The sequence below is a fragment of the Oncorhynchus mykiss genome, chromosome 2 (assembly GCF_057628025.1).
Source record: "Oncorhynchus mykiss isolate SJ-2025 chromosome 2, ASM5762802v1, whole genome shotgun sequence".
Lineage (NCBI taxonomy): Eukaryota > Metazoa > Chordata > Actinopteri > Salmoniformes > Salmonidae > Oncorhynchus > Oncorhynchus mykiss.
In genome coordinates, this window is record NC_143023.1 from 34,996,386 (window position 1) to 35,068,474 (window position 72,089).

Genomic DNA, 72,089 nt, shown 5'->3' on the forward strand with positions numbered 1-72,089 from the left:
GAAAACTCTTCCTCCAATTTATTAATAAACCTGCTGCATCAACATGTGAACACAGTAAATAAACTCAATCACCATAAATAAAAACACAGAACTGTTGTAAATAGTAATAATGTACCTTTAACATCAATATTGATGCTTTCAGGAAACACAAATGGAAGACTGTTGTCTTATACAAGGTTCAGGTAATATTGGGATAGATAGGAACAGGGATAAGGGATGTTCAGGATATGAAATGTTTTGTACTATCAGTGGACAGTATAATAAAGCTTATACAACTGGTGGGTCTAATCCTGAATGCTGATTGGCTAAAACTGCATTCCAACCGGTGTTTATTCCACAAATTACCACCGGCTAAATCTATTACATTAAAATGCCTATTTACTCTGTTCCATCTGACTGCACAATCCACTGTCTCATCAACTCAGCCAGGCACTTTATAAACTTGATGTCCACTATAAAAAGCCTCTAGAGATTATCTCACTTTCTTTTTGGACTAACATTTAGTTTTCAACAAGAGAGTACATGTTCTATGCCAGGCAAAATCGCGCCTCGTTAGCTCATTGTTATGGATGTAACCAAATAAATATCACTAGAAAACAGTTTAAACAATCGCGGCTACTTTGCTGTTATTCTGGTTACACTGTTTGACGCGACTGTCAGTTAGTCGTAGTTGGCTAGCTAGCAAGCAAGAGATAAGAACGTCGCCAGACAATTATGGCAATGGAACATTTAGAACCAACGACTGGGTCGCGTCCATAGATACAGAACTGTTTCAATATGCTTTGTGTTGTAGTCACGGCAGACAAATATATATATTTAAGCAAACCTTACTAGGCTATTGCTACAAGAACAAAAATACTTAATGACGGGCTCGCGTCTCTGGCAACCGAACCGATAGAACGAACGACCAACCGGCTTGGATAGCAACCCTAGATATGTGTCGGGACTATGTCTTGTGGAAGGATGAAATAGTATTAATAAAATCATAAAAATGACGTTTTTAATGAACATATGTCAATCATTATTTGAATAGGTTGGTAACCCGTTGTATACAAGTGATAATGCCCTCGAAGCCGGTGTTTGAAGGATATTTTTGGCACAGTTTGCCGACCCGAGACGAACCCGTTCCAATATATCCTCCAAACACCGGCTTCTTAGCCATGATCACATATATGACATTAATGAAATACGACAGTAGTTAATGATAAGTTGAAATAAGTAAAAAAAAAAAATTGTTAAACATTTCGTTATTGTTCAACTCTTACCTGCATTGCTCTCCGAGTCCTTTATCTATACGGTGTACGGCTGAGACAGAAGGGCCTGTGTTTTAACCAGACCACTTCATTTGATACACATACCGTTCCCAAAACAGATGAGGACCTTCGACAATATTATCTTCTTTTTCATTTTGAAATGGAAATACATTTTGAGGTCATTGTAATTCAACAAATAATACATTCTCCTCTCTTCATGTTACAACTGCTGGGGGCAAGAGAAACATGGTTCCCATTCAATCCCCATCAATTTGAAACGGTCAATACCATAATTAATATATCTGATTGTGGGTGCCAGTTTGGATAGCTCGATAGCTGTCTGGCAGGAAAGTAAAAATAGAAGCATGATTAAAAAGTCGATTTCAAGAAGACATTGAAGCAACGGGAATCAGAAGGGAAGGTTGTTTTCACAGAGTCAACAAAAGTGTATGAATGACCTTTAATGATAATAGTAAAAAATAATAGTAATAATACATATTTATAAGTATATAGTACTTCTGTGTTGATAGTAATAGAAAAAACAATCCATTTGAGATCGGAATGCTCGGTCAGTGTAAAATATACATATATTCAACATAGATATACATGTACAGGTTATTGCCAAAATAATGGAAAGACTTGAGTTAATGAGGAATACAAAGTATATTGAACGCAGATGCTTCCACACAGGTGTTGTTCCTGAGTTATTGAAACAATTGATATCCCATTATGCTTAGGGTCATGTATAAAAATGCTGGGCAGGCCATTACTTTGGCTATTATTTTGTCCCACATGGCTATGCCACCATAGGATGACAATGGCCCCATCCACAGGGCACGAGTGGTCACTGAATGATTTGATGAGCATTAACACCATGTAAAGCCATATGCCATGGCAAACTCAGTCACCAGATCTCAAGCCAATTGAACACTTATAAGAGATTCTGGAGCGGCGCCTGAGACAGCATTTTCCACCACCATCAACAAGACACAAAAGTATGGAATTTCTTATGGAAGAATGGTGTCGCATCCACCCAATAGAATTCCAGACCCTTGTAGAATCCACATGAAGGTGCATTGAAGCTGCTCATTGAAGCGGCTACCTGTATATTTCAATGGAAGCTGTAGTACTTCAATCTGGCCACAAGAGGGAGCTCAAACACAGCTGGTAGAGAGACACCAACCATTAAATCCTGATTTGAGACTAATAAAAAACATCATAGGTTTGTCTGTCAGTATATCATGGTTGGCACTGACTCTAAGATGTCCAATGGTTGCTCCAGCTTCCACATCCACGTCTTTATATTCCCATGCTCTTGTTCCTCCTCCATCCTCTCAACATCTCTTGTTCCACACAGAGCATGTAACAGTCTGCCACTCAGTCCCATGCCATCAAAGCTCCTAAGAAACTATCCAGAATCAAATGTCAGTTCCTTCAGGAAGCGCTTTCCTGAACATTATGTTCTGCTCATCACTCCTCACCTCCACCTCAACCACTCATATGAGGTAAAGTTCAGGCATCAAAATGGCTGCCTAGCTGGGTCCTACACACATTGTAGGGTGTAGGTTGAAGATTGCAGTTTTCCCCACATAATGTAAACTGCTGAAACTGTAGCCAGGTTACCCAAGTCAGCCAGGTGAATGGAGGTTCAGCCCAAGGGGTAGGTCAGACAGACACAGGTAAGGGGGCAGGTGTAAAGTCAAAGTCAGTAGCGGCTGTGCTCGTCTGTTGCTGTGACAATGACGTCCATCCAGATCCTCATGGCCTCGGCGCTGGGCGCCACCAGGAAGAAGAGGCGCTCGTACGTCTTCACACAGAATGTAAGGCTGGGCCGCGGAGACTGAGCGCGCGAGAGAGAGAGAGAGAGGCAGAGAGAGGGAGGCAGAGAGAGTGAGAGAGAGTGAGATGAATGGTGAGAGAGCAATAATTATTGGGATTTGGTTCAAGCATTAAGTGCATGAATGGATAATCTCTTTATCAGTTGTGGTGATATCATGGGCACACTGTTCCCTCTCTATGGTGATAAAATACTGTATATGAGGACTCACTGAAGTGGCTGTGCGCAGGTGGTCATAGTAGACTTCCTCTATAGCCTGGAAGTAGATCACCCCCTTCAGCTTCCTCTCATCACAGTCTGAAGGTAAACAATAGTCAATTAGAGAGAGAACGAGAGAAAGAAAGAGAGAGACAGACACAAATCACATAGGCATTTAGTAGGGCTGTGGCGGTCATTACATTTTGTCAGCCGGTTATTGTCATGCAAAAGACTGCCAGTCTCATGGTAATTGACCGGCAATTAACATAAACACATTTAGTATCTCCAGGCCTCCACGCATACAACCTGCGTACAAGCTTGCTGATGCACACCTTGCAACATCTATATTTTTTAAAAGTAGAATATATCAATTGAATATTCACCATCACAATAAATCCATTATTTATTTTAGGCAGGTCTAAAGAAACATTATGATATGAAGAAAATGTATTTCGGAGGAACAGAATATGATTTGGCCTACTGCATTTTATCTGGCTATGCTCAATGCCATAGGTCAGGGATACTCAACTCTTACCCTACGAGGTCCGGAGCATGCTGCTTTTCTGTTCTACCTGATCATTAATTGCACACACCTGGTGTCCCAGGTCTAAATCAGTTCCCTAATTTGTCCCTGAGCGTAAAAGTGATCATTTAAAACAGGTCCTATATTATGCTAGATTCAGAGTTATTGATACAAACCTTAGAATTTCTTAGAAATCAAAACAAATATGGGCTGCATGCCAGGGGCGCAACTTTCACTGGGGACGTCCACCCCCAGTTTTGGAATGTGATACAAAAATAGGCAACGTTGTGCTTTAGGACCATGCGGACGCCTCCGAGCAGTCGGTTAGGCTGTTTGGAGTGTTTATCTGACTTAACTTGTTTTGAATAATTATGTCCCTCCCACTTCTAAAACCAAAGTTGCGCCGCTGCATGATGCGACTATAGGCTATTCATGATTTGAGAAAGTATTAAAAAAAAGGCTTGTGTTTCTGTTACTTGCCTCAGGCTGCACAGCAGTTCTCTCATCAAACTATTCCTGCCCATTAAACTATTCTCAATTTAGTCTTGTCTTTACTAATATGTAAAATTAGTTTTGATTTAGAATGCCCATTATCAAATGGGCAGGAACAGGGGCAGGGGAAAAAAATACGTCATCTGTCTGCTCTCGAATAGCGAATGGAGGCCGCGTGCTTTTCCACCGGTCCGTTTTATCAATGATGACAGGTAGCTACTTCGGTTATATAGTGGAGCATGTGCTTAATATGAGCAGCTGAGAAATAAATATAAGGAAGCTTATTTCACTCCAAGCATCAAGACCTTTTCAGGAGCATGCTCTAGCTGCGTGACAGGTGATATTCCGCCCAAATTGTTTATGCCATGAGCTCTCCAACCCTGTTAATCCACACTCAAAGGCAATTGATTACTCAAATTTGTTAATTTTGGGGTAGAGGCTCGACCAATTATGCACCAAAGACATCTTAAAATAGTTTTATTTTAGATTTTTCTTCCATGAATAATAAGCGGTAAGTACTGTATATCTGCACAATAATAATTTTAATTTAAAAAAAAAATGGGCTTGGGTTCATATGCCTATGTGTATGCAATCCCGTTATGCCCTCAGACTAACCATAATTCAAGAAAAGAGTCTATACAGGATTAAGATTGAATCCTATTACACCGGCTCTGACGCTCATCGGATGTGGCAGGGCTGCAAAACTATTACGGACTACAAAGGGAAACCCAGCTGCGAGCTGCCCAGTGACACAAGAAACACTGAAGCATGCATGAGAGCACCAGCTGTTCTGGACGACTTTGTGATAACGCTCTCGGTAGCCGATGTGAGCAAGACCTTTAAACAGGTAATTATTCACAAAGCCGCAGGGCCAGACGGATTACCAGGACGTGTACTCAAAGCATGCGTGGACCAACTCGCAAGTGTCTTCACTGACATTTTCAACCTCTCCCTGACAGAGTCTAATACCTACATGTTTCAAGTAGACCACCATAGTCCCTGTGCCCAAGGAAGAGAAGATAACCTGCCTAAATTATTACCCCCCCGTAGCACTCACGTCAGTAAACATGAAGTGCTTTGAAAGGCTGGTCATGGCTCACAACAACAACATCCTCCCGGATACCCTAGACCCACTCCAATTCGCATACCTCCCCAACAGATCCAGAGATGACGCAATCTCAATCACACTCCACACTGCCCTTTCCCACCTGGACAAAAGGAACACCTATGTGAGAATGCTGTTCATTGACTGCAGCTCAGCGTTCAACACCATAGTGTCCACAAAGCTCATCACTAAGGATCCTGGGACTAAACACCTGCCTCTGCAACTGGATCCTGGGCTTCCTGACGGGCTGCCCCCAGGTGGTAAGGTTAGGCAACAACACGTCTGCTACACTGATACTCAACACTGGGGACCCTCAGTGTTCTGGCAGTATGGTGCCAGAACAACAACCTCTCCCTCAATGTGAGCAAGACAAATTAGCTGATCGTGGACTACAGGAAAAGGCGGGCCGAACAGGCCCCCATTAACGTCGACAGGGCTGTAGTGGAGCCGGTCGAGAGTTTCAAAGTTCTTTGGTGTCCACATCACCAATGAACTATCATGGTCCAAACACACCAAGACAGTCATGAAGAGGGCACAACAACACCTTTTCTCCCTCAAGAGACCGAAAATATTTGGCATGGGTCCCCAGATCCTCAACAAGTTCTACAGTTGCACCATCGAGAGCATCCTGACCGGTTGCATCACTGCCTGGTATTTCAACTGCTCGGCATCTGACCGCAAGGCACTACAGAGGGTAGTGCCTTTACGGCCCAGTACATCACTGGGGTCAAGTTCCTGCCATCCAAGACCTATATACTAGGCGGTGTCAGAGAAAAGCCCCAAAAATTGTCAAAGACTCCAGTCACCCAAGTCATAGACCTTTTTCTCTGCTACCGTACGGCAGCGGTACCGGAGCGCCAAGTCTAGGACCAAAAGGCTCCTTAACAGCTTCAACCCCCAAGCCATAAGACTTCTGTACAACTAACGAAATGGCCACTGGATTATTTACATTTGTTTTTTACACTGCTGCTACTCGCTGTTTATTATCTATGCATAGTCACTTCACTCCTACCTACATTTACAAATTACCTCGACTAACCTGCACCCCTGCACATTGACTCGGTACAGGTACCCTGTATAGGTATATAGCCTTCTTATTGTTATTTTATTGTGTTACTTTTTTATTATTTTTTACTTTATTTTATTTGGTAAATATTTTATTAACTTTTATTGAACTGCATTGTTTGATAAGGACTTGTAAGTAAGCATTTCATGGTAAGGACTACACATGTTGTATTCGGCGCATGAGACAAATAAAGTTGTTTTGATTTTGATGCATAAGCTATAATATGCCTACGGGTGTTTTTAAAATATCATCACCTTAGAAAGCTGTCCGTTAGGCTTTGAAACAACATCTACAATAACCATGTTTTACAATCCGTTTCAACCTGCTGTTGAACTTCTTTCTTCAAATTGATCCTCAGAGTGAGGTGAGTTTTAAAAGCACGATACTGTTTTGATGAAACGTGTTTGATGTGATTTTCAAATGCATTTGCATTGATGTCAAGAGTGGTTAGAGGGACAACAGAGCCCTGAATACCAGGCCATTAGGAACTGATGATCATTAGCAAGTTGGGTACTATCTAAGCATGTCCAGAGTGCATAACAAGAGATTACCTTAACTCAACTTCACATGGAAATGTATAGCAGTCATGACTCAAGACTGCCGGTGTGGCGGTAATTAGGGTCACCGCAACAGCCCTAGCATTTAGGCTTATCCATACCAACACCCACACAGTCTCTCTCAGCCCCCTCACCTGTGTAGTAGGCTAGCCGCCTGTGGTCCATATCGAACAGGAACCACCTCCTCCTCCAGGTCTTGACCCGCCCCCCTCGCTTGGTCAAGAAGCCGGCACAGCGGCGAGGGGACATACGCAGGCCCATGCACCCCGCCACCCCGTGACCCAGCGACTCCACGTGGGCCCGCAGGTCAAAGTTCGCAGAGAGGAAAAGAGGTAGGGAGCGCTGAGAAAAAGAATGAGTATAATGTATATTGTTTCACTATAAATATGCAAAATTAAACGGATCAACGTTACAAGGTTAGTGAGAAGGAGACAGACAGAAAGAAAGACAGATTGAGAGAGCAATAAACAGGGAGAAAGGAGAGGTTGGAGAAAGGATGTATAGCACTATAGAGAACACAGACACACAGACCCACAGACACACAGACACACAGACACACACACAGACAGACAGACAGACAGACAGACAGACAGACAGACAGACAGACAGACAGACGTACCTCAAGGGAGTTGGGGACTGGACTGGTGGTTTTTGGCTGCTCCTCTGGGTCAGGGACTGGCCTGGTCTGGGACTCTACTGGTTCTGCTGCTCCTCGGCCATCCAGCTCTCTCTGCCTCTTCTCCTCCACAATCACCTGCCTCCTTTCCTCCTGGATCAACACACATGCTCTATCTCAATTATCCACTTCCTTGTATCCTATCTCCTCGTGTCCTTATGAATCATATTGCCTCCCTTCGAAAGAGGTGCCTCCCTTCAAAGACCTTTTTCAATTCCTTTTTCATTTTTTAGAAAGATGCATACTTTTATTGAAAACAGGGGGGTTAAGATTAAGTACAATATCTAGGCTGAGGCATATACACTCCCCTACGTATTTATTTGGACAGTGAAGCTAAAAGTTCATTTGGCTCCATACATTTTGGACTTGAGATTACATTTTTTTTTATGAGGCGTCAGTACAGAAGGTCACCTTTTACTTGAGGGTATTTTCATACATATGTTTTACCGTTTAGAAATGAAAACACTCCATGCACATACCCCCATTTGAAGGTGTCATAAGTATTTAGACAATTTCACTTAGAAGGTTAGCATGTTTTGGGGGCATGATCCGTGTGCATCTGTAACTTTCTCATTCATTATTATTCTCGATTCATTCGTGATTAACCGTGATCATGGTAGCATCCACATGAATGTAGGAGTGTTCAGAAATATATTCTATTCTTATTTCCAATAAAAGTGACACCAAAATGACACAATACATGATTTACCATTCATTTCTATTGGACACAACATAATCTGAAACACAACCAAAACAAACTGCAAATGCATCCAACGAGTTTGTAGAGTCGCACGCTTGATGTAATAATTGCGTGCTAGGAATATGGGACCAAATACTAAACTTTTGACTACATTTAATACACTATAAGTGAAATTGTCCAAATACTCATGACACCTTCAAAATGGGGGCACTAGACACATTCATTGCATTCATTTCTAAACGGTAAAACAGATATGTATGAAAATACCCTCAAATAAAAGGTGAAATTCTATACTGACGCCTCATTAAAAAACAAGTTTTAGCTTCACTGTCCAAATGAATACATTGGGGAGTGTATTTGCTCGGTGTTGGAGACACAGTAATGATGACATAGTTCAGTTTTGTTCGTTTTCTATGAAGTGTTCTTCCATTTCACAGTCTGGTTTCTTCTGGTGGTCATGTTGATTATCTATGGTAATCAGTCAGTTGTCACACAACAGGGTTGTGTTCATTAAGCAACAAGCAGAAGAAAACCGACTGAAACAGGGAGGGACTACCTGAATTAATCGTCCAGTAACGTTTGTAAACGTTTTGTTACAGTGTGCCCTAATGAATATGACCCGGGCATGTCTAAAGCTGTGTGTCTCTGGTGATTAGGGATGTTAGTGGTGGTGACTCACCCTCTCTTTGAGAAGCCTCTCTCTCTCTGCCTTGGCCTCCTTCAGTCTCCTCTCAATCTCAACCAGGTTTAACAGTCCCAGACTCGGGCTGGAGGGAGAAGGAAAAATACATACATGTCAGCATGTCAGAGTTATTGGCATTATTGTCGTCAAGGACGCAGACACAGATGTACAAACATACAGACACGTGCACACACGCCCACGCAGAGTGAAAGCAGCGTTTATATTTCACTCACACACACCTAGCAAACTCACCTGGCCAGTCTATCACACTCCACATCACATCAACTACATCTCCACTCTGACCCAATCACCCAATCAATCTTCCACAGACAACTCATCACATTCCCTCTCCTCCTGACAGCCAATCAGATACCTACTCTTATTCACTCTCAACAGAATCACACTAACGTGTTCCTTTAAACTTTGTGTGACTTTAGACATTTTTTCCCTCCACTGACCTGGCAGCACGGGAGCTACTAGCACTGTTACAGGGGGTGAGGAGACCACTGTCATTGCTGGGCCCAGGTCTGTGCCCGTTGCTGTGTCCATTGCTGTGCCGGTGGGAGGGGAGGGGGGAAGTGAAGCGCTCTGGGCTCGGACTGTCAGGTACCATTCTCACCAGCCCTGTGAAAGAGATAGAGATAGAGAGAGAGAGAGACACAGAGAGAGAGAGAGAGAGAGACACAGAGAGAGAGAGAGAGAGAGAGAGAGAGAGAGAGAGAGAGAGAGAGAGAAAGAGGAAGGGACACAAAAACAGCACACATAGCACTTATTATATTATATAAGAGACATGGTAAGGAGAGCACGAGAAAGGGGGAGAGAATAGAGAGAGCAGAGGAGAAAAAATAGAGGGGGAGAATGGATGACAGTGCAGACATACAAACACACACACACAGTGGGTTAGAGAGAGAGCCTAGAAATTGGATTTATGCAACAGTGGAGTAAACAAACTGAACAGAATTTCTAAAGAACAGCCATAGACTAGTAGCCCCACTGGCTCATCCAGTTCATTCAGCTATATCCTGCTCACGGCATGGTAATAACACACAGCTACATCTGCTACTGACTCGTCTTAGCAGACACTGAAAAGGCAGAGAGAGAGAGAGAAAGAGATGGAGAAAGAGAGAGAAGCAGAGAGAGAGAGAGAGACGCAGAGAAAGAGATGGAGAAAGAGAGAAGCAGAGAGAGAGAGACAGGGAGATAGAGAGATAGAGAGTAGGAGAGAGAGAGAAAGTAGGAGAGAGAGAGAGAGAGATGGGGTGGAACTAAACAAATACACAGACAAAGACAGAGGATCAAAAAAAAAAGCAAAAATGTAAAAATGCTCTGAGGTAAAGCAAATGAAAAAAATGAATTCATAATTAAACACCAATCATAGGTCACCTTGCGCCGAGACCGGCCTATCGGCGAGCTTATTGTTGCGGTGCGAGCTCCGTCTCCGGGGTAAACTGGCGGATTCTTTGGCTTGTTCCTGAAGTTAGGGAATAACACTGTGATTTTGTGTTTCAGTACATTACTGGGAGAAAAACAACAAGTGAATCAAATCAGTGTTTATGTACAGTGGCAAGAAAAAGTATGTGAACCCTTTGGAATTACCTGGATTTCTGCATAAATGTGTCATAAAATTTAATCTGATCTTCATCATTGTCAGAACAATAGACAAACACAGTCTGCTTAAACTAATAACACAAATTATTGTATTTTTCTTGTCTATATTGAATACACAATTTAAACATTCACACTGTAGGTTGGAAAAAGTATGTGAACCCCAAGGCTAATTACTTTTCCAAAAGCTAATTGGAGTCAGGAGTCAGCTAACCTGGAGTCCAATCAATGAGACGAGATTGAATATGTTGACTAGAGCTGCCTTGCCCTATAAAAAACACTCACAAAATGTTAGTTTGCTATTCACAAGAAGCATTGCCTGATGTGAACCATGCCTCAAACAAAAGAGATCTCAGAAAACCTAATATTAAGAATTGTTGACTTGCATAAAGCTGCAAAGGGTTACAAAAGTATCTCTAAAAGCCTTTATGTTCATCAGTCCACGATAAGACAAATTGTCTACAAATGTAGAAAGTTTAGCACTGTTGCTACTCTCCCTAGGAGTGGCTGTCCTGCAAAGATAACTGCAAGAGCACAGCGCAGAATGCTCAATGGGGTTAAGAAGAATCCTAGAGTGTCAGCTAAAGACTTACAGAAAACTCTGGAACATTCTAACATCTCTGTTGACGAGTCTACGACACGTAAAACACTAAACAAAAATGGTGTTCATGGGAGGACACCACGGAAGAAGCCACTGCAGTCCAAACAAAACATTGCTGCACGTCTGCAGTTCGCAAAAGAGCACCTGGATGTTCCACAGTGCTTCTGGAAAAATATTATGTGGACAGATTAAACTAAAATTGAGTTGTTTGGAAGGAACATGTGTGGAGAGAAAAAGGCACAGCACACCAACATCAAAACCTCATCCCAACTGTAAAGTATGGTGGAGAGAGCATCATGGTTTGGGGCTGCTTTGCTGCCTCAAGGCCTGGACAGCTTGCTATCATCGACAGAAAAATGTATTCCCAAGTTTATCAAGACATTTTGCAGGAGAATGAAAGGCTATCTGTCCGCCAATTGAAGGAAGTAAATCAACAACAGAATGGCTTCAACAGAAGAAAATACTCCTTCTGGAGTGGCCCATTCAGAGTCCTGACCTCAACCCGATTTAAAATGCTGTGGCATGACCTCGAGAGCGGTTCACACCATACATCCTAAGAATATTGCTGAACTGAAACAGTTTTGTAAAGATGAATGGTCCAAAATTCCTCCTGACCGTTGTGCAGATCTGATCCGCAACTACAGAAAATGTCTGTTTGAGTTTATTACTGCCAAAGGAGGGTCAACCAGTTATTAAATCCAAAGGTTCACATACTTTTCCCACCCTACACTGTGAATGTTTACACGGTGTGTTCAATAAAGACATGAAAACGTAGAATTGTTTGTGTGTTACTAGTTTAAGCAGACTATGATTGTCTATTGTTGTGACTTAGATGAAGATCAGATCCAATTTGATTACCATCTTATGAAGAAATCCAGGTAATTCCAAAGGGTTCACATACGTTTTCTTGCCACTGTATGTGTCACATACAAGTGGCAAACATGATCCGTGTCAACGGTAACGGCCCGGCAACACACCTGAGGTGATTTGTGAATGGTCAGCGGCGAGAGTGACATCGTGCAAGGGACTGAGCTGGGGATGTTGGACCAATCAGCGAGTGGCTTCTTCTCTTTCAAGACCTGATAAGAGATGGGAGTATGCCCATTATATAACCGGTTATGGCATAAACTCAGCCATGAAGAGGACAATGAAAAAAGAGACAAGTGAATGTTGTTGTTATAATGAGCTAGACATGTCAGTTAGGTTGGCCAGACCGTCAGTCATCAGACCTGGATGACCACACGACACACTAAGACGGTTGTGTCAACATTTAGCCATGGCACATAACGAAATGACATAGTGGGAGTGTAACAAGTAGCAAAATACATTCTGCAACTCACTGAGAATGGAAAATGCATGCCAGCTCTCAGGAACCACCCTAATGAGTTAAAAAAAAAGATGTCCCTCTCACTATATCTCGCTTTCCCTCCTTCCCTCCCACCCCTTCTCCCTGACTCACAGACACATGAGCAATTCAGAAGCGGCATGCATTCTCCGTTAACCCGTCTCAGTCTCTCTCTCTCTCCTGTCTGGAAGAGCAATGAAATACATTTCTCTCTGCCAAAAACAGTGCCATCTCTTCTCATTAGTGACTACTACCCATATGGCTACCCTAGCATGTCATACAAAGTCGTATTGCATTCAGACACAGTTGTACAGAAACACACTGTCTGTCCCTCCTTTCTCCCCCTATCTGCCACTCCCTCCCTCACTCCCTCTCTCGTCCTATTATTAACTAACACACTTAGCCTGTATTAAATGCCTTTTCTGATTAACCCAATCTACAGACACTTGAAGCGTGCATATTTGATTTGTGGTGTCTCTCAGCTTACCGGTGTTGTTGCGACGTTTTTAAGTTCTCTCAGCTTGTCTTCTCTCATTCCCTCTCTCTCTCCCTCATAGTCACCCTCCCCTGTTCTGCTTTTCTCTTCCCTGTTTCTTCCTTCCCTACCTCCCTCCCTCCCTCCCTCCCTCCCTTCAGTCATGCCTCTCTCTCGCTCACTCTCTATGCTCAGTTGTGCTCTTTCCCTGTCTCTAACTAGTCTCCTCCCCCTTTTCAACCTGCCCTGTTATAATACTAATCAAAGGCATGTCATTGGTTCAACAACAAACCATATCACTGTCCAAGCAGGGAGTTGACAAATCATACACTTTGGCGCTTCGGACAACCATTATGAATATTGAATAAAAACACTGGCAACAATGGACATTCTTATCTAGCTTCTAAGCACTTCATTTAAATGTTACATTTTAGTCATTTAGCAGATGCAGTTTGTACATTCATTTCAAGATAGCTCGGTGGTACAACCACATATCACAGGCATAGAAAGTACATTTTTCCTCGATAACGTAGCTATCAGTAGATCAGTAGGTGACATGACAGAACTTGGGAAGGTTGAAAACTAGGCGGGCTGCAGTGTTCTGGATAAGTTGCAGGGGTTTGACGGCACAAGCGGGACTTCAGACACTTCATTTAATGTATCATATTTATCATACTTGGGCCACCGGGAAAATAAGACATAATCATTTCCCTGATCAATAATAAATAAATAAAGTTAAAGTTCTGACATTTGCTGGTCATCGGTCTCTGTTCCCCGTATTACCCTTTGAGTGGGGTGGAGCAACTCTTTCCTCTCCTTCCTCAAGGCATTCATCTCTCTCTCCTTCTCTCTCTCCATCTCCTTCAACTGCTTCTCAAGCTGCTGGACTCGCTCCTGAAGAAAGCAATGAATAAAGAAAAGAAATCGACCAATGAAACGTCAGACACTTAATATTAAACACCGCGTCATTCTGTCTCCTGTCATTCCTGTACTGTGTGTTCAGTGGCATGTTAGACAGAGTATGTTGTTGTTAGTATTATAGAGTTGTTGTGTGAAATATGCGCAGTATCTCATCTGTTACGTCTCATGTCTTATGTTAATAGTCAGTTCATCTAGGTATGTTCAATGGCACACCTTCCAGCATCCATTGGAGTTATGAGAGGAGATGTGGGACGAATAACAGAGGAGAGGAGTGAGAGATGGCAGGGAAGAAAGATTTTGTGATGTCAACTCAGCACAGTTCATATGTCAGAGAGGAGGAGATAGAGACAGAGAGAGAGACCGAGAGAGAGAGAGGGGTATAGAGATGAGCTGTCAACCCAAGCAAGGCCACAGTGCAGCTGAATCAACTCTCTCCCACTCTCTCCTCCCCTCTTTCCATCACTATCACTTGTTTCATCTCTCTTTCTCTATTCTCCCACTTTTCCACCTCATCACATGATATCCTAAGTTTATCCTCTTTCTTCTCTCTCCTCACGATACAGTCCTTCCTTTTATCCTTCAACCCCTCCCCTCCACTACCCCTTTTACCTTGCCTCTCCATTCTCTACTTTTAGTCCCTCTCCTCTCCTCCAATTCCTCTATTGACCAGCTCTCCCTTCATCTATACATCCTTCTCCACTTTCCCTCCCTCCCTCCCTCCCTCCCGAAGGTGCTTCTGATGCAATTGCCTAACTTGTTTGTGCAGTCATGTGACAGTGGAGGGTGATGCCGTAGAGTGTGAGGAGAAGGGAGAGTTCACGCTCATGTCTCCGTTTGAGAAGAGGAGGATGAGGGGATGGGGGTTACTTGTGAAGAGCCGTTTCCAAACAGAGAGTGACTACCATTGGGGGCACAGAGTGGGGGGAGAGGAAGAGGGCATTTAGAGAGAGTCTGTGGTGGGGGATACGCTTCTAACCAAACCAGTAGAACCTGCTTGGAGATGTGAGATTCTCTGAAATGTTGTCTTCTTATTTGACAACCCTGGCTTACCTGCGCTGAGTTGACAGCATGCTTTTGGCATGAGATCTCCTTCTCCTTCTCTTCGTCGTTCCCTCTCTCCTTCCCTTCTAACTTTCCTTCGCTCTCCTCCTCCTCTATTCCGGCCTCGCTCTCCAGGACACGGAATTCCCAGTCCTCGAACACCCGGCAGGCTGCATCCACCATCTCTTTCTCCTGGGAGAGAGAGAGAGAGAGGGACGGAGGGAAAGAGAGATGGAAGAGAGAGAGAGAGAAAGAGATCGGGATGGAGGGAGAGAGAGAGACGGAGGGAAAGAGAGACGGAAAAGAGAGAGATGGAGGGAAAAAGAGAGTGTGATGGAGGGATGCAGAGAGAGAAAGTGATGAAAGAAAGATGCAGGAGGAGAGGAATAGACAGAAAATGGAAGAAAGCTGTCGATTAGTACAGAAAGAGCCTGTGGCTTAGAATACTAAAACAAAAAACAACTGGTTAGACCACTCCATTCAAGAACATTAATTAAACACAGACCATAAACCCTAAGTCCTAGGTCTCTAGCTTGTGTCCCAAAGGCCACCCTATTCTCTATTTAGTACACTACCTTTGACCAGGGCCGATAGGGCTCTTGTTAAAAGTACTGCACTATATTGGGAATAGGGTGCCATGTGGGACACATCCTCTGTCATCAGAATGACACGCCATTGTCAGTGTCACTGCCAAAATGCACAAAGAACCCTTTGTCTGCCTGCCTGCATGTCTGTCTCAGATACCTCGATGACACTTTGACCTATCAGGTATGAAGAGGTACTACAAAGATAACTAGTACCGCCGACAAGAAAGAACATACAGTTACTGAAGTCAAATAGAATGGAACTATGTCTTTGTGTCCCTGAGGCAAGCTTAGCTAGCTATCGTGTCCCAAGGCAGTAAGTCGTGAATGTGGCTAGGGTTATGTTCTATGGCGCTGTTGTTTGTTACGCTGTATCTTCGTCTTCATGTACTCTTTCCTCTTCTTTCCCCTTGGGTTCTCATGCAATCCTTTATAACCATGACCAGAGAGATTTGAATTGGAACACATGATGTTAAATGGGTTCCAACCAGAGGCAGTGTGAGACCATGCCGTCACTGGCACCTGAATTCAACTGTATATGAGGCTAGAGCAAAAGCTAGCTCTCCACTGCACAAAGTTGACTTCACTTCAGGTCTCAGGGCAGGTGATGTCACTCTGCCAGGCTAGGCTACCTGTGAACTACCCCTACTACACTGTACATCTAGCCAGACAAACAGGAAGAAGATGCAGTGCATTCTCTTTTACACACAGTCTCGTGGCAAGGCATAAAATCATATCATATTCATAAGGTACCAAACGGAAGAAAATGGACGGAAACAGTTAGGGACAAACTGGACTTAAGAAGCGCTCTTTTTCTTTTCTTTTGCAAAATGTTTTAAAACATTGCGTGCCTTAATGAATACCAACCCAGTCAGTGGACTGTTCCTGGATCAGTAAATCACCTGTTGTAGTTGGACCAGTAGATGCTCTCTCTGGCCCTCTGGCTGACTGGGGATCAGTGTCTCCTTCTCCTCCAACCTACTCCTCAGCTCCTCAACCCGGGCCCTCTCCACCTCCAGACTGGCTCGCTCCTACAGAGAGGGAGAAAAGAGGAGGATGAGGGATGAGAGAGGGAACAGTCATCCCTTTATATAAAGATCCATCTGTTTGTCAGATCATTCCACTGTCACATAGCTTAGGCCTATAGTATAAAGTGTCACATGGAGTGACTCAGTATCTACCTCACTGATATATAGCTACTCATGTTCGGGCCATATCACTCTCGAGTCCCACACCATGAGATTCAAACATACCGCCTGAAGACAGGATGCTTTGGATGGTATTGAATGGAGCTCTGTCTGTGTACCGCTAACCGTCCGTCAGTCTGTCTGTGACTGTCTGTCTGCATGGCTCCCTATGCTCCTTGTGTGTACAGTACTACTGACCTTCTGTCTGTCCGTCTGTCTGTGTGTCTCCTTGTGCCTGCCTTCCTCCTGCAGTGTCTGTAGATCCAGAGTGTGTCTGCGCAGCTCGTTCCTCTCCTCATGCAGCTCCCCCTCCAACAGGGCTATCTCCAACTGCAGCTGGAGTGGCAGACAGGAGAGAGAGAGAGAGAGGTTAATCCCACAAAGAAGAATGCAGAATGTGCCTTTGAAGGAGACATTAGAAAAAAGGAGTTGGTTTGAAATTGAACAGATCCAGAATCAGACTTCATCAGGTACATTTACTGAACAGCCACCACTCTACATAAAAATGGTTTGATATGAGACACAATCAGGGTTTAACTTGGTTCATTCATTAATCCATCGGTGTCTCACCTCTATCTTTAGCTCCTCCCTCTGCTGGTCGATCTCTGTGATTCGCTGTTGCAGCATGGAGGGCAATAGTAGGATCCTCGGTGAACGCGCCTCCAAACGTTTGGCTGGAGACTGAGAGGTAGAGAAGAGAAGAAGAGACACACAGAAGATCTAAAAGTCCTTCCGATGGCTCAGTTGGTTAGAGTGCGATGACTGCGGCGCCAAAGTTACCGGTTCAATGCCAGCGTTGGACACATACACTAATGTATATGTTGAGTTGCTTTGGATAGCAGAGTCTGACTCTGACCACATTACCAGAATAAACAACCAACCAACCAACCATTGTCGACGCAAGTTAACGTGAGACCCACTCCTCCTTACCCTCTCACTCTCTGTGCTGCTGCTCTCGGTGTCTGACTCCACCCCTGAAGAGGCGGGGCTTTGCCCTCCAGCCAATCGGGTGACCCATGGCGGCCGCAAGCCCTGCTCCCATCGGCTCCTCGGGGTGTCTATATTGTGAAGGTGCATTTCTGTAGGATAGAAGGAGATGGGATGATGGGAGTTACATGACTTGATGGAATAGGGTTAGTGCTATCTGGGATCCTTGGACGTCCCTAACCTTGACCAGTACCCCTAACCCTTACCTTGCCCATTTTAAATGTGAACTTCAACAGGGTGACGTCCCAAGGACCCTGAATATAGTGGTAATGCAATACACCGCATGGTTAAGAGCTAAAGGAACCAGGTGACAGTTCACAGAAGTGATACTACACTATGAGCAGTGTCAGCAGCACTAAGCACTTTAAAGCAGAATATCCCCCTGACTTCCAGAAAATATGTAACAGTTGATGGAGAAAACACCCAGGAAAAAGCGATAGTGAAAGAGAGGAGAGAACACAGGATGTCAGAAGGTGGTTTGGGATTGTATTTCAGGACAAGGACTGTTAGCACAAGGCTTTTGCTGAATGGACAGGGGGCACTGTACAGTAAACAATGCCTATTCATGTCCCAGCGTTTTTGAAGTGCATTGTGGGGAAGCATGGCACACAAATTTGAGTCAGTGCAATGATGTGGTCTTACAATAACCATACACAGATATACATAGAAACAAGGGGATTCACCTTTGAAGTACTATTCACAGTACATAGTACTATACACTGCTCCCACACAAAACAAAGCCACATTATCATTTAATGTCTTTATGTCACTTGCTCATACGAGTGTAATCAGTAGTGTAGTAGAGTGTAATCAGTAGTAAAATAGCAGCAAATATGTAACGACCAAGCACACACGTGGGAAAATAGTCTGGATTCCCATTGTCCAAACCTTTCCCACCCTCTCCTTTTCCCCTCTCTACTCCTCTCATTCCGTCTCCCTGAACTCCTCTCTTCTCTCTCCCTTTCTTGCTCCTCTCCTCCTGCTCTCTCTCTCTCTCCCTGCACAGGCCTTATTAGGCGATGGGGCCTGGAGGAGTGGTGACATGGAGATAAATATACAACTCTGATATGAGTGAGGGCTTCCAAATACAGACTGGCACACTGACACAGAGACAGACAGAGGAGGGAGAGAGAGAGGGACAGAGAGTGGAGGAGGAGAGGAGACAAGTGGGGGGAGGGGGGTGGGGGGGTGGGGGAGGAAGTGGGTTCTAAAATGTCAGAGGCCAGTGTCATATTTCCAGTGAGGAGATGGAAAACAGTCAGAGTGTGTGGCATATATCTACACAGCGCTGTACACAGGACATACAATACTATGTTGTTTATAGAATAATAGTGCAAGGCTGCATGCATGAACTATGTATATACTGTGTTTTTAAATGTGTGTGTGTGTGTGTGTGTGTGTGTGTGTGTGTGTGTGTGTGTGTGTGTGTGTGTGTGTGGATGCATGCATACATACATATCTGACCTAGAAATACCGTATGCCAAATTCCATATGGTGAAGTTATTAGTTACTATTACTTCCATTCCATAAATGTAAATATTACATGTAATGGACAGCACATGGAGGTCATGCTTTGGGAAGAGGGCAAAATTAGAGTGAATGCTGGTGAGGAGAAATCTTTGTTAAAACCAAGACTGACTCACATCCATATGACCCAAACGGACGTTTGCATTATCCGGTTGAGATACACTATCAACAGTAAGAGAGACTGTAGTGTTGGAGAGAGTCATGCAGGAGTAAAGTCCATTCTGTCATGTCAACACAGATGCTATTCAGAAGCAACAAAACAAAGGCTAAACAAACAAACCAGGGTTGAGTGTGTAATGGCACCCTATTGCCTTCTTTTGACCAGGGCCCATGGACAACAATACAGAGAAAAGAGAGGACGGGAGGGAGGGAGGGAGGGAGGGAACACAAAGAGAGTAACTTAACAGGATGAAAAAGAAAGTGAGTAGAAAGGGACATAATTAAGGGGAAAGGGCAAAGGTATAATAGAGAGGAAGATTAAACATTTTTGTGTTAATGTGCTGAAAATATGTATTGATTACAGAGGAGTGGCAGGAGAGATGAGAGAGTGGAAGAAACAGAGGCAGTCCCAAGGAGTGAGTGTGAGTGTGTGTGTGTGTGTGTGTGTGTGTGTGTGTGTGTGTGTGTGTGTGTGTGTGTGTGTGTGTGTGTGTGTGTGTGTGTGTGTGAGTGTGCGTGTGTGTGTGTGTGTCTGTGTGTTAAAGCTGTGCGATCCAGTTGCGCTAAATTTCCTGAACTTGTGCGATACCAATAAATAGATCGATAAGTTTATAACATTAATGTGCACCAGTATTTTGTATTACCCTTTAAACTACTACTACTAGTTTGATGGTTGTAGCATCATGTGTCCCATTAACAATCACCCATATTAACTAAATGTATTTCATTTCAAACTTCTCTAGTATAGGCTACTTATCGCAATGAACAATATCAGCATGGTCGGTATGGTCGTGTCGATCATTTTCAGTTCATGGCCCCAGCTCTAGTGTGTGTTATTCAACTACTGTCCTATCTGGAGGTGACACAATGCGTAACCCTCAAGTCCGAGGTCTGAAGACTCACTCACTCAATCTCTCACACTGTAATCTTTCCCCTCCACTCAGCAATAACCAGCAACAGTTGAAGCATCATACTCCTACTACACACACAAGAACACACACGCCCTCTCAACAGTGATCGATCATGCACAAACAGAAGCAAGGATTCCATGATAATTTGATTCCACAATCCTTACTACCGACACACAAACACACAGAAAGAGAGAGAGGGAACAAAAGAACACAATTGAGGTTCATTCATACTTGTCCCTCCTCCCTCTCACTGCAGTTGGTAATATGCAATCATATCTAAAGAAGTGGAAGCCTGTTCACTCTTGACCCACCTGTGTTAACAGGATTACAGGACTGTGATTCAATTCAATTCAATCAACTGTATTCATCCCTGAGAGGCAATTATTGCTAGCAGCCATAGGATACTGATTGATTGGTGTGTGTGTGTGTGTGTGTGTGTGTGTGTGTGTGTGTGTGTGTGTGTGTGTGTGTGTGAGTGTGTACGAGCTAATGTTCTTCCTCTAGCTCCTTTGACCACTTGAGGTCAGGTTTGGATCCTGTTAAACTTCAGCTGACGGAATCATCATCAACCCCCTTACTGTGTGACAACGCTCATGTGTCGGCCTATCAGCCTTATCTATCTGAAGAGGACAGGCTGCAGCCACAGTCATAGATATACAGTTCAACAAACTCTGTTTGATCATTTGATGGTGGCCATTTTGTCTTGTGTTGGAATGTTCATGGAAGATGTTCATGTTCATGGAGAATCATTTGACCAACTCAGTGACAGCAGAATACAGCAGTACTCCTACAATTAGGGACGCACGATACATCGGTGAACATATCGGAATCGGACGATATTAGCTAAAAATGCCAACATCAGTATCGGCCCGATGTCTAGTTTAACGCCTATGTGAAAAACGATGTCAAAGCTGACGTGCATATCAATATAACATAGGTACGTGACGTAATGACGCCACGTAAAATGTTACGCTACAGGTGCAACATAGAATTCCTAACCTAGTCCACAATGTCTGCTGTGTGAATCGAGCGGTAAACAAGTCGAGCAGAAAATTTCAGCAAGACAACTCAAAGGCTAAATCCATTAACGCCAAGATAATGGTATTCATTGCCCTTAACAATTAACCATTCACTGTCGTGGGTGATGTTGGCTTTCGCGACTGGTGAGCACTGGTACACACTAACGTAACCAAGTGCACTATTGTTCAGATGTTGCCCTACTGGAGTTACACAGTAATAGCGTCACTGCTTTTAGCTTCACGACATACTATGGAGTTCTGTTTGGGTCTTTGCGCGTCAAAAAAGATACATGTCAAATAACACTATTTCACTCGTTAAATAAATTTGACACGTCAAATAACACAGTTCTATTATAGAATGTTGTGTGTACTGAATTTTCACGTGCAAGCCAAGCGCTACCACTACTATCAGTAGCACTGTCAAAGCTGTACGAAAAACGAATTGAGCAATTATGACTTTGATTATTCAGTTACATTTTTGAATGAACCTTTATTTAACTAGGCAAATCAGCTAAGAACAAATTCTTATTTACAATGACAGCCTAGGAACAGTGGGTTAACTGCCTGTTCAGGGGGAGAATGACAGATTTTTACCCTGTCAGCTCAGGGATTCGCTCTAGCAACCTTTTGGTCACGGGCCCAACGCTCGAACCACTAGGCTACCTGCCATTTAAGCAATAGACAACAAGATCTTAACAGGTAATTAATTAAATGACACAAATTTCACACGAATTTAACAACAACCTGCAGGCATTGGGTTCAGAACAACAATGACATTTATTTTATTTTTTTTCAAAAACACTAAGACTGGAAGGGCATGTGCCTGTCTCTCACAGAGTCACACTGACTGTGACCATAGTTCCCCAATATAATTGTATGGAGAAATTTCAAAGAAAAAGTAGGCTAAGCACTGTGTAGCCTATTCAGAACCATACGCACATTCACAATCAAAACAAGTGACAAGAGCTATGTACAGTGGCTTGCGAAAGTATTCACCCCTTGGCATTTTTCCTATTTTGTTGCCTTACAACCTGGAATTAAAATAGATTTGGGGGGGATTTACACAACATGCCTACCAATTTGGAGATGCAAAATATTTTTTTTTGTGAAACAAACAAGAAATATGACAAAAAAAACAGAAAACTTGAGCGTCCATAACTATTCACCCCCCCAAAGTCAATACTTTGTAGAGCCACCTTTTGCAGCAATTAAAGCTGCAAGTCTCTTTGGGTATGTCTCTATACGCTTGGCACATCTAGCCACTGGGATTTTTGCCCATTCTTCATGGCAAAACTGCTCCAGCTCCTTCAAGTTGGATGGGTTCCGCTGGGGTACAGCAATCTTTAAGTCATCCCACAGATTCCCAATTGGATTGAAGTCTGGGCTTTGAATAGGCCATTCCAATACATTTAAATGTTTCCCGTTAAACCACTTGAGTGTTGCTTTAGCAGTATGCTTAGGGTCATTGTCCTGCTGGAAGGTGAACCTCCGTCCCAGTCTCAAATCTATGGAAGCTTGAAACAGGTTTCTCTCAAGAATTTCCCTATATTTAGCGCTATCCATCATTCCTTCAATTCTGACCAGTTTCCCAATCCCGGACGATGAAAAACATCCCCACAGCATGATGCTGCCACCAACATGCTTCACTGTTGGGATGGTGTTCTCGAGGTGATGAGAGATGTTGGGTTTGCGCCAGACATAGCGTTTTTCTTGATGGCAAAAAAGCTCAATTTTAGTCTCATCTGACCAGAGAACCTTCTTCCATATGTTTGGGGAGTCTCCCACATGCCTTTTGGTGAACACCAAACATGTTTGCTTATTTATTTCTATAAGCAGTGGCTTTTCTCTGGCCACTCTTCTGTAAAGCTCAGCTCTGTGGAGTGGACAGCTTAAAGTCGTCCTATGGACAGATACTCCAATCTCCGCTGTGGAGCTTTGCAGCTCCTTCATGGTTATCTTTGGTCTCTTTGTTGCCTCTATGATTAATGCCCTCCTTGCCTGGTCCGTGAGTTATGGTGGGCGGCCCTCTCTTGGCAGGTTGGTTGTGGTGCCATATTCTTTCCATATTTTAATAATGGATTTAATGGTGCTCCGTAGGATGTTTATTTTATAACCCAACCCTGATCTGTATTTCTCCACAACTTTGTCCCTGACCTGTTTGGAGAGCTCATTGGTCTTCATAGTGCCGCTTGATTGGTGGTGTTGCAGACTCTGGGGCCTTTCAGAACATCTGTACATATCCTGAGATCATGTGACAGATCATGTGACACTTAGATGGCACACAGGTGGACTTTATTTAACTAATTATGTGACTTCTGAAGGTAATTGGTTGCACCAGATCTTATTTAGAGGCTTCATAGCAAAGGGGGTGAATACATATGCACGCACCACTTTTCCGTTTTGTAAATTTCTTTGAATTTTTTGAAACAAGTAATTTTTTTCACTTCACCAATTTGGACTATTTTATGTATGTCCATTACATGAAATCCAAATAAAAATCTATTTAAATTACAGGTTGTAATGCAACAAAATAGGAAAAACACCAAAGGGGGTGAATAATTTTGCAAGGCACTGTAGCGCGACAAACTTAGGAAACAAAATACTTAAGTATGGCATGCCGTATGCGTGCCTGAACGCAGAGGGTTTGTTTTCACTATGCGTTCAAAGCAAAGGCACCAGGGAAAAATGTTACACACACAACACATGAACACAACTGTCCTGCTAGGGGTTCAATTAAACATTCAATTAAAGGTACAGTCCACACTCTCACTGTCCCTGGTGGCCAGACCAAGTATAAACACAAACAAACAAAACCTTTTACACCAATAAGTATAAGTATATTATTTGTACATGTTTGGTCATATTTGTCTTACTCTTAGTTTTTTAAGAAGGGTACACTAGCAAACACATCCCCCACAGTCTTCCAGGGAATTTCAGGGTGAAAATCAAATGTATGGACTGTGCCTTTAACCTTTGTCTGGCTGATATTGAGCAAAAGCTGCTGTCACCTGAGAAACATAAAAACACCTGAATTTTCTGCATTGGTGAGCACTTTGCTGCACTATCCTCAAGAAAGGCATCAGGTGTTACCCATAACCCACCAGCAGTTCAAGTAGCTAAAGTGTCTCTCTTCCTTGAGTCCGGAAGACTTAAAAAATGAAACTTTCTGTCATCCGTGTATGCCATTCTGCATATTGAGGGACAAGTATGTAATCAACATACTGATTATGATGAATTGTGCTCCATTCAAACCGACTAGTCTGTCGGCCTCACAATGGGCTAGCACAGAATGTCAACAGCGGTCAATTGTAACAATGAAGTACATTTACATCAGTAACAATAAAGGGCATTTCCATAGACTACAGTTACTGTATTGCTCAGGTCTCTAGTGCTCTCCAGAGGATTACAGCGGAACCATCCAACCCCCACCGGACCAGTTAGCCATGGGCACATTGTGACATCTGACAGATCAGGTGCCCTGGAATACCTAGGACGCGTCCAAAATGGCCCGCGATTTCCTTTATTGTTCGAAAGTAATGCACTATATATCAAATCAAAAATCAAATCAAATGTTATTTGTCACATGCGCCGAATACAACAGAAAAAAAAATACAACAAAAAAGTAAGAAATAAAAGTAAGAAATAATTAAAGAGCAGCAGTGAAGTAACAATAGCGAGGCTATGTACAGGATCTCTCTTGGATCTCAAATCAAATCAAATCAAATCAAATTTTATTTGTCACATACACATGGTTAGCAGATGTTAATGCGAGTGTAGCGAAATGCTTGTGCTTCTAGTTCCGACAATGCAGTAATAACAAGTAATCTAACTAACAATTCCAAAACTACTGATCTAGACTTGGTGCTCCGGTACCGCTTAACGTGCATGTGGTAGCAGAGAGAACAGTCTATGACTAGGGTGGCTGGAGTCTTTGACAATTGTTAGGGCTTTCCTCTGACACCGCCTGGTATAGAAGCCCTGGATGGCAAGAAGCTTGGCCTCGGTGATGTACTGGGACGTATGCACTACACTCTCTAGTGACTTGCGGTCGGAGGCAGAGCAGTTGCCATACCAGAGATTTCTTATAAGCTTCCGGGTTAGAGTCCCGCTCCTTGAAAGCAGCAGCTCTACTCTTTAGCTCAGTGCAGATGTTGCCTGTAACCATGGCTTCTGGTTGGGGTATGTACGTACAGTCAATGTGGGGACGACGTCATCGATGCACTTATTGATGAAGCCAGTGACTGATGTGGTGTACTCTTCAATGCCATCGGAAGAATCCTGGAACATATTCCAGTCTGTGCTAGCAAAACAGTCCTGTAGTTTAGCATCTGCTTCATCTGACCACTTTTTTATTGATCGAGTCACTGGTGCTTCCTACTTTAATTTTTGCTTGTAAGCAGGAATCAGGATAGAATTATGGTCAGATTTTCCAAATGGTGGGCGAGGGAGAGCTTTGTACGCGTCTCTGTGTGTGGAGTAAAGATGATCTGGAGCCACCCCCCCCCCCCCCCCCCCTGGTTGTACATTTAACATGCTGATAGAAATTAGGTAAAACTAATTTAAGTTTCCCTGCAATTAAAGTCCCCGGCCACTAGGAGCGCTGCTTCTGGATGAGCGTTTTCCTGTTTGCTTATGGCGGTATAACTCATTGAGTGCGGTCTTAGTGCCAGCATTGGTCTGTGGTGGTATGTAGACAGCTACAAAAAATACAGATGAAAATTCGAGGTAGATAGTGTGGTCTACAGCTTATCATGATATACTCTACCTCAGGCAAGCAAAACCTTGAGACTTCCTTAGATATCGTGCACCAGCTGTTGTTTACAAATATATATAGACCGCCACACCTTGTCTTACCAGAGGCTGCTATTCTATCATGCAGATAGAGCATATAACCCAGCAGCTGTATTTTATTCATGTCATCGTTCAGCCACAACACTGTGAAACATAAGATATTACAGTTTTTAATGTCCCGTTGGTAGCTTATACATGCTTTTAGCTTGTCCCATTTATTTTCCAGTGTTTGTGCGTTGGCTAATAGTACGGATTGCAAAGGCAGATTAGACACTCTTCGCCTGATCCTCACAAGGCACCCCGATCTCCTTCCGTGAAATCTCCATCTCTTTCTCCTGCGAATGACGGGGATGAGGGCCTGTTCAGGTGTCTGAGGTAAATCCCTCTCGTCCAACTCATTAAAGAAAAATTATTCATCCAATTCAAGGTGAGTAATCGCTGTTCTGATATCCAGAAGCTATTTCCAGTCATAAGAGACTGTAACAACAACATTATGTACAACATAAGTTACAAACAATGCGAAAAAACAAACAAAATAGCACGGTTGGTTAAACGGCAATAAAACAGCAGCCATCCTCTCCGACGCCATGATACATTTGTGTATGTCAGAAATGACACCCTATTTTGACCTGGTCAAAAGTAGTGTACCATATAGGGAATATGATGCCATTTTGGACCCTACCCACTGGGCACAGACGTCAATTCAACTTCTATTCCTGGTTCGACGTAAATCCATTGAAAATATGTGAAAACAATGTTGATTCAACCAGTGTATGCCCAGTGGGTAGTGACCATACCAGTCTCAGCTGTATGACCTCAGAGCCCACTTAGCAATGCTTCGGTGGTCTATGGAGGGCTACAGTCATCTAAGGAGGGCTATCAGGAAGCTGTCATCACCACGCTGTGTCCTGACACATCAGGTTCCCAGGAATACATGGTGACCAGTCTGAGCTGTATGACCTCAGAGCTATGACAGAGCCCACTACAGGGGGACTATGGGCTGAGAGAGGAAACTGTCATTACCACACTGGGGCCTGAGCAGGAAGAGCAGGTGAGAGGAACCAGGGTCATATTCATTAGGGCACCCAAACATGTTTTAAAAACAAACATGAGCGTTTCTTATTTAATAAGTCCAGGAAGTCCCTCCCCACTTCAGTCTGTTTTTTTCCCTTTGGTACCAAGTGAATACAACCTAGGCTGGACAGCATTGTGAGGGGTCGGTCTGTCTGTCAGATGAGAGGTGAGATATCATGACTAACTGTCTTCTAGGTGTGAGGGCAGATAGGAGTCTAACAATAGGCCTAGAATGATACTGTAGCTGAGCCAACTGGCTACTGTTGGGGAATAAAAAAAAAATGTTTTTAGGGGATCAAGGGTTGAAGATTAAAATACAAGCTAGGATCATTGATTGTTAGGGAAGATGATTTGTTGTATTTCCTGTAAGTTAATTAGAAAGTAAGATACCCTATAGGCCTAATTGTTTCTCCAATAAAGTAGATTATCACACTATGATACCACTGCATTAATAGAATAATTCACGCAAATGTGACTTGTGCATATTTCAACACTGCAAAACTGACTGGAATGGTCCGAAGACACCACTAATTACACAGACGTTGAATATATGCTAGTTCAACAACATTATCAGAGATTCCAGTGGCCTGAGCAAATCTCTCCGTTCTGAGGTCAGCGAAATAACGACCCATTAATGACAGGCTAGGTCCCAGATCTAGAGCGGTCTGTACAAGTGCAGCCAAGAAAAGGGGCGTGAGAGAAAAAGAAAGGAGAGATTGAACACAGAAGAGAGATATGTGCTCCCGACTCCCCTGACGGCTACCCACCCAGGCAATCTTTCCTCTCCACCTCTGTCAGCGTCATCCTATACTTCCCCTCTCCTTTGTTTACACGATGCGCCCGATGGAAATGATAAACAATGATAAACCACATATATCAGCTGAGTCTGGTAAACAAATGTGAGTTTACATAAACTGAGGAAAACAATGCCATGGGAAAGGAGGTTTGGGACATTAAGAAAAACATGTTTGAATTAGAACCAGATATGGTCCTCTCATCGTTTCACAGTGAAAATTATACATTGAAATGCTATAGGCCTGGAGGACATGTTTAGCCCATCTAACTACTTATGCTCAAGCACAAAGTCCCAAATATTGGGTAATCAAATAGAATGTTGTCATAGAATCTTGAGTATCTGGATGTTCATAATCATACAACCAAGCATTCTGACATTTTAAAAACTACTAAACTCCCCAAAAAGTTGTTCTTTAAGTTATAGCATGTACACAATTTGCATAAATAGTTTTTTTTTAAGTATGCTATTTGGCTTGGTGTGAACTAACAGACTAATGATAGCTGTATTATTTACTATAGTCCATTTATATAAATGGCATAGGCCTATCGTTTACTTATATAAATAGTTTCGAAAGTAGGCTACAGTAGTCTACTGGCTTTCTGTAAACATAATCATAGAGATACTGTGTTCCATTTATTACATGCTCTGTCAAGCTCAAAGTGACCATTCCTTCTCATGACACCAATGAAGTTCATGTATAAACAGACAACCACTTACACTGTAGGTAGCTACTGCGGAATAATAATAATCCTAGCGTTATCAAATCGCGATCATTCACCAGCTACAATGTATCAAACTACAGAGACACAGAACAGAAACACAGAACTAATGCCTTACCTGAGAATATGCCGTTCTCTCTTCAAATGCGTTTTTGTTGTGGGGAACGTGTATTGTTGTCGCTGAATTTGAAGAAAATAGACGCTCATAAAAACAAGAGTGACTAAATAAAGAAGTGATGGGTTTGGACCGGGCGCGCGCTTTCGCTTTCAATCATACGAACTATATCCAGATAACTTTCAGAGTTTCTGTTTGCTGTCATATCCCGTCTGAATACCTTTGATGTCTATATTTTCCTCTCTCCTATCTGGTTTGATTCAATCCTTTCAAATCACTCCCAGTGAAAATGACAGATCGTAGTGAGATGTCGTCAACAGGTGAAATGGAATGCATGTTCACACTGACCGACACAAAGTTGGTGTGAAAATGCGCCTGGGCGCGTCACTAACTGACTACACAGTTTCTGTGGTCTGTTCGTGAGGGGGCTCCGCACCGAAATGAGAACTCTGATCTGGGATTTCCCGCGACGACATGGCTTTGTCATTGTAATGTGCTCGTTATAGGCTAACGCAGAAGCAGTTTGGCCTGGCACCCTGCCAACACACCTCGCGGGTTTTGTGTCACTCAATGCCAAGGGCCCTTGGAAAGCGTCAATAGCTGCCACGTAAATCTCTCCTCCACTCTCTTTACTATACCCAAAGGGCCTTTATCAGCCCCTGCCTCCTTTAACAGTTCTGTCTCAATGAGCTGATAGTGTAATCATAGACTATTCCCTCAGTCTTCCCCTAAACAAGGGCATGTGGACAGGGTGAGAGAGAATGCCTGGAGTTGGGGTTGGTAGCAGACAGTGAGTGGGCAAAGAGTGAAAGGGGTAAAAGAGAGAGCAGATGGAAGGGGCAGGGTACAGACTGGGTGAAAGAACAGCTGGTGACTTGTAAAAAGCACAACAAAGTCAAAGAATGGTGCCTTTTTTTCACAGGCGAAACACTGCCACAACAACATGTTAAGCTGCCTATTGTTTGTCTATGTATGGTTTTGCTTAGATTATTTTTTTTAAAGTACAAAATAAAACATAGCTTAGGTGTGATGGCAACACTGGTTACACCCTGTGCATTTCAAAACAATGAACGCAGGCGTTTCTGTCAGTCGGTAGGTGAAAGAAGAGTTGCCTAATGTGAATGTTCTGTTTGTCTCTAGTGGTGACAGGGACAGCTGGCAGATGAAGTGGTGTGAAGATGTATGTGACAACAACACATTGTAATTTTTCTTCAGACTTCTAGTTCTTTCTTTTTTTTCTCACTTTGAATACATCTTCTCTATTTCCATCCGAAGGTTACAGTAGAAACCTAAAAGTTCAGTCATTTCACACATGGTGTGTCCGGTGTCATTCAATGCAGTCAAAACCAAGCTGTGACTTTTGTCACAGCATCAAAGGCATGAACTGCTCAGGTAACCATACTCAAATATTTACACACAGAAGGAAGGGTACAGTACCTTTGAGAAGTATCTGAGAAGTATGAGCTCACAGTACACCATTATTATGAAATGATCAGGCAGGTTCAGAGACAGAGACATGGTTGAGTCAGAGCCAGACACTCCCATCTCCCCAAACCTGTCTACCAGGTAGAGACTAGTCAATGGGGCGTGGGACAAAAACGAATGTAGTATGCTACTAGGCTAGACACACAGCTAAGAGGAATCCTAAGGCTAAGCCGATTATGTTGATGTATTCAGGACATTACAATATGGTATTATATAAAGCGGCTGAGAGAATAACAGGATGATACCGGATAATGAAGAGGTAGATAGAGAAACAAGCACACAAAGGCATGGCAATGACATGTTTTGGACTCTCGCAATGGAAACTTGGCCCACAGTGATTTCAAATGCAAATAGAAGAGTTAGGTTTTCCTGGCATGCAAAACGGCCATGGCTGGCAACAGTCAGAGTACTGTGTGTGTGTATTGCCTTGACTAGGGGATGCTGGAAAGGCCATGTGGAAGAGCTCAATTGTGTCAGTCAGCATTCATGAATACTAAACCATGAACGGAACCTTCTATCAGAGCATTTTCCATAAGTTACACTGCAATTCTGCAATTTATACAGGTGTAGTCAAAGAAAGAGTTAATTCAGACATTTACATTTGAACAACCTTGATTTAATATAAAACTAGGTCATCTTAATGTTCACATTTTTCCAAGAGATTGTATTATAAAATGTTACAATGTACATGGCAATGTTTAATGATCATTAATGCATCTTTTACTATACAATTTCAGTATATGTACACCCACCAAATCATGACCACTGCTTTTTTTCCCCATAGGCAAACAAGGAGGAATGTATGTTCAAATTGGAAATAAAATATACACAACATTAAGTTGTGGCTGGGTGAAAATAATTTCCCTCTTCCTCCCAAGAGTGCTTAAAGTGAAATCCTAAAATCGATTTGCCATTCAAACCTCATGGAGTCCACACACCAGGTTGGCAGGCACCGCAATATCTGGCAGAGAGAGAAATAACAAATCAACATCTTGTTTCTATCAGTGAATTAAGAAGAGCTTACACTAACAAGTAGTCAAATTGATGCGCAAAGGACAGTTTGAAAGAGTACAGTATGTGTAACATATTGCCATCTCTTCACGGATAGCTTTGTCATGCTCATTCCCGTGATAAGGTTTAAGTGAGGTGAAAGACCACTGATAATAACTCTATTGTAACACAATAGTTGCATATAATCTAGATACTAATAGACCCTATAGTAATATAATATTATTACATCATACACAACAACAGTTTCTATTGTAATAGAATAACTGCAGAGGGTGGAGTGTCAGATACCGATCTTAGCAGGCTTGGGGAGGTTCAGGTTGGTCATGATGTCCACAAACTCTTCCACGGTCTTGGTCAGGCGGGGGTTAAACCTCCTCTCCTCGCCCACGGTGGAGGCCGTCTGACCTGCAGCACAGGATTAACAGACCTGTTAGCAATACATCACAATGATGATTCAATGACTACACTCAACTGTAGAACCCACGGTCTGATCTGGCTTAGGAATGAGAGTTGAAAATGAAAGTAGACAAATGGTGAAGGGTGGTGGTACAGTACACCGGACAAATTAACTTCGTAAAGTCTATGGAAAGGAGTGTCATAGCACTGCGAGAGTAAACAAGCCTTCTGGGTACGCTTGTACGAAATTATTGGTGAGACTATCCCCAAGAGCATAGATGTAAGAAAGGAAATCTTGCAAGGAAAGGGGTCAGGGGATATAGACATTACACTGGACTACAATAACACTTTTGCATAAAGAGGATGTCTTGTCAACCTTTGTAGTCATGTGCAGGGAAGACGAGGCACTGAGGAGGTAATGTGAAGATCTTCCGGTGGATTGATTCATAGAGCCTCCTAGAGCAGCCTGGGAAGTAGATAAACAAACAGATCAGGCTCGTTTTCATTGGACCCCAAACAAACGGACTGAAACAGGGAGGGACTACCTGGACTTGTCTGATAAGAAACACTAATTAACACTAACACTAACTATTCCAAAACGTTTTCCGTCACATGCCCTATTGAACATGAACTACGGTTCAGTGACTATTTGAGATCAGACTACACTGGGGAAAAAGTCTACAATACTGCCACATTGTGTCCACTAAGCATAAAACAATGCACCAAGTGTGGGTGAGGCAATGATCCACAAACTTTTCATGCATTGTTTAAAAACAGTTCCGACCAAAGAATTGGGAAACAATAGCATATAGGGATGAAAGTCTGTGATATACCCTGATAATATGTCCATGTCTAGATACATCACCACAGAGATCAAAAATCAGAGAGAATATGACTGAGTCACACTATAGTACTGTGTTGGCTTAGATACTTGCTTTTTGCATTGTTATGTCCAGCATGGATTCAGTCTTGTGGATGCCCAACCAGGCCAGTGCATTGCAGTACATTTTGTCTTGGCTCTGCTCGGTTTAGCTTAGTAGTGTGGAAAAGGTTAACGTTACCCTGCTGGAAGTCTGTCCTTCCACAGCCCCTGATTAGCAGTGTGTCCCCAGTGAAAGCCATGCTCTGGTCCCCTGTTACCAACGTCACACAGCCGTCTGTATGTCCTGGAGTCTCCCTCACCGTCAGATACTGAGGGACGAGAGAGGCAGTAAGAGGGATTACAGAAAACAAGGGAGGGGGAAGTAAAGAGGAGAAAGGTGTGACGTGTGAAGAAGAGATGAAAGTGAATAAGGCCGAAGCATTTAAAGCAGTGGACAGCAACCCTGGTACTGGAGAGCAACAGTACATGATGTGTAGGCTTTTGTTTCAGCCCAGCACTCTTACTCAGTTGAACAAAAAAACCTGTAAACCTATGACTCTTCAGGACCAGGGATTTTGGGTGAACACAATTTGGGGTAGGCCCAGACCCATACTGTATTCTCTATAGCTGTAGGTAGGTCTGTCCTCACATGTTTGCCAAAGCTGATCTTATCTCCCTCTGATAGCATGATGTCTGCACTGGCCCCGCTGTGCTTGGAGATGGCACTCTTCATCCCAAACAGCCGGTTCTTCAGCTGTCCCGTGCCTGTGATGTGGTCTGCATGGCAGTGAGTGTTCACTAATAGGGGGGAACAGGGTACAGGAGGGGGGGGGGGGGGGGGGGGGGGGGGGGGGGGGGGGGGCAGGGTACAGTTTGAGTCATATGTCATCTTAAACAAGGGTAGGATAAACAAGGAGATCAAAATGGATGTAGGATTAGTGTGTGCATGTGTGTGTGTGTGTGGACGTGCTCGTGCTAGCAAGTGCATGCTTGTGTGCTTGTCTATGTTTTAGAGACATTCAAGTTTACCTGCCACTTTCAGGTTGAAACCCAGTTCCTCTACGAGTTTCAGATCCCTATCCACTGTCTCCAGTACTGGATCAATGAGGACCGCCTCCCTGCTCTCTGTATCAGCCAGCAGATAAGTGTAGGTGCTGCTCACCGACTCAAACAGCTGTAAAGGTTGGAACAAGCAAGGACAGGTGAATGAGTAACCATAGGTTATAAACGATGAGGGGGCAGTACAGTATTCTATTACATAACACACATCATGCCTGTATATTGATCAAGAATGATAATATATGGGTGTGTAGTCTTATGGTGATAAGGGGTTTGTTGTTTTAAGGCTGCAAGTCTGTCAAGAGTCACCGTCAAGGTGGATTTTCATACTTTGAAGCGGTCCTACATGTGGGCATTCCTGCATCTGCAGGAACCCCTCTTTATCCTTCTATTGGTCCATTTTTAAACTATGACTCCCGTATGGAGGCGCTCATGTACAGTAGGTGGCGGTAATGCACCATAAAGTTGCCAACCGATAAACTCCACAGAAGAGGCGGGGGCGACAACACCGGTGGCTAGCTAGGGTAATGGTAGACAGTGTCCTTCGTCCCTGCTTGTCCGGCACTGTTTTCCCGTATTTCTGTTAACGAGGATAGTTGTTCAGTAGGCGTTTAGGACACTTGGTGCTAGCTAACAAGCTAGGACTCCGGTACACAGCCGGTGGGAGAGGTAGCTAGCTCACCGGTAGACCGTGTACTTCGCCCCCGCCTCTCGGGCACTGTTTTCCCGCAGTTCTGCTAACGACGGCGAGGGCAGGTGTTCGGCAAGCGGGAGTGAAAGACTCTCCGGTACACATCAGGGGGGGGGGGGGGGGGGGGCTTCACTGGTAACTAACTAGCTATCTAGGACACCGGTAGACAGTGTTATTCTCAATACTTTTATTTCCCTTTTGACACACATTTTAATCTCATAGACAGACAATCAGGGGAAATCCAGAATATAAAGTGCCACACAAGCATGAAGATGGCGTACTTGTGTTATAATGTAATTAGCTACGATGCTTTTCTTGGTTTCACCTGGTTATCTTAGTTTAGTTTGGTTTATTTAGATTGGAGTTATCAAAAATCTAGTGATTTTTTATGCCAGAAAATGTGTAAACACATGCCCTCCATACGAGTGGCGATTTGAACACGCCCCCTCTACTACAGCTTGCTAACGTTACATTGTTCCACTTTTTTTAAACACTGCAATAACGAAGGATGCCTGGAAAATATGTTCCCCCTAATTCTCATGTTGACCAATTGCAAAATACTTGATTACTTGCACTGAAAAAAACCCGTCATATTTTCACTGTATTTTCAACAAGTCGGCGGAACCCAGTTGACCCTTCAGCCTAGAACTTTTACGCATGTCAAAAGCAAACAATATAAATGATTGCAGTGGCTAACTCACCTGCCTGAAGAAAGGTCCTTTTCCCAACTCCATCCTGGAGCAGTAAGGTCGTATGATGACCGTTTCCAGAGGCTGCTTGCTGGTGCGTAAGCCCGGGCCGATGTGGGCTGAAACTTTACGCGAGTACCCGGTTGTTTGGAGCCACAGCGTGTAGGCCAGCGCAGGTTTCAGTCGGTTTACAACTGAACACATTTTTTCTTCACTGTTATTTTTAACTGTCACTTTTTTTGGCTTCCTACTGGGCGACGGGCATGGGTAGAAATCCCAAAACTGAGCAGACGAGTTTGACTAGTTTGTTGTGCCCCAATCCTCTGTAGCTGTCCGTTGTAGCTGTCCTCTGTCCGTTGCCGTAGAAGTATGGTTGCCACAAATGTAGCTATATTGACTTATTGTGCAATAAAATGTGTAGTGTATCCAGGAAGTCCCAGAAATCTGATAAGGGAGCCTACTCCTTGAGAACCTCCAAGCACTAGAGCAGAGGACATGTGCAAGCTGCCAACCCTTCAACGCGCGCGCGCCCGCGCACACACACACACACACACACACACAGAGAGAGATAGGGGGTCAGAGTTCGGTGTGTCACTATGACTGTGCACATGTGTATTCATATAACAAGGTACTTTACACTACGTGACTATTGTCAGCAACTCCAGATAGGAAACAAACCCAGTTGAATCCAACAATCCATGCATTAGTATGGTAATTAACCATATATAATGGTTTGAATAAGAATGTGCTTTCAATAAAATTATTGTCAGATTAAAGGACATTTTTATTTAATACAAAAATGGAATGTGAAGCAAAAATACATAAAACTTTAATATTTTGCAGAAATGTAAGTGGTCATATTGCTGCAAATAAAATCTAGCTGTCAGAGGTACAATTCATTGTTTTTGGGGTTCCAGATTCTTCAAATGTGTCCCACCTGTAAAAGAGTCAAAATCATAACATGGAGTGGAGCATTTTCACATTCAGAGAAGCACTGACCCAGTTCTGTGTGACTGGTGCATCTACTGTAGCTATGTACCTCTACATATTTGTACATCCAGGGGAGCAGCTGGGTGACCCTGGTGTAGACTCCTGGTTTGTTGGGCCGACCACAGCCATCTCCCCAGCTCACTATCCCAGCCAGCCTCCACTCCCCCTCCCCTGTCTCACACACCAGTGGGCCTCCACTGTCTCCCTTAAAACCAGAGAAGACCACATATGAATTCATATATGCAGTTTTTGGTGTGTGTGTGTGTGTGCGCTTGCATGCATATGTGTGTGTGTACCTGGCATGAGTCCACTCCTCCCTCCATGGTGCCAGCACAAAGCATCCTGGGAGTGAGGTAGGAGCCGTAGACATTTGGGTGGGAACACATTGACTGGGCTATCACTTGCACCTGAGCCTGTCGCAGCTCAGACCATACAGAGCCTGAGAGAGAGGGAGAGAGGATAAAGACAAGGCGCAATAAATTAGAGTGATCATCCAATCAGTTGAAATCATAAGGAAGTGGTGTGAGAATATTTGTGAACGTGGCTCACCCCCCTTTTTAGTGTAGCCCCAGCCAGTGATCCAACAGGGGGCACCAGGAAGGAAGGACTCTAGGACTGGGCATACACACTGGTCGAACCCCACCTAAAGCAACACATAACACAACACCATGGTCATGTTCCTTAGGACACACTGTAGCAAAACTTTTTGCAACAGAAATCAAGAGTTTCTTATTAGACAAGTTCAAATAGTACCTCCCCATTTCTGACAGTTTTCTCCGTTTTGTGCAGAACATTGACTGTACTGCACTGACGATAAGCTCACATGTACCCAATGAATCAATGGTTAAATCAAAAAGCGGCCCTGAGAGGTAGTATTTTCACATTCTACTTTTAATATAAAAAAATCAAACCCACCATCTTAGCACCATGCTCTACCAACTGAGATACTTGTTGTGTTGATATAGTGTTAAGTTGTCAGTTAGATTTCATGCCGGAGAGAAACCATGAATATGACAAATGCCAAACAGGAGCAGGTGAAATCGGAATAGGAGTAACCATACATATAGCCATATAACTTCCGCTGAACAACCTTCATCATTAATTCTTCTCACCGCCCATGTCAGTAGCCCAAGGTCATAGTCGTTGTTGTTTATGGAGAAGCTGGGGTGATAGAGGATCTCCAGTGCTCTGCAGCGTTGGCCCGCTGATGTGTCCGTCAAACTGAGCGTGTCCAAAACCACCTGCCACTCTGACTCCTGCAACATGTTGTACCTGGGTTATGGAGAATGCAGGGAAATAGAAGGCACATATTATCTAATATAATAAGTAGAGTTTCCATATTAAGACAGCCTCAGAGTCAAAAGGAGTTGTTGAGGAAGTCATAATATGGACATCGGAATAAAAACTAAAGCATTTTTTCTCTCTCCCTCCCCCTTACTGGATGAAGCAGTGGGCTGCAGTAATGATCCAACGTGGGGTGATGATGCCCCCCCCCCCACACACATTTCCCTCTCCACTGCTCTGCCAGCCCCACTTGTCCTCTGCTAACATCCCCCCGACAATCCTCCAAGCCTTCCGACCAGCACCAACTGGACCTAGGAAACCTGAGGGAGAGTGGGATGGGGGATGGGTGCTTCAACAAATGAACTGTCAACACAGACATAACCTGAACACGTTATTCGGTTATGCAAGACATTGTTCAGTTTGTACAATATTGACTCGTGGGATCAGTTACTTATTGTCATTGTGTGATAGCCAGTCATTTAGCCAGTTGTCTACAGATTGCTTGTTCATTTGAATGTACCGAGAAGACCCATACAATTCTGATGTATCAGCGGATTGGATGGCATTACCTGCACGGACGTTTCCTGTCTGGTTGATGGGTTGCTTGGGCAGCAGGACTGGCATTGGAACACTGCAGTTCCCTTTAACGCCACATGGCTGCACCATGTCTGTCAGGTTGGGTGGGAAACACAGGAACTTGACTGAGGAGGAGACGAACAAGATGCAAAGGAGAGTGAGCGAGGACGAGGTAAAATGGGTGTTAGTTGAATGCTTGCATCCTTTTTTTTACTGTCAAATGCAGCTCGTCTTGGGCGGCAGGTAGCCTAGCAGTTAAGAGCGCTGGACCAGGAACAGAGATTGCTGGTTCGAATCCCTGACCTGACTAGGTCAAAAACCAATCGATGTGCCCTTATTGCGCCTGTAAAATCTGTCAATGTAACCCTAATGGTGCCTGTATGTCGGCCTGGATAAGAGTGTCTGCTAAATGACTGTAAATATATTAAGATGTGACATTGTGTCTAAAAATGTTACTAGCCATAAAAATCCTTGCTTTCTCAAAGCTTATTGGAGGAGAGGATGCAAGGGACCTCCTCCCCCAATGAGCTTTGAGAGGAGTTGAGTGAAAAAGGCTCGTGATGTTTTCAGACACAGCCCAGGTCTACAAGCACTGTATTGTCATTGAAGTTACCTACAATAGCAAAGAAGGATAAAGACGGCGATGAAGGTCTTCAACATTGTCAGACGTGAGGGGCCAGTGCACCGCGGGGGCTCAAGATCTACAGTAAGAAGGGAATAGAATAAAAGATCCATTATTTTGAATAAACTGCTGCATTCTTTGGATACCTTGAACATTCAAGTGCTTTTCACAAGAATGCGCATAACCTTCATGGAAAAGAACAATACGTTTCAAAGACGTATGTCTGGCCCTGTGTGGTTGGCGTCTGCAAGCTTTCATGGTTGCCCAGGAAGGAGTTGGAACATTTATGCAATCAACAATGTGTATTATACAACCATGGAAAGGTTCATGGTATAGCCAGGGGGACTGTGGTGCTCAAGTACAGACACTTAAAGGGTACATTCACCTACATGAAAAAATGAAGAAAAAAAATCTCATTACAGTGAAAGTTGTTTAGGTGCCTATGGAAGCAAAGCATAGATAAATCACAACTTGACATGAACACAAGATAATAGACCAAAAGCCTAGTAAGACTTGGGGCATATTCATTACTCCAATTCTGTTGCAAAACTTTTGGATTAAATGGAAGCAAACGGAACAAAACGGGAAGGGACCTACCTGAATTTGTACAATAGAAACTCTTGTTTTGCTCTGTTTGCTTCCGTTTGGTTTATAAACGGTAAACAGTTTCCGTAATGAATACACCCGTGTATTCAAGTCTCTCTCTCCAATACGGCACAGTATCCTACCTGGCTCTTCATTAGGGCAGTCTTTGGGGAGTGCTAGCCCAACAGATCCTTCATCCACTTCAGATGGCTTCCTCTGTGGGACCTCCAGAGGGTGATTACAGGGAGGGAGGGGCGAGGAGGTCTCTGAATTTGTCTCCTCTGAGCAGGCCAAGTCTGGGGGTTGGGGGGGCGAGAGGACTACCTTTGGGGTTTGGGCCTCCATGGGTACTTCAGAGGTGGACGTAGGGGGATCAAATCGTGCTTCTGTTCGGGGCTGTTGGGCCTTTAGATTCGAGGTGTTGGGGTTGTGTCTGTCTGATGGGCATTGGGAGGTGGTGGTGGTATGCCCATTCCCAAGTGGTAAGTGGGATTCCCCATGAGTGCAAAGAGTGTAGAGGATGGTAACTGGAATACCCCCACTGGTACACCCCCAGTGGCAACATTGAGGGAAACCGAGGGGCAGGTTCCGAGGGATGGGGTAAGGGGCTCATTGCATGGACGTTGTGCATGTGGAAGGAAAATGGAAGCCTTCATATCTATACTTATGAGGTCTGGGTATAGGAGTTTCTGAGGGGGTGGTGTGAGGAGTGGTTGGGCGAGGGGGGTGATAGCAGACCGATGCTGTAGGGGTTGGAGGCGTGTGACAGGTGGTGGAGGAGCAGAGGGGGTATGCGGCTGGGCAGGAGAGCAGACCAGAGGGGAGCTCTGGGCCTATCTCAGATGAATTGGTACCAGCGGTACGACAGGTGCCCTTCAGCAGAGATATAGACACGCTTTTAAGAACCTGTACAACGTGTTTTAAGTGTGAATGTTTACATCTTGACACAATCTCTGTTCTTACAAGCACGCACAGGATTTATTAACATATCTGTATACACATTGTCCTCCAGAAGTTTTGTGCTGTCGGTTCTGAATCGAATTATTGATTATAAGAAAGAGCATAATTGCTATAATAGAGCTATAAAAATTAGAAGCTTGCTGGGAAATCAATCAAATACCACCCATTGTAGATTAGGCAAGGACATTTTGTTTACAAAAAAAAGTGTAGATACTAGTCATAGAGAGCTGTGTCTCTACTTCATCAGGGATTATTCAACTTAATCTATTGCTCCTTCACTCAAAGTTGGAATTCCAAAGTCACAATTAAAAACATCCTTGAAATAGTGGCAACAATTCTGTCAAATGCATTGTCTATCCCAGGCTTGGTCTTTTTCAGATTATTTTCGCCAGACCGCTCCTCTTTTGTCTCTTCTTCTACCCGCACTCCTCCTTCCGTACCCAACCTTGTTCCTTTCCTAATCGATTCATTATCTCACCCCCCATCATCCCTCCCCTCATGAGTTACACCATCTTTCTCTCCTCTGTAGGTAGGTGTGAGCAGTCCTGAACAAGGTAGGCCTATAACAGATCTATGCACTCTTGTCATCGGGGATCATGAAATATGCATGTGAATAATTGTGAGCCAGGGTTAGAGTTTAACTGTACCGCTGAGTCATTCACACGCGCAGATACTCAGTTACAGAGGTGCACAGACACATACACAGTATACTGAATGAAAACAAACATACTTATGTTTTAAACATACAACATACAATCCATTCGTATTTGAAGGGCTTCTCATTTTTATTTGATTTCCTAGGTGGGTTTGCATACAGCATGACAAAAACACATTATTTGTATGGGGCAGTTTGTGTATGTTTATTGATGGGACAGGAGTTATCAATGGGGGGCACGCACAAACGCAGTCAGTGACCTAACCATGACTTACACTGACCGACTATCTCTGTGTGCGTGTGTGTGTGTGAGTCCTGTTTCACATCAGCAGCATTTGTTTGGCCTCTCACGTTACTGTAGCAGACAGTTCGGTGTTGGCAGACAAGCATAGGGAGCATCCATACTGCTTCACCACCAGAGGTGGTAGAGAGCAAATGTATTTAAACAGTTTTGAAAACCAATTAGTCATTCTGTCTATTGTTTGACCAGTACAGCAGGGTTGGGGTCAATTTGAATTGAAGTTAGTCAATTCAGGAAGTGATTTGAATTTAAAATACAAAAACGGCTAGACTTTTGAAATAGCTTCTCCTCAGCTGAATAAGTCGTCATTGAAAATACAACTTTTCTCTTAAGTTATTATTCAATTGTAAAATATCTTTATTTCCAGAATTTACTGACTTCAATTCGACTTGACCCTAACCCACAGCAAACTTGAAATAGACTAGCAACAACATGAGTAGAATATAATTTATTACATGTATCTGTACAATAACAGTAATACAGATATTTACAGCAGAGCTCACATGAACAAACTCTAAACAATATATACATATACTTTATGAACAAACCTTGATTAGTCGCTCATCATATCACCATGGCATCATATCTTCACCAACATCATCATGTTCTTAATATAATACATCTCTTATAGGCTTGTTTACACTGGGACGACACAACAAGACGGCTATTGGAGAAAAATTGCGCTTGATGGTGCAGATTGATTGTGTATCTCCTTAAAAGATTACCTCTGTAATTTAAGTAACGTCATTTACAAACTGTACATAACTGTATCAGAGTAAAAACAGGACAACGTCTGCAGACATTATATGTGAGAGCGGAATCAGAGAGCAATACATTTACTTAGTCATCCTCGTACGTAGTGGGACAGTCTTCTGCCACTGTTTGTGCCCTACCCCTTCAGAATATCTCTCTCCACCCGGTTATGTTTTATATTTACAGAAGTGTACATCTCTTTATAATTCCCAAGACTGTTTTTGATTTGGTATTTCTGTAAATTTGATTCACTTGCTCTTCTGTTTGACCTCTTAAATTATATATTTTTTTTATCTTCTCTGTCACCTCTCTCTACATCCCCCTCTATCTCTCCTTCCATTCCCTTCTTGTCTTTGTTTTCACCCCTCTCTTTCACTTCTTTAATTTCATTTCTAGTCTATTACCTTTTTTTTTTTGCCTCTCTCCACTACTCAAACACTTTTCACACTTGTCCTTCCTCCCACTCTCCCCCCTCCTCTTCTTCCCTGTACTCAGCAGTTTAGGATCTTGATGAAGGCCTTACGGAACTCGATGTTGAAGGTGGTGTAGATGACGGGGTTGACGGCACTGTTGAGGTAGCCCAGCCAGGTGACAGCACTGTACAGGGAGGGGGAGATACAGCAGCTGGCACAGTGGGCCTTCAGCACGTGGGTCAGGAAGAAGGGTAGCCAGCAGATGATGAACACACCTTATGGAGGAGTGAGGAGAATTAAAGGGTGACGACTTAATGACGACTTATTCAGTCTCAATTCACTCTCTGCCCCTTCCCTTCAGATCATCAAACATTGAAGGGCCTAGGGGAAGGGGGAAGGAGTGAATTGGGACTGCCCTCATTGTCTCCTCCTGTTTCTCTCACCTAGCACGATAGCCAGCATCTGGGTCGCCTTCCTCTCCTTCTGCTGCGACAGAGTCCCTTTCACCCTCTCCTTCGCCATCGCTCCCTTCTCCCTGTCTGCATTTCGCTCCCTCCATCGCTCGCGGCCACTCACGCCGTCCTCGAAGGTGGCACGGCGGGGTACGAGGGCAGAGCGTGGTGCCACCGAAGGGGACAGGGCCAGGAAGGGCGCGGGCGCCACCGAGATAGAAAGAGAGACCTTGGTGGCTCGTCCGGAGGCGGGAGGGGGGTGAGGTGGGGGGAGGCTCTGGTCTAACTGGGACAGGAAACCACGCCCCACAGGTTCCTCATCCAGGGGGTGCACCACTGCCTCCTTCACTAAGGTCTAATAGTGAGGGGGGGGACAGGAAGAAAAGATGGGAAGGGAGAGACAAATGGAGACAGAGAAACAGCGAGAGATGTAGAGATATGTACTGTAGTTCAAATCTATGGCTCATGTTATAGGAGATTTCGGAATCCAACTTTATGGTCACAGTAGTTCCCCTGTGCAGTGGCTCACAGTGTTTCAGCGACTTACCACTTTCTTGCGTTGGGGGGCGCTGGTGGGGGGCCTCATGATCAGAGTGCACAGCTTCACATCCTCAGGGTGGGTACACTTATTCTGATAGAATGAAGGGAGAGAAATGAATGAGGGATAGAAAGTCAAAGATGCTTGCTTTTGGACCTACTGTCTTCTAAAATCAAGCTTTATTGGTTGGCAGTTTTATGGGGTTAATTGATTGATGACTGGCTGATTAGTTGATTGATTGATAGATTGATTGACTAGTCATGAACCTTCCTGTGCCTGTGGCCCTCCCCCGTCTTGCCTCCTCCCTGTGGGTGCAGGCCGTGTCTGCGGGGCACGGTGCGTCGGCCCCGCCTCCGCAGCACCACACAGATTTGGGCGTACACCAGCAGGGTCACGATGAACGGAACGTAGAAGGAGGCCACGGATGAGTAGACCACGAAGGACGGATCAGCGAAGGCACACTTGGTCTCCTCCCGACTGGCTGATGGAGTGAAGGGGATGAGAAGAGGTGGATAGAAACACAGAGATGTTGTTTGGGAGTGGTGACAGGTGGGAGGAGGTGTATGTTAAGGCAAGAGAGAAGTTTTCCTCTACAGTTCAGGTCAGATCGACATATTTAACCGCGTTGACATCTTTGGCTAAGTCCACTCTGTAATGGTGTGGCAACCAAGTAAATGCCTGGTTTAGCTCCAGAGAAGACAGGTACATAAGCATTTGACATTTGCTTTTCCTCTCCATATTCAAGCTGGATGCAACATTTGAAAGGCATTTAAAATCTGCTTCTTATAAGGCCAGGCTACGGCCTATAGCACAACACACTACAGTCTAGTTGAATCCTTTCAACATTATACAGCCGCTAGCAAATGACTATATGCTGCACACTGTAAGATAGCCTTTTTGTTGAATTGGACGTTTAGGTGGTAGGTCCAATCCAATAAACTCAAGCTTCCCCATATACAGTATAACCATAGCCTTTCTATAGGACACATGATGACCCTGAACGCCACATCATCTCTTGTTTTCCCAGCAACGTGTTCAAAGTCTAGAGGCGCTCTCAAAAGGTGACTGAATGTTAACATGTGGATTAAAGGCGCTGCATGGTCAATCCGACATCTGCAGTGGACGTAGAGCATTTACTGCGATATGGCCTCTACAGATGTCAGGGCATTTATGCTTCTTGCGCTTTGCCGAGCAGCACAGAGCTGTTGTGAAGGACGCTGTCAAGAAAGTGAGTTTGTGTTTATACAAGAACTCTCGCCCTCAGGGACAGTCGACCAATCATGTCAATGTGGAGCTATATGGAGCCCTTCGAATTGTTACGAAATTTGAGAGGCACATAGACATGCGGAACAGAGCTTGATTTGGCCTCTGCGTGCCTCCAGATGCTCCACAATTGCGTCACACCCTCCCTACGAAGCCTCCGACCACATTTTTCAGATCAAGCATAAAATGGCTTTGTGTTGGCCACTCCAGCTAGAGTGGTTGTTGCCATCCAGTTGCATCAAGCTGTGCAGCCTTTGCATACGAAAGCAGTACTCTCTTCAGCCCCATCCTCAAGGTAGGAGCTTATGTTCCAAACCTCAGTTTGCTTGTTTTCGCACGAGCTACCGCTCCGACGAGACGACACAAACATTTTTCAAAACAAAATACCATCTTGAGCGAAACGTGATGATGGGCACGTCCTCCGACTTAAAATGACATCACCGGTAAACATTCTGTATCGTGGATGTGGACCGACAGGCCAATCAATGAGTCCCTCTTTCATTGAAACGTGTTGACTGATTAAAGCATACAGAGCTGAAAGCTGTTAGTTAGCAGTAGTGTGTGTGTGTGTGTGTGTGTGTGTGTGTATGGTGTTCTTAGTGATTGCAGTTACTGCAAATCAAATCACATTTGTCACATGCACCGAATAGAACATGTGTAGACTTTACCGTGAAATGCTTAGTTACAAGCCCTTAACCAACAATGCAGTTCAATAAATAGCTGCGCATCATGACTAAACAGATGTAACCCTATCTAACTAATTATTCATTTTTTGTCTCTCACCAACTGGCGATACCCAGATATCCAGTAGGGCTGCAATCTTCCAGGCTCACAACAGATGGACTGGAAGACTGCAATGATTATTTTACACAGCTAATAACAAAAGGAGTGTGGGTTTATTCACGTGCGTCTTCCCGTGCCATGTTCATGTCTCTCCTAGACCGAATGAGTAAAGGAGACTAGTGCACTTGCGATTCCATTGAATAGATTCATTGGAGTGGATGTGGTTCTGGATTTTCTGGAACTCGATGAGGGATCCACTCGTCGACCTCCTTTAAGCTGCTGCTCAGTGCTCAGTGACTCTGTTTAAGGAGGGGTGGGACAGGGGCAAAAATAACGTTTCTGTAGCCTCGGCCTAGAGTCATTGACCGCATTCAAAGTTTTCTGGATATTAGCTCATATCCCGCTTAAGGTCTTATTCCGGATAAGCTGTTTACATGCACCTTTGATATCCCGCCCATGAGTATCCCTGTATCCATGAATAAACAGAATGTTCATCATTTAATTATATGGGTTAAATGGAATAGTATCTGAAATATGGACACTGATGAACAATGGCGCCGGAGGGGATGACTGCCGTTTTACGGGCTCCTAACCAATCGTGTTGTTCTTTGCAACATATTTTGTAAATAATGTTTTTGCTACCGTTTCTTATGACAGAAAATAGGTTCTGGATATCAGAACAGGGATAATAATTAATGGGTGACACAAAGGGTATACTGTTGCTCCCAGACCAGGCCCAAATCCCTGTAATTCGCATGAAGACAGAGATACAGGAGGCACAGATCCGGGTGCCTTGTGAGAATTCGTCGGCGAGTGAGTAACCCCACCTTTACATCCGTTCTATTGGCCAATGAGCAATCACTAGAGAATAAACTGGATGAGCTTCGTTCGAGACCATTCTACCAACAAAACACTACCATTAAAACTATAATATCTTATGTTTCACCGAGTCGTGGCTGAACGACGACACGGATAATATACAGTTGGCTGGGTTTTCCGGGCATCGGCAAGACAGAACAGTTACCTCCGGTAGGACGAGGGGTGGTGGTGTGTGTCTATTTTTCAATAGCAGCTGGTCCGCAATGTCTAATATTAAGGAAGTCTTGAGGTATTGCTCGCCTGAGGTAGAGTACCTCAAGATAAGCTGTAGACCACACTACCTACCAAGAGAGTTTATCTATATTTTTCATCGCTGTCTATTTACCACCACAAACCGATGCTGGCACTGAGACAGCACTCAAAGAGCTGTATAAGGCCATAGGCAAACAAGAAAATGCTCATCCAGAAACGGCACTCCTAGTGGCCGGGGACTTTAATGCAAGAAAACATAACCATTGTGTTGTCTTAAGGCTCAAAAATGACCCGCCACTATGTTTAACAGCAGAGAAAACCGCCTAAATTATATTTTTTCAACTTGAAATTTGATTACTTCCTAAAGTGACACCAACATTAGAAAAAGTGAAACATCGCCTTTGATAATATTTTCATGAAAGCTGTACACCACCAGGGTACAAAGATGGTCTTAGGGTTATTTTTGACCCGGCAGTTATACAATTATTTACACCACAACCACCCCCCCCCTTCTCATCAAAGTTTGCCTTCATCCCCACCACCACTCTAGTTTCTTACCACCCAAAGAGGAACAAGAAAGTGGTCCCCCTGAGCACACTGCACAAAAAGGCTGCGATCAGTGATCATGAGGACAGGAAGCCAGCCATCATCCTGGTCTACCACCACAACAAAGGAGGCGTGGACTAGCTGGACAAGGTGATTGGAATTTACAGCTGCAGGAGGATGACTGCCCGCTGGCCATCTTCCATTTTTTTAATTGAACCTTTATTTAACCAGGAAAAGCCCATCGAGACGCAGTGTCTCCTTTTCAAGGTTAGACCTGGCCAAGAAGGCAGCAACAATTTTTTGTATTTTATTTTACCTTTATTTAACTCGGCAAGTCAGTTAAGAACAAATTCTTATTTTCAAAGATTGCCTTGGAAAAGTCGGTTAACTGCCTTGTTCAGGGGCAGAACGACAGATTTTCACCTTGTCAGCTCAGGGATTCAATCTTGCAACCTTTCGGTTACTAACCCAACGCTCTAACCACTAGGGTACCTGCCGCCCCAATCAATACATTACATAATTAAAACATACAACGATACAACATGATCCAGTCTCCCATCAATATTTTTAACTAATTCAGTGGCACTAGCATATCTAGATGAAGCATGGATTGTAGATTATTCCATGCGTCTGGTGCACAAGCAGAGAAGGCAGTCTTGCCTAATACTGTGAATGTCCTGGGGGACTAAGTAGCAACCACCTAGCAGACCGGGTATGGTAACTGCTGGTGCTGAAGGAGACCAGACTACAAAGGAAGAGGGAGTTTACCCAAAAGGGTTTAGTTGATGAACACATACTTACATATGCACAGAAAGTTACATTTGTGAGGTCCAACCTACCATTTGGTGCAATGGTGGGTGAGTGACTTGGCATTTGTAATAAAGCGCAAGGATGCATGATAACAGAGTCCAGTCTCTGTAAGACGGAGGTGGTTGCATGCATATATAAACAAGTCACCATAATCAATTACAGAGAGAAAAGTGGCCTGAACAAGCTTCTTTATAGCCATAAGTGGGAAGCAAGCCTTATTACAAAAATAAAAACCCAATTTCAATTTAAGCTTTGTCACAAGATTATCCACATGAACTTTAAAGGACAACTTGTCATCCAACCAAACACCTAGGTATTTGTAGGATGACACTTTTTCAACGGATAAGCCACCAGATGTGACAATGCTAACGTTCTCTGGAAGACTTCTAGCTTTGGTATAGGTCTTGAATTTTGTTTTTTGTACATTCAAGACCAGTTTGAGACCATAGAGGCCTGCAGTGACTGAAAAACAGTCTGGAGCTCTTCAACAGCCTGAACCAGAGAAGGAGCACATGAATATATAACGGTATCATCTGCATATAGATGTAACTATGCTGGTTGCATCTCATTTACCAAATATTTTATTAAAATTCAGCTGTGCCATCAGAGTCCCTGGGTTCGCGCCCATGCTCTGTCGTAACCGGCCGCTACCGGGAGGTCCGTGGGGCGACACACAATTGGCCTAGCCTCGTCCGGGTAAGGGAGGGCTTGGTCGGTAGGGATGTCCTTGTCTCATCGCGCACCAGCGACTCCTGTGGCGGGCTGGGCGCAGTGTGCGCTAACCAAGGTAGCCAGGTGCACGGTGTTTCCTCCGACGCATTGGTGCGGCTCGCTTCCGGGTTGGAGGCGCGCTGTGTTAAGAAGCAGTGCGGCTTGGTTGGGTTGTGTATCGGAGGACGCATGACTTTCAACCTTTGTCTCTCCCGAGCCCGTACGGGAGTTGTAACAATGAGACAAGATAGTAGCTACTACAACAATTGGATACCACGAAATTGGGGAGAAAAAGGGGTAAAATACAACAAAAAAAGACAGACAGAGTCTAGCTAGATAGAGTCTAGCTAACAATTCATGGTCAACTGAATCAAATGCCTTTAATAAATCCAAACAGAGCAGAGATAGGACCATAGTTATTAGCATCTGAGGGATCTCCACCCTTTAGCAGTGGGAGGACATAAGCTGATTTCCAAATGTTGGGTATGGAATTGGTCAAGAGACTCAAGTTGAAAATGTGAGCCACAGGTTCAGTAATAATAGCAGCTGCTGTCTTTAAGAGGTAGGGGTCCAGGTCGTCTGGACCTGCAGACTTTTTAGTGTCTACTGCCTTTATAGACCTCAGTATAAGAAGCAGGCTCAAAGTTAAAATGGTTCACATGAGGGCCCATATCATAGTTGACTGTAACAGAGCTTATATTAGAGGCCTGGGCCCCACCATTATCAAAAACTGAACCAGCAGATATGACGTACTTGTTAAAAAACCCTACAATATCGTCTTTATCCTTCACTTCATTAGAATCCATCATCCATAACATAATTGATGTGTCCTCATACAATGCCTTTGTGATATGTAACAAGATCAACCCTACCTGGATGCCTGATAAGAGGAACAAGAGGATGGTGTTCCTGGAGCAGCTGGGAAAGGCACTTGTTAACCCACACATTCAAAGAAGGGAGCACCTTCCCCGCACAGCAGCCTCTGCAGCGCTTGTGAAAGCTGTTCAAGGGGCTGAATCTTGTCCTGATCCACCTGAGGCTGCAGCTGGGGCAGGCAAGAGGAGGAGATGCCACGTCTACCCCCCAAAGAAGGACTGTAAAACAAATACTAATGTGCTGTACATGTGAGAAATATATCTGCAAAGTCCATGCGCACATGCACTTGCATACTGTCCTACATGTGCTAATTAGAGTGGATTGATTAATCACGTTTTTGTTTTGTATCTATTATCTTATTTTATTCTTATTTATTATTGTTGTTTATACACCTTGTGGGTGGGGGCAATGGACTAGTATTTTGTAGTTGGATTCCTCATTGTACAGTATAAGAATATATCACTAAGTTCAAGACTGTTATTGCTACCCTTCAATAAAAGGCATTCAAAACTACTTTCTACACATTTCTGCTACTTCCGTAGGCTATACAAGTGCTCTCTTGCTAAAAAAAATGTATGTTTACACATATGCAGTACCTTTAGCAATAAACAATAATAAAATTCCTCTACTTTAGTAAAGAAAACAATTATGACAGGTGTGTTGTAATAAAAACGAGTGGTGTCCACTGATTAAATGCAGTCTTTCTGCATTGTGAAGAGGGAAAACCCAGATATTCAAAGTTTGATGAATGACAGGTTGTTTCTTCATGCAAAATAGATTTGGGGTTTAAAATCCAATTAAGCTGCTTATTTTAGGGGTAAAGTGAAGGCAAGTCATTTTTTACCCTTAGGACAAGGGGGTATACCGAATGTTAAGCTTACACAAGGGAAAAAAAACTCCACATTTACTCCACACATAGAGATGCGTACAAAGCTCTCTCTCACCCTCCATTGGGCAAATCTGACCATAATTATATCCTCCTGATGCTCCTGGATGCTACGCTGCAGGACTGTTTTGCTAGCACAGACTGGAATATGTTCCGGGATTCATCCAAAGAAAAAGATGGAGTATACTACCTCAGTCACCAGCTTCATCAATAACTGCATTGACGAGTCATCCCCACAGTGACCGTACGTACATTATCCAACCAGAAGCCATGGATTACAGGCAACATCCGCACCAAGCTAAAGGCGAGAGTTGCCGCCTTCAAAGCGCGGGACACTAATCCGGACGCTATGCCCTCAGAAGACCCATCAAACAGGCAATGCATCAATAGAGGACTAAGATTGAATCCTATTACACCAGCTCTTACGCTTGTCGGATGTGGCAGGGCTTGCGGACTACAAAGGGAAACCCAGCCGAGAGCTGCCCAGTGACTAGAGCCTACCAGACGGGCTAAATGCCTTTTATGCTTGAGTCGAGGCAAGCAACACTGTAGCATGCATGAGAGCACCCCTAAATAGCTGATGTAAGATCTTTAAACAGGCCACAGCATTCACAAGGGTACGGGGCCAGACGGATTACCAGGACGTGTACTCCGAGCATGTGCTGATCAACTGGCAAGTGTCTTCACTGGCATTTTCAAACTCTCCCTGACCGAGTCTGTAAAACCTACATGTTTGAAGCAGACCACCATAGTCCCTGTGCCCAAAAACACAAAGGTAACCTACCTAAAATGACTACTGTCCCATAGCATTCACGTCGGTAGCCATAAAATGCTTTGAAAGGCTGGTCATGGCTCACATCAACACCATCATCCCGGAAACCCTAGATCCATCAACAATTTGCATACCACCCCAACAGATGCACAGATGACACAATCTCAATTGCACTCCACACTGGCCTTTTCCATCTGGACAAAATGAACACCTATGTGAGAATGCTGTTCATTGACTACAGCTCAGTGTTCAACACCATAGTGCCCACAAAGATCATAGCTAAGCTAAGTACCCTGGGACTAAAAACCTTCCTCTGCAACTGGATCCTGGACTTCCTGACGGGCCGCAGCCAGGTGGTAAGGGTAAGCAACAACACATCTGCCATGCTGATCCTCAGGTGGTTGGTGCTTAGTTCCCTCCTGTACTCCCTGTTCACCCATGACGGTGTGGCCATGCACGATTCCAACACCATCGTTAAGTCATTAACATTGAGACAGCCCATAGGGACAAAAGGAGATGATCATGGACTACAGGAAAACGAGGGCCGAACACGCCCCCATTCAGCACCAAAAAACTATCATGGACTAAACACACCAAGACAGCCGTGAAGAGGGCACGACAACTCCTTTTCCAACTCAAGAGACTGAAAAGATTTGGCTTGAGTCCCCAGATCCTCAAAGTTCTACAGCTGCACCAGAGAGCATCCTACAGAGAGCTGGTTGCATCAACGCCTGGTATGGCAACTGCTCGGCATCCAACCGTAAGGTGCTACCGAAGGTAGGGCGTACGGCCCAGTACATCACTGGGGCCAAGCTTCTTGCCATTCAGGACCTCTATACTAGGCGGTGTCAGAGGAAGGCCAAAAAAATGGTCACAGACTCCAGTCACCCAAGTCATAGACTGTTCTCTCTGCTATCGCACGACAAGCAGCACCAGAGCACCAAGTTTTGGTCCAAAAGGCTAATTAACAGCTTCTTCCCAGAAGCCAAAAGACTGCTGAACAATGAATCAAATGGCCACCCGGACTATTTGCATTGACACCACCCCTCTTTGCTTTTACACTGCTGTTACTCGCTGTTTATTATCTATGCATAGTCACTTTACCCCTACCTTCAGCACATTTACAAATTACCTCAATTACCTTAACCAGTTAGAGCTCTAGGGGCGCTATTTCATTTTTGGATAAAAAACGTTCCCGTTTTAAGCGCGATATTTTGTCACGAAAAGATGCTCGACTATGCATATTCTTGACAGTTTTGGAAAGAAAACACTCTGAAGTTTCAGAATCTGCAAAGATTTTGTCTGTAAGTGCCCCAGAACTCATTCTACAGGCGAAACCAAGATGATGCATCACCCAGGAATTAGCAGAATTTCTGAAGCTCTGTTTTCCATTCTCTCCTTATATGGCTGTGATTGCGCAACGAATGAGCCTACACTTTCTGTCGTTCGCCCAAGGTCTTAGCAGCATTGTGACGTATTTGTAGGCATATCATTGGAAGATTGACCATAAGAGACTACATTTTCCAAGTGTCCGCCTGGTGTCCTGCGTCGAATTCGGTGCGCAATTGCCAGCTGCTTCTACTTTACCATTTGATTCAGGGGAGAAAGCATGTGTCCAAGAACAATGTATCAATGAAGAGATATGTGAAAAACACCTTGATGATTGATTCTAAACAACGTTTGCCATGTTTCCAGTCGATATTATGGAGTTAATTTGGAAAAAAGTTTGCGTTTTGAGGACTGAATTTATGGATTTATTTTGGTAGCCAAATGTGATGTATAAAACGGAGCTATTTCTAATACACAAGGAATCTTTTTGGAAAAACTGAGCATCTGCTATCTAACTGAGAGTATCCTCATTGAAAACATCAGAAGTTCTTCAAAGGTAAATGATTTTATTTGAAGGCTTTTATGTTTTTGTTAATGTTGCGTGCTGGATGCTAACGCTAATGCTAACGCTAAATGCTAACGCGAAATGCTAACTCTAGCTAGCTACTTTTACACAAATTATTGTTTTCCTATGGTTGAGAAGCATATTTTGAAAATCTGAGATGACAGTGTTGTTTACAAAAGGCTAAGCTTGAGAGATGGCATATTTATTTCATTTCATTTGCGATTTTCATAAATAGTTAACGTTGTGTTATGCTAATGAGCTTGCTGATAGATTTACACAATCCTGGATACAGGGGTTTTTTCATAGCTAAACGTGACGCAGAAAACGGAGCGATTTGTCCTAAACAAATAATCTTTCAGGAAAAACTGAACATTTGCTATCTGAGAGTCTCCTCATTGAAAACATCTGAAGTTCTTCAAAGGTAAATGATTTTTTTGAATGCTTTTCTGTTTTTTTGTGTAAATGTTGCCAGCTGAATGCTAATGCTAAATGCTACGTTAGCCATCAATACTGTTACACAAATGCTTGTTTTGCAATGGTTGAGAAGCATATTTTGAAAATCTGAGATGACAGTGTTGTTAACAAAATGCTAAGCTTGAGAGCTAGCATATTTATTTCATTTAATTTGCGATTTTCATGAATAGTTAACGTTGCGTTATGGTAATGAGCTTGAGTCTGTATTCACGAACCCGGATCCGGGATGGGGAGATCAGAAAGGTTAACTAACCTGTATGCACATTGACTCGGTACCGGTATCCCCTGTATATAGCCTTATCATTGTTATTGTATTGTGTTACTTTTTTTACTTTAGTTTATTTTGTAAATATTTTCTGAACTCTATTTTCTTAAAACTGCATGGTTGGTTAAGGGCTTGTAAGTAAGCATTTCACGCATGTGACAAATACAATTTGCATTGAATGTAGGCCTATGACCACTCACATGTAGCGTAATATCATATTAACTCCTGCATAATTATGCATTTCTTTAATTGAAATTATACAAATGTAACATTTTGACTCAGGAAAAGGAGTGGAGAAAGATTTCTTTAACCATCATATGCGAATACGCGTGTAATGTGTAATCTTTGATTACTTAGATTACTAATGCATTCATTCTATCGATGTAAGACATTGTTCTGGTGAGCATTACTTTATTTAGATCTTCTGGGGCATATCAGCATATCCCAGGCATCTTATCCGGGTTTCTCATTACCTGGATACAAGCTTTTTCGGGTTGTTGTAAACGGAATATGACGTTTTTATGAGTCAACTCAAAAACAGAATACTTGAGTATCCCGAATAATAATGGGTTATTGGTGTGCATGTAAATGTGGTCACTGAGAAAGAGGGGGGAGGGGGATAAAGAGACAGCGAGTGAGACAGAGAAAAGGAGAGAAAGACAGAAACAGAGAGAGACCTGTGTTGTTGAGTCCAAACAGCAGAGGGCAGGAGATGGCGAAGGAGAGGAACCACACGACAGCAATCATCAGAGCCACCCTCCTCCTGGAGCTGTATCTGGTGTTATACAGCATGGGCATCGCCACCGCCGTGTACCTGCACACGCATGCTATATTTAGAGCTAACACCTACACACACAAACCACACATGCACATGAACACCTTGTCCACCACCGCCCACACGGCGTTAAGTTGCATTGTCAGTTCCTCTCATTCACCAGGCAAACACAAACAAAAGCTGTCCAAGTCAGTTTCACAGTGCAGCAGCGTGACAAACCAATCTAAGTGTCCTCCATAGAAAGCCTGGTGTGAGGAGAGGAGACTGTCATCCCTCCACAGAGTTGGTGGTCAGGGACAGACACAAACAAAGAACAGTACCCACACTAATCCCTGAGATATGGCTTCACATTTAGAGGGATTCAGTCTACAAAAGGACAAAAAAGGCTACAAGTATTGAGGCTGCTGAAATTGTCAATTTCTTTCAACGGTTTTAAAAGGGTATGGGTTTGGTTGGACAAAATAAGCTCATGTTAAGAAGATAATGAGACTTGAGAAGTGATTGAGGCTACCCGAAAAGATGGAAATGGTGTCCTGATTTTTGATTTTTCTTTATGGGAAAGCAACAATAACAAGCATTAAAAAATAAATTTCCCATCAGGAGACATTACCATCACCTTAAAATAAATGTTTTGCTGCAAGGGCACTATGAAATCAATCCACATTTTGGAGAGAGTGTGAGAGGAGAGTGATGAGGGGAGAGTGAGAAAGAGCAAGACAGACAGACATATAGACAGAGATACTGTATATAGAGAGATAGAGATACTGTAGATAGATAAAGAAAGTGTGAGTACCTGTCGATGCTGATGGCACAGAGGTTGAGGATGCTGGCAGTACACATCATGACGTCCAGGGTCAGGAGGATGTCACAGTGGATGAGACTGAAGCGCCACTCCCCTACCACCTAGGAAGGGACACATACAGTATTAGTGCACTAGATAGGGAATAGGTGCCATTTGGGATGCAGTTATGCTTATGAATAATAGACTGGAGGAAAGGAGAACAAAGACAGATTCAGAGATTCAGATCAACAAGAAACTGTTGATGGGAAGAAACTGTTGATGGGAACCAACTGTAGATTCTGTTATTGATCATGCTACCTTGACATGAAAACCTATTAGGGATAGGTGTTCAGCTAGCGGAAAAATTCTTAAAAACATACAAGTGTTATACATCGGCTTAAAGATACATTTCTTGTTAATCCAACCACAGTGTCAGATTTCAAAAATACTTTATGGCGAAAGCATACCATGCGATTATCTGAGGACAGCCCCCAGAACACAAAACATTACAAACAGTAACCAGCCAAGTAGAGGAGTAACAAAAGTCAGAAATAGCGATAAAATTAATCACTTACCTTTGATGATCTTCATATGGTTGCACTCACAAGACTCCATGTTACACAATAAATGTTTGTTTTGTTCAATAAAGTCCCTCTTTATGTCCAAAAAACTCAGTTTTGTTGGTGCGTTTTGTTCAGTAGTCTATTGGCACAAAGCACGGTCACAGCAGGCAGACAAATTCAAGAAGTACCATAAAAGTTTGTAGAAACATGTCAAACGATGTTTATTATCAATCCTCAGGTTGTGTTTGTCATAAATAATGAATCATATTTCAACTGGACAATATCTTCGTCAATAGAAAAGAAAAAACAAGAATGCGCGCTCCCGGTCACACGCAGCAAACATCTCTGGAAATTTCCACTGTCCACACATTGAAAGTGGTGTTTCTCCCTCCTTGTTTTCATTGTGTTTCTCCCTCAAAAACAAAAAGCCTGAAACAATGCCTAAAGACTGGCCACATGCAGAGGAAGCCATAGGGATCGTGAAGTCTTTGTATGGTGGATAGGCTTTCAATGGAAAAACAGCCATAGCATTTCCTGGATGGATTTTTCTCAGGTTTTCACCTGAGGAAACTTAACAGTTTTGGAAGCTTTAGAGTGTGTTCTATCCAATACTACCATGCATATGCATATCCTATCTTCTGGGCCTGAGTAACAGGCAGTTTACATAAGGCACCTTATTCATCCAAACTACTCAATAGGGTAACCGAGGGGGCTTTTGAAACACCTACGAATGAACTAGTGTAGAGAGACTAGGAGGTAAAGACATGGACGAGACAGACAAATGTGAGAGAAAAACACTGGCTGCCAGATGGATAGAAACATGTACGAACCCACACACACCCACCTCCAGGTAGACGCCCCAGGGCATGACCAGGGTGGCCAACAGCAGGTCAGACACAGCCAGGGAGACGATGAGGTAGTTGGTGGTGGTCTGGAGGGCGCGCTCTCGCGACACCGCCACACAAACTAGCATGTTTCCAAACATCACGCAGAAGATAAGCAGCACCAGCAGCACAGCGTAGAAGTTATAGGGAGGGGAGGAGGGCGATGGAGAGCTGGAGCAGTTGGACAGAGAGGAGGAGGAAGTGGAGAGGGAGAAGGCGAAGGAAGAGGAAGGGTTGGAGGTGAGGGAGATGGACGGTGTGAGGGAGGGGGGGTATGAAGGAGAGAGGGAGGAGAAGCCTGTCTCCTCTGTCTCATTGGGGAAAGTAGTCATCATGCTCCTCTGGACAGTGTGTCTGGAAGAGTCTGGAAAAGTAACAAGAGAGACTAATAACATCAAGAGTTATAACTCACAAATTCACACACAAAGCTCTACAACTCTGTACCTTGTATTTACACAACACATACAGTAGATTTATGTACAATTGTCAACTATCTCAGCTCAATGCAGATTTGAGTTATACTGTACATCCTGTAAGGGAAGTGATTAGTTGGTGCGGTGCTGATAGCTCAATAGATTGGAGCATTGCGCTTTCAATATCAGTTGTGGATTTGATTCCCACATGGGCCAAACATATCAAATGTCTTTGTTGTTACTAGGCATCAGTCGCTTTGGATATAAGCATCTACCATATGTTTCTACTTTACGTGAATTACAGTGGGATTCTGCATTCGACTGGCAGTTTTATTCCCCCTTAAGCCCATTGCTCTAACTAACCACAGCACCTCCACCATCCAATGTTTCAGATTGGCTTTGAGATACATAATTAAAAGGGAGAGATCTAAAGCTCCCTCCCTGACCCTCTAAATTACCCTACATACCTACACCAGCCTACATATAGTGCAATCTGAAAGTATTCAGACCTCTTGAATTTTTCCACATTTTGTTACATTACAGCCTTATTCTAAAATGGATCCCACAGACTCGTCTTCTGTAGGAGACAGGAGAATGACAACATATTATTACATCAGAAGAACTTAACCTACATCAGACGCATACCATCTTACTAACCTATATCAGGTCATAACTTAGTCTATACTACGCTGAATAAGCACATGTACAGTGCATTCGATAAGTATTGAGACTTATTGACTTTTTCCCCACATTTCGTTACATTACAGCCTTATTCTAAAATATATTACATCGTTTTCCCCCCTTCATCAATCTACACACAATGCCCCATAATGGCAAAGCAAAAAAAGGTTATTTGAAATTTGAGCAAATGTATGAATACGATAAAAAGGAAATATCAAATGTACATACAGTACCAGTCAAAGGTTTAGACACACCTACTCATTCCAGTGTTGTTTTTCTTTCTTTTTACTATTTTCTACATTGTAGAATAATAGTGACGACATCAAAACCATGAAATAACACATATAACATAACACACAATAACACCTTTGTTACTCATGTAGTAATCAAAAAAGTGTTAAACAAATGAAAATATATTTTATATTTGAGATTCTTCAAATTAGCCACCCTTTGCCTTGATGACAGCATTGCACACTCCTGGCATTCTCTAAAAGATATTCATGAGATAGTCACCTGGAATGCATTTCAATTAACAGCTGTGCCTTGTTAATAAGTTAATAAGTTGTGGAATTTCTTTCCTTCTTAATGCGTTTGAGACAAGCAGTTGTGTTGTGACAAGGTAGGAGTGGTATACAGAAGGGTGGTATACAGCAGATAGCCCTATTTGGTAAAAGACCAAGTCCATAATATGGAAAGAACAGCTCAAATAAGCAGAGAAACGACAGTCCATCATTACTTTAAGACAGGAAGGTTAGTCAATACAAAACATTTCAAGAACTTTGTGCATTCACAAAATCCATCAAGCGCTATGATGAAACTGGCTCTCATGAGGACCGCCACAAGAAAGGAAGACCCAGAGTTACCTCTGCTGCAGAGGATAAGTTCATTAGAATTACCAGCATCAGAAATTGCAGCCCAAATAAAGCCTACACAAGTAACAGACATTTCAAAATTAACTGTTCAGAGGAGACTGGGTGAATCAGGCCTTCATGGTCGAATTGCTGCAAAGAAACCACTACTAAAGGACACCAATAAGAAGAAGAAACTTGCTTGGGCCAAGAAACACGAGCAATAGACCAGTGGAAATCTGTCCTTTGGCCGTGAGACGCAGAGTAGGGGATCTTCGCATGTGTGGTTCCCACCATGAAGCATGGAGGAGGTGGTGTGATGGTGCTTTGCTGGTGACACTGTCACTGATTTATTTAGAATTCAAGGCACACCTAACCGGCATGAGGTCATGACTTGCCATTTTGGGTGAGGATCAAATGCACCAGATCCCCCCCTCTCCCACCACAGTTTTATGACGGTCGTAAATACCTGCAAGAAAACTCTCTCTCCCACTCTTTCAGAAATATAAGTTAAATCCCTTTGTTACTCACGAGAGAGATGTTTCATTACAGTAACATCATCAAAAAGGTTGAATAATGAAACAATATTTCTGTAATCCAAAGAGTTGGAAGGGCCCGTTGGTACTTAACTTATTTGGGGTAGGGGGCAGTATTTTCACGTCCGGATGTAAAGCATGCTCAGAGTAAACTGCCTGCTACCCAGGCCCAGATGCTAGGATATGCATGTTATTAGTATATTTGGATAGAAAACACTCTTGAAGTTTCTAAAACTGTTTGAATGATGTCTGTGAGTATAACAGAACTCATATGGCAAGCAAAAACCTGAGAAAAAAATCCAACCGGGAAGTGGGAAATCTGAGGTTTGTAGGTTTTCAAGTCTTAGCCTATTCAATATACAGTGTCTGTGGGGTCATATTGCACGTCATAAGGCTTCCACTAGATGTCAACAGTCTTTAGAAACTTGTTGCAGGCTTCTACTGTGAAGTGGGAGAGAATGAGAGCTGATTGAGTCATGGGTCTGCCAGAATGCCATGTGCTCAGTCAGGCGCGTGCCCGTGAGAGTTAGCTCCATTCCCTTTCATTTCTAAAGACAAAGGAATTCTCCGGTTGAAACATTATTGAAGCTTTATGATAAAAACATCCTAAAAATTGATAATATACATTGTTTGACATGTTTCTACGAACTGTAATATAACTTTTTTGACTTTGTCTGGACCTAGTGCCTGCGCATTTTGGATTACTGTACTAAATGCGAGAACAAAAAGGAGGTAGTTGGACATAAATGATGGACTTTATCGAACAAAACTAACATTTATTGTGGAACTGGGATTCCTGGGAGTGCATTCTGATGAAGATCATCAAAGGTAAGTGAATATTTATAATGCTATTTCTGACTTTTGTTGACTCCATAACATGGCGGGAATCTCTATTGCTTGTTTTGGTCTCTGAGCGCTTTACTCAGATTATTCCATGGTGTGCTTTTTCCATAAAGCTTTTTTGAAATCTGACACAGCGGTTGCATTAAAGAGAAGTATATTTTTAATTCCATGCATAACAGTTGAATTTTCATCAACATTTATGATGAGTATTTCTGTAAATTGACGTAGCTCTCTGCACTTCCACCCAGTGGTGGGCCGTCAGGGCCAGCAAGGTCTTCTCTACTGGCCTAAACATCATCAGAATATATATATATATTTTTTAATATATTTTCCCACAAATGTGTATTAAATTATTCCCCAGAGTAAGAGTTATACTCTTCATTTCATAGCTTTCCTCTTGGTTGCACTGCTTCCAGCCCCAGGTTGAGATTTGGAGGGCTGGTCTTTATGTTAGATCTTTTATCCAATCATATTCAGCCATCATGTGTTGCCAGGGGTCTAAAATCTGCCCTCAGGCCTTCAGAATCAACAGTGCGGGCACTTGTAGCTTAAAGTGAATGGAAATGAAAATTTAGTGTCAACCAATCAGCTTTAGAGTTGGCTATTGTACGCCTGCTGGCTGGCTCCAGTGTTACACAGGAGCCAGCTAGCAGGCGTAGTGCGTGCACGTCTTTTGATTGGATTTCCAATATTGAGAGGCAGGTCCTATATGGGCAGAACCTCAGAACTAGGAAACTGAATTTGATAAACAAATTAATTTGCGTACTACTAAGCTGTTTTTTCAACCCACAATGGTGGAAGGAGGAGAAGATATCGATTTGGTCGAGGATATAATTATAATGCAATTCTCAAGACAAACTTTTCAAGAAAAGTTAGACATTGTCAGGAGAGGTCGCCCGACGCCGACGCTACAAAGCCTGTCACAGGCGGGAAAGGGGTTCGTTCGCCACTTTCAGAGTTCCAACTACGAGCGCTATCAATGGCTCACAGGCTCCGAGAAGCACTGCAAACTGTACTGCTGGGAATGCCTATTATTTGCAAGTGATCGATTTGGTGTTTGGAGGCACACTGGCTTTGCAAACTTGAGTTGTCTAGCCTAGGCAGCAACGAGACACCAAAGTACGGCTGGGCACTTACAAGCAATGGTGCTTTTGAAAACTTTTGTGGACACCCGAGTGGATCTACAGCTCAACGAACAAGCGCGCAGGGCAACGGGAGCTGCACAATGAAAAGGTATTGTACTCTGCAATTCTCTGAAAAAAAATTCAATTTCAAGGTGACGCAACGCCTGGTTATACTGCGTTTCTGTCTAAATGTATAGTGTCTAGAGCCATGGCATCATAATGATGGTAATAAGAGGTGGATTAATTTGGGTGGGACTGTGTAGGACCTCACTGAAGGCCCAGGCCCCAGGCCCACGCCACGCCACTGCTTCCACCGGATGTTTTGGAAGCAAAACATAACGCGCCAATGTAAACAGAGATTTTTGGATATAAATATGAACTTTATCGAACAAAACATACATGTATTGTGTAACATGAAGTCCTTTGAGTGCCATCTGATGAAGATCATCAAAGGTTAGTGATTCATTTTATTTCTATTTCTGCTTTTTGTGACTCCACTCTTTGGCTGGAAAAATGGCTGTTTTTTGTGACTAGGTGCAGATCTAACATAATCGCATGGTATGCTTTTGTCGTAAAGCTTTTTTGAAATCGGACACTGTGGTGGGATTAACAACAAGTTTATCTTTACAATTGTGTGTAATACATGTTTGAGGAATTTAAATTATGAGATTTCTGTTTGAATTTGGCGCCCTGCACCTTCACTGGATGTTGGTCCCTAGAGAGGTTAAAGAAAAATCACGTCGAATTCATTACTAATTTGTGATGTAACGTAAGGACAGAAGAACAACATAACTGTATCTTTGAATGTGTATACCTCCCAGTGATCAGATTCACATCTCATCTCATATGATTAAATATGAAACTATTTGTGAGAAGATGTAATGTGATGTTAGCCTTCTAAATGAATGGTCTTATATAAGAAGTTTTAACCAGTCAGTGACCACACCCACGCGAGCACAGACATTATGACAGAGAGAGGGAAAGATTCTACAAGACCTGTTTAAGTACTTTAGTCTAGTCTAACCACCGCGTGGTACTCTGAAAGATCCATTCTAAAGAACATTTCCCTATCTAACAACCATTATAACAGAACTAAGAAATACTCTTTAGAATTACTCCCCTAGCGGATCAAGTGATTTCAACAGTGACAGCAAAGACATACAAATGTAAATATGTACATTGCAATTCTTTCAAATGAGCGGCTGGCTGTTCATGTGCAAAGTATTCACATTTCCATGAGCATAGTTCTCAGCTGTATGTATGTAGTTGGTGCATTCTGTCTTTCCCGCTCTTTATCTGTCTGCACCCCTTTCCATTGTCTACCAAGCCGTCATATCGGTTTTAGTCCACCAGGGACTTGACTTTGCATCATGTAGTAATCAATGTGTAAGCTAATGTGTAAGCTATTCTGTTTGTGTGTTAATGTAATTCTGTGTGATTATTTAGTTAGTAAATAAATAATTAAGCCAATTGCTATATTGCTGATTAACCATTTATGCTATGGTTCGTGCAGCTATCCAAGGATGTTGCGACATTCAGAATGAGACAAAGTAAATAAGAATTAATGAATTGGCTGTGACTGATGTAAAAGATATTTATATCTTTAGAGTTTAGTCAGGAGATAACTCGTTAAATAACTTTGTCCATGGTGCCCTATATTACTTACTCAATTGTTACATGAGTAATTTAATAGCGTGATTTTTTTTTACGTGGTATGTAATTATTTCATAAAATAACAGTCAATCACATTAATGATAGTCAAGACACGACAATGGCTACCACAGCATTCTGCAGAAAATACTCAATCCCATCGGGTTTGCGCTTAGTGGGACAATCATTTGTTTTTTAACAGGACAATGACCCAAAACACACCCACAGGCTCGGTAAGGGCTATTTGACCAAGGAGAGTGGTGGAGTGCTGCATCAGATGACCTGGCCTCCACAACCACCCGACCTCAACCCATTTGAGATGGTTTGGGATGAGTTGTACCGCAGAGTGAAGGAAAAGCAGCCAACAAGTGCACAGCATATGTGGGAACTCCTTCAAGACTGTTGGAAAGCTGGTTGAGAGAATGCAAAGAGTGTGCAAAGCTGTTATCAAGGCAAAGGGTGGCTACTTTGAAGAATCTAAAATATATTTAATTTGTTTAACACTTCCTTGGTTACTACATGATTCCATGTGTTATTTCATAGTTTTGATGTCTTCACTATTATTCTGACCATAGCCCTTCACCCCCAATTGCTCAGTTGGCCAGGCGTCCAGTTCTAGGAAGAGTTTTGGTGGTTCCAAACTTCTTCCATTTAAGAATGATGGAGGCCACTGTGTTCTCTGATTCCTTCAATACTGCAGAAATGTTTTTGTACCCTTCCCCAGATCTGTACCTTGACACAATCCTGCTCAGAGCTCTATGGACAATTCCTTCGACCTCATGGCTTGGTTTTTGCTCTGACATGCACTGTCAACTGTGGGACCTTATATATAGATAGGTGTGTGCCTTTCCAAATGGATTTACCATAGGTGGACTCCAATGAAGTTGTAGAAACATCTCAAGGATGATCAATGGAAACAAGATGCACCTGAGCTCAATTCTGGGTCTCATAGCAAAGAGTATGAATACTTATGTTAATAAGGTATTTCTGTTTTTGATTTGTGCAAATGAATCTAAAAACCTGTTTTCACTTTGTCCTTATGGGTTGTGTGTGTAGATTGGTCAGGATTTGTATTTATTTAATCCATTTTAGAATAAGTCTAAATTAAAACAAAATGTGGAAAAAGTCTGGGGTCTGAATACTTTCCGAATGCACTATAGCACAATCTCAGAATTAGCTGTCCAGGCAGAGTCTATTGGATCCATACTCCATCCAATGACACAGAGTGGTAATAGGAGTCTCTCAGAGGGCCACAATCTATGACCGGAGTTCCTATTGGACTAAATCACACTATTTACCTACGTTGACCTCTAAAAAATGTGTGTTGGTCAGGACTGGCGTTGTGTGCAGGCCTTAGAGGACAGTGCCCGCCCAACTGTACCTCCTTGCCCTCGTTAGTGACTATAGCTCAGCCAACACCATAGTACCCGCCAAGCTCGTCATTAATCTCAGGATCCTGGTTCTGAACCCCACCCTCTGCAACTGGGTCCTGGACATCCTGATGGGCCGCCCCCAGGGGGTGAAGGTAGGACACAACACCTCCACTTTGCTGATCCTCAACACTAGGGCCCCATACGGGTGCGTGCTCAGCCCCCTCCTGTACTCTCTGTTCACCCATGACTGCGTGACCACGCATGCCTCGAACTCAATCATCATGTTTGCAAACAACAGTTGTAGGCCTGAATACCAACAATGACGAGACAGCCTACAGGGAGGTGGTGAGGGCCCTGGCGGAGTGGTGCCAGGAAAATAACCTCTCCCTCAACGTCAACAAAATGGAGCTGATCGTGGAAACAGCAGAGAGAACACGCCCCTATCCACATTGGCGGGACCGTAATGGAGAAGGTGAGAAGCTTCAAGTTCCTCTGCGAGAAGCTTCAAGTTCCATCACCGACAATCTGAAATGGTCCATCCACGCAGACAGTGTGGTGAAGAAGCCGCAACAGCGTCTTTTCGACCTCAGGAGTTTGAAGAAATTCGGCTTGGCCCTTAAGACCCTCACAAACTATTGCAGACGCACAATTGAGAGCAACCTGTCGGGCTGTATCACCGCCTGGTACGGCAACAAAAAAAAGGCGCATGTGCCACTGGCCATGTCACCGTTCTCATCATTTTATTTTTATATCAAAAACAATATTTCTACCAGCACACCCAACCCAAAAAAATGGTCCAGCTCCTCTGGCATTTGCCAGATGGCCAATCCTCTCCTGGTATAGTCGGCCTATTTTACAGAAAAATGTATGAATTAAAGCTTAAAAGTGGTCAGCAACTTATCTTCATGTGGAGTGACAATTTACATGACCATTTCTACCAATCTGCATGCCAGTTAGGACCTATGATTTTGATATGCGCATTTTCGTTTAACAGAAAATATGCTGATGAAAGTAAATATCCATTATAAATCACATTGGCTACACCACATGGCAGTTGGTTCAGGATCTTTCAATTGCATGTACCTCCCTCTACTCCACCAGTCCGCCTTTATTCTAGCCCATCTGTCTTCAGCTCTTGCTAGCGAAGATGAAACATTTTATCAACTATTCTGGGCCCTCAGAGATTCCTGCACCAGTGAGCTCCAGACATACAGCTTTATTTGTGCAAGGGAGAAAAGTGTTCAGGTATTTGATGATGTTTCCACAGAATATATAGTCTCAGAGCATTACATTTTCCACTTTTACCCTGAGGCTCGGTGGTTAGGGGAGAGTGCTGGAAAGATTGTACCCTATGGGGGTATAGACATGGTAGCCAAAATAATGGCCTGCCCAGCATTTTTATACATGACCCTAAGCATGTTGGGATGTTAATTGCTTAACGAATTCAAATAAAATGTTTTGTCACATGCGCCGAATACAACAGGACCTTACCGTGAAATGCTTACTTACAAGCCCTTAACTCTATTTTCTTAAAACTGCATTGTTGGTTAAGAAAATATTTACAAAAAGAAAAAAAAAAAGTAAAATAAAAAAACAACAATAATGAGGCTACATACAGGGGGTTCCGGTACCGAGTCAATGCACTGGGGTACAGGTTAGTCGAGGTAATTTGTACATGTAGGTAGGGGTAAAGTGACTATGGATAGATAATAAACAGTGAGTAGCAGCAGGGTAAAAACAAAGGTGGGGAGGGGGTGTCAATAGTCCAAATGGCCATTTGATTAATTGTTCAGCAGTCTTATGGCTTGGGGGTAGAAGCTGTTAAGGAGCCTCTTGGACCTAGACTTGGCGCTCCGGTACTGCTTGCCGTGCGGTAGCAGAGAGAACAGTCTGACTTTGGTGACTGGAGTCTTTGACAATTTTGTGTGTACTGGGCCGTACGCACTACCCTCTGTAGCGCATTGCGGTCAGATGCCGAGCAGTTGCCATACCAGGCGGTGATGCAACCAGTCAAAATGCTCTCGATAGTGCAGCTGTTGAACTTTGAGTATCTGGGGACCCATGCCAAATCTTTTCAGTCTCCTGAGCAGGAAAAGGCGTTGTCGTGCCCTCTTCATGAGTTTATTGGTGTGTTTGGACCATGATAGTTTGTTGGGGATGTGGACACCAAGGAACTTGAAGCTCTCTACAGCCCCATCAATGTGAATGAGGGTGTGTTCGGCCCTCCTTTTCCTGTAGTCCACGATCATCTTCAATTCAAAAACCACACCCCTTGTGGATTGCAGTCAGAGTGCAGTATAACTGCAGGATGCTGCAAATACGGCATACAAAATGTTTTTTTATGAAGTAATTTTGCAGTGTAACTGAAGTTCAACTGCAGTTATTCTGCAATTATTGCGTTCAAAATACCACAGTTGACTGCTGTTTCAAAACTGCAATCTTTTTTCGTATGGGAATATAATTATTATCCATTATTTACTATATATTTTTTTTTATATCCTACTTCCTTTAGTCCTTTGACTGACAGGATATCAATATGTTTAACAAGGTCAGTACTGTTCAGCAATTGGGCTTGTTGTGAAAAAGCTCTACACGGCAATGCTTATGGGAAATCATGGATAGTGGATACAAAGCGTGTTCTAAGACTTGTTTCATGGATTTAAAAAAATATATTTTAGATAGATGAGATGTGTCTAAGAGGGGAATTGAGTTAACCTTGTTGTTGTATACTGTCTGTGTCAGCGCTTCTTCAAGCCATACTTAATTAAAGTAAGTTATGCAGATGAAGACTCAAAATATCTAGTGAAGTACAGTCTAGACTTTTCATTAAATAAAAACAGTGTCTTCAAACCCCCTCTTTCACCCTCTTTTTCTGACAATCCTTTTCCCCCTAAAAATGGTTGTGCTTGGAAAGAGATATTTAACAGCCACCTCATTTTTTTTTAGTATATGCCCTTAACTTGTGGCTGTTAAATATGTGGTGACAACAACCCATGGACTAGATCACCTCTCTGTCCTTCCATGCTCTCTCTCTCCATCTTCTCTCCCTCCTTGTCTGTCACATGGACTCTAGCCAGGTCTAGCACAGCTTTGGCCTTGTTGGTCACAACACAAAATACTTTTTAAAAACGTGTACCCAACCTTGTTCTAGGCGAGATATTCCCTGGGCAGCAACAATCAATGAAGGGAAAGGGAGGAAATTGAGCAGTGTGAATGAATCATCAGTGTTGAGAGAGGATGGACTCAGTGTAGTGGCTGGGCTGGCTGCCGCATTAGTGGGAAATTCATTAATTAATTAATAAATACTGACTGGTATATTTTAAATCCCTCACTTCTCTCAGACTCAACGCTCCATGATCTACTATTCCTCTCACTTCTTATTAAGACCATGATTTAACCAGGCATGTCAATTAATAATTGTTTTTGTATTTACAATGACGGCCTGTCCCCATGTGGGGTAGGGGTGGGGATTAAAAGTGTATCAATGCTTCATGATACCCAAAACAAAAACTAGTTCTACAGTATACAAATGTACAAACTGTTTCTGAATATTACAATCAGTATCACCCTTATCTGCCAACCTGATCTGGCAGACGGAAAGCTGCTCCTTTCAGATCCCAGGTACCACCTGCCATCATTGTGCCCTTGATCAAGGCACTTGCCCCTGGAGCCATGTACGGGTTGCTACACTAAGGCGGACCCTGTGCTGCTCCCAACGTGTGGTGTGTGTTTGTGTCTGGGGGGGGGGGGGGGGGGGCAGAGCAAAGACGGTCATTTATTGAAGGAACACAGGATCTCATGGATAGGGCCGACCTCGTCCTAGATTAGCACTCTACTCTCAGATGCTTGATGCACCAGAATTTCTGCTTCGAAATATGGGACAAGTCAAGTACTTCGTTAGTCCTTCAATAAATGACCGTCACTCTACTCTCAGATGCATCAAGCATCTGAGAGTAGAGTGCTAATCTAGGACGAGGTCGGCCCTATCCATGAGATCCTGTGTTCTGAAAGGCTAAACTGATCCTCAATAAGCACTCCGACTCAGACTTTTAATACATACTTCCCCGGGACTCATTACTAGGTCTTAACAATGTATTCAGTCATTATACCAAACAGTGGTATATTTAATCCCATTCGTTTCCTAGGGGAGTCGACCACTCTCAAAAGGGTTTTCTATGCTCCTGCTGGGACGCAGACCTGCTCCCTGACATTCTAAAGGGCTAGTTCCTGAACTACCCATCTCCTGCTGCAGCTCATTCTCAAGCTCTCAGTGTAAATCCACCATATGTGCATGAATGAATGAACAAGTACACACAGACACAGAGAGACATACACCTTATAACGTATAAATACAGAGACAGGTAACCCAAATAGCAACAAAATGATGAGTAAAAAAGTAGGTTAAACTGCAACTTACCCTCACTCGGCTGTAGTGGTAGTCAGTCCCATTCCCTCCAAACAGAGAATTGCAACATACAGCAGACAGTATGAAAATGTATGCACTCACTATACCGTAAGACGCTCTGAATAAGCGGAAAATGACAGAGTGAATCAGTCAGTCACCACTCAGTCTGCTTCTGAGCCTGCTAACCCTTCTCCTGTCAGAGCTCACACCTCAACCTCTATAACATGCAACACACTCACTCCCTCTACTTCTCAATGAGTGTTCCAGCAGTAAATCCCTTCCTCTCGCCACCCCTCTCTGCTTTTCACACTCTGTACTTTCCTCCAAGTGATTTAGCGGTACCCTCCCTCTCCCCCCTCCTCCTCCCTCATTAGCCAGTGAGCAGTGTGTGTGTGTGTATATTCAGAAGAAAAAAACAGACAGACAGATGAAAACAAATGAACCGCGTGGGTAAAAAGATCTCTAAAGCACTCCAATTGGGCGACAAATTAAAATCATCCATATACGTTCGGCAGCGCTCGCAATGAGCAGAAGCAACAGAGGAGATCATCAGAGAGAAATGAGACGGGGAAGACAATTCGAAGGGGAAAGCGTATATGCTTCATCATCAATGCGTAAACGGGGATAGCAATGGATGAGGGCAGGCAGTATGAGATGGGCAGTGTTATCGAACTCACTTGAAAACGCAGTGAGAGTAAGACTCATATCTCATAATTATAAAAGATAGTTCAGTGAAGTTGGTTAGTGCCCAAGTACTGAATGAGTTTGTTTTTCATCGTACAGACAAACACACCTTCGGCCTACGAGTAATTTATTTTGGCCCCGCAAAGTTTTTTTTGTCAAAAAGGACTGTAAAAATCAGCAGGAATTCGGATAAAAAATAATGTTAATTTAGGAAATCTGTTCAAGTATTCCCACAAATAAAAAGATAGCCATACAGTATGTGATCATGTCTCAATGGAATCAAGGTATGAAATAATGACTTAATTTAAAAATCTATATTTTTGGGCTTACTTGGTCAATTTGCAGTGTACAAATTATTATAATTATGTAGTCCATCATCTCTGACATCTAGTTGCCCACCCCTGCCTTAGAAGTTAAGATAAGACAGCACACCATCTGGAAAGGTTATTAAACCATCTCCAATGAAGCAGACCTTTAAGCCTCTCTGTGTCCATCAAAACCCCTTCATCCAACTGCAGTATCTCAGTAAATGACTCACTCAAAATGATCATGACTGCCAGTTTGTTCCGTTCCCAAAGCCCTCACCAATGTCCCTCATTGGGAGGATAATGTGATCTACACAGTATAGCTGAGCCCCAATTCTTCACCATTCTTCCAAAGTGTGCACACACTTTCTCTCATGGATTTTTACAATGGTGTAAACTCCTTCCAGCCAATGCTTACACTCCTATGCTTTAAAAAGGGCGGAGAATCGGGACATAGCCAATGAAAAAGCAAGCTTAGAAACTGTGGAAAAGGTACCTCAGGTGGTCCAGACAATGGTTCAGTCTACACATTGACAACTTGAGGAAGTAGAGCTGGATAAAAAGACTGTGAGAACTTTGATACACACAGCTCACTAACAGGAATTCTTAACTACGGTATGATACTCAAAGTACATCAGAATGTAACCATTGAGCTATAAAATGTCAATATTTGACAAAGAAATTGCCTATCAGACTAAAGAAAAACAGTATAGACAACACTATGAAGTGAAAAGGGCCTTACTTTGCACAATTCTAAACTCTCAGATCTACCGGTCTCTCGATTTCAAGAACATGCCAAATATGTTAAAGGAATATGAGACCATAAAATGAATAAAAGCTTTTGAAACATCTATGAATCCATCTGGGGCTCCAAATGGAATTAAGTATACACTCCTAAAAGGCTTGTGAAAAATATTATAAATTGCATTTCAACTTTAACAATGTTGTGTCAGGTCAGGTAATGAATGTCTAAAACTGTATGCATTAATCTTACACCACTGACATACCCCCACCCCCACCCAAAATTAAAATGATTTCTATTCAAAATAATCATGGCATAGAATTCAAACATTTGATCATAATTTCTCTTCTCCCTCTTGCTCTTCTTCCATTACTCTAATCCCCTTGACTGGAGAGGGAAACATGGGGAGAACTGAATTAGGGGGGAGATGATAGAGAATGGAGGGATTGAAACAGAATATGAATAGAGGAAAGAAGGATGGGTGCATTCAAATCCGCTTAAATCTGTCTAGTTGATCAATAAAAACACGCAGGGTGTGCAATTCATTTAAAAATCCATTATTTTAATTGATCAAATATTTATTTTGGGGGGGGGGGGGGGGGGGGGGGTAAATCTGAAAGCAAAGCTAAGATACTGTAACAAACAAGTCGAATCTAGACGGGAAAAACAAGGATAATGAACACACATCATATACTTCCAGAAATAACCAAGCAAAAACAGGACTTATTGGATCCTCACACTTTTGCACACAATAGTCTCTGTGTACAGTTCAAACAGCATACAACATGAATAAAACAAAAGTACATGTCATTGTACAGCACTACATGCTACAAATTACACTACAATCCCATGTATTATGCCAAAGTGGACTTAATAAATAATAAGATGAGGAATACCAACCAATCCATGAAGTCCATTTCCTATTCCTACCGAGCAACAAGGACAAAGGCCTTATTTTCTATTCATATTTCGTGGTCGTTGGCATCGAGTGTCAGTGACCTTAAAAAACGAACAAACACCTTTACGTCAGTAAACGGCACCCTATTCCCTACGTAGTACACTACTATTGACCAGGGCACATAGGGCTCTTTAAGAGAATAGGGTGCCATTCCGGCTACACCTAGGACCCTCTATGTTGCTCCTAACACTAATACACCCTCCTCTATCAAAGCCAGTGGCCTTTCAGGACATGAGTGGTAACTGAAGTTTCCACATAGACCCTGAGGTAGTGGAGGTGAAGCAGAGAAATATAGTTTTAAAAGCCCTGAAAGAGAGGCAGATGGGGGAGTTATTTTTGTGCACCGGTAATGATAAGTCTACGAAGATATGCCATCTCTGGTAAGGAAACCATTTCATCCAGCTCTCTGGATGGCCTCAGGTAAAGTTAAGGCATTTGTACCAAAATGGCACAGGCTTGATTTCATTTACCTGAGGATCTGAGAAGAGCTAGTGTCTATGGCTTCAATGTAAACCTCTCCTACCCTTTGGACAGGTACAATACTGTTGTGTGTGTGTGTTTGTGTGTGTGAGCACGTTAGCAAATGCAAGTCTCAAGGGACAACAGTGTAGGGCTGATATGGCAGCATCTTCTGTCGATCGTTGATGGCAAAAATCCATGTGGGTTTGACAAAGCTTAAATTACCATTCTCCATCAGTGCCTGTGGCAGAGAGGGAGAGAGAAAGCGAGAGGAAAATATGTCAGGAGGTGGGAATCTGTTTAATAATAAAGGGCTACAGAGACTGAACCAATATTTAAAATGGTACACCAAATAGGTCAACAACATATATACTGTATTTCAATAGCTTGTGACTTGGCAGAAGCACTTTCCATTGCAAATGAGCTGGCGTGGAACACAGATGTCT

At 43.1% G+C, this 72,089-nt stretch overlaps 4 protein-coding genes across 5 annotated transcripts in view; all 4 read right to left on the reverse strand.

Annotated features, from left to right (window-relative positions):
* Positions 1-1,675: 1,675 nt before the first annotated feature.
* Positions 1,676-30,471, reverse strand: LOC110488593 (uncharacterized). 2 transcript variants are annotated; one of them, XM_021560872.3, is made up of 15 exons: positions 30,384-30,471; positions 17,779-17,927; positions 17,419-17,529; positions 17,047-17,184; positions 16,564-16,692; positions 15,087-15,269; positions 13,899-14,009; positions 12,273-12,374; positions 10,473-10,560; positions 9,548-9,713; positions 9,087-9,174; positions 7,651-7,800; positions 7,166-7,373; positions 3,302-3,387; positions 1,676-3,093 (listed from the first exon to the last, which is right to left on the reverse strand). In XM_021560872.3, the coding sequence occupies exons 2-15, from the start codon at positions 17,923-17,925 to the stop codon at positions 2,959-2,961; spliced, it is 1,842 nt and encodes a 613-aa protein (XP_021416547.2). In that variant the 5' UTR covers positions 17,926-17,927; positions 30,384-30,471; the 3' UTR covers positions 1,676-2,958. The 2 variants fall into 2 exon arrangements, with proteins under 2 accessions (XP_021416547.2, XP_021416538.2); XM_021560863.3 differs by lacking the exon at positions 30,384-30,471 and adding an exon at positions 28,950-29,622.
* A 554-nt stretch (positions 30,472-31,025) lies between these two features.
* LOC110488606 (persulfide dioxygenase ETHE1, mitochondrial) lies at positions 31,026-35,755 on the reverse strand. Its single transcript, XM_036947146.2, has 7 exons — positions 35,152-35,755; positions 33,730-33,874; positions 33,350-33,498; positions 32,900-33,029; positions 32,215-32,304; positions 31,731-31,847; positions 31,026-31,392 (listed from the first exon to the last, which is right to left on the reverse strand). The coding sequence occupies exons 1-7, from the start codon at positions 35,341-35,343 to the stop codon at positions 31,346-31,348; spliced, it is 870 nt and encodes a 289-aa protein (XP_036803041.2). The 5' UTR covers positions 35,344-35,755; the 3' UTR covers positions 31,026-31,345.
* A 5,242-nt stretch (positions 35,756-40,997) lies between these two features.
* LOC110534885 (dopamine receptor D2.L) lies at positions 40,998-57,369 on the reverse strand. The gene is made up of 7 exons (XM_036947154.2): positions 56,583-57,369; positions 55,188-55,297; positions 54,297-54,433; positions 43,535-43,749; positions 43,278-43,361; positions 42,722-43,085; positions 40,998-42,553 (listed from the first exon to the last, which is right to left on the reverse strand). Exons 1-7 carry the CDS (start codon positions 57,015-57,017, stop codon positions 42,357-42,359), a joined length of 1,542 nt encoding a protein of 513 aa, XP_036803049.2. The 5' UTR covers positions 57,018-57,369; the 3' UTR covers positions 40,998-42,356.
* Positions 57,370-70,767: 13,398 nt separating this feature from the next.
* LOC110488613 (DNA repair protein XRCC1) overlaps positions 70,768-72,089 on the reverse strand; it is a 25,566-nt gene continuing 24,244 nt past the window's right edge. The window contains exon 17 of the mRNA XM_021560895.3: positions 70,768-71,884. Coding sequence (XP_021416570.3) covers positions 71,777-71,884 — 108 coding nt within the window. The 3' untranslated portion in view covers positions 70,768-71,776. The remainder of the gene's footprint in view (positions 71,885-72,089) is intronic.

Excerpts from the sequence above, each read along its gene's own strand:
- LOC110488593 (XM_021560872.3), bottom strand. The coding sequence starts at position 17,925 with ATGCACCTTCACAATATAGACACCCCGAGGAGCCGATGGGAGCAGGGC. Across the intron at positions 7,801-9,086 it reads AGAGGCTTCTCAAAGAGAGG|GAGGAAAGGAGGCAGGTGAT; the intron begins GTGAGTCACCAC and ends GTGTTGATCCAG. Across the intron at positions 3,388-7,165 it reads GCGGCTAGCCTACTACACAG|ACTGTGATGAGAGGAAGCTG; the intron begins GTGAGGGGGCTG and ends GTTTACCTTCAG.
- LOC110488606 (XM_036947146.2), bottom strand. The coding sequence starts at position 35,343 with ATGTGTTCAGTTGTAAACCGACTGAAACCTGCGCTGGCCTACACGCTG. Across the intron at positions 33,875-35,151 it reads AAGGACCTTTCTTCAGGCAG|CTGTTTGAGTCGGTGAGCAG; the intron begins GTGAGTTAGCCA and ends CAACCTTTACAG. Across the intron at positions 33,499-33,729 it reads TTTCAACCTGAAAGTGGCAG|TGAACACTCACTGCCATGCA; the intron begins GTAAACTTGAAT and ends CCCCCCTATTAG.
- LOC110534885 (XM_036947154.2), bottom strand. The coding sequence starts at position 57,017 with ATGTTATTAGTCTCTCTTGTTACTTTTCCAGACTCTTCCAGACACACT. Across the intron at positions 54,434-55,187 it reads TGTGCCATCAGCATCGACAG|GTACACGGCGGTGGCGATGC; the intron begins GTACTCACACTT and ends ATGCGTGTGCAG. Across the intron at positions 42,554-42,721 it reads GATGCTGGCTATCGTGCTAG|GTGTGTTCATCATCTGCTGG; the intron begins GTGAGAGAAACA and ends CTCCTCCATAAG.